Source organism: Dendropsophus ebraccatus, chromosome 6 (assembly GCF_027789765.1).
Source record: "Dendropsophus ebraccatus isolate aDenEbr1 chromosome 6, aDenEbr1.pat, whole genome shotgun sequence".
Classification (NCBI taxonomy): domain Eukaryota; kingdom Metazoa; phylum Chordata; class Amphibia; order Anura; family Hylidae; genus Dendropsophus; species Dendropsophus ebraccatus.
Window position 1 is genome coordinate 30838266 of NC_091459.1, and position 72089 is coordinate 30910354.

General features: G+C 45.7%; 1 protein-coding gene across 2 annotated transcripts; it reads right to left on the bottom strand.

The window, feature by feature from the left end:
• Nucleotides 1–23037: 23037 nt before the first annotated feature.
• Nucleotides 23038–56402, bottom strand: GPR63 (G protein-coupled receptor 63). Of its 2 annotated transcripts, none has more exons than XM_069973587.1 (2): nt 56344–56402; nt 23038–25946 (listed from the first exon to the last, which is right to left on the bottom strand). In XM_069973587.1, exon 2 carries the CDS (start codon nt 25811–25813, stop codon nt 24560–24562), a length of 1254 nt encoding a protein of 417 aa, XP_069829688.1. In that variant the 5' UTR covers nt 25814–25946; nt 56344–56402; the 3' UTR covers nt 23038–24559. The 2 variants fall into 2 exon arrangements, with proteins under 2 accessions (XP_069829688.1, XP_069829687.1); XM_069973586.1 differs by lacking the exon at nt 56344–56402 and adding an exon at nt 45699–46157.
• Between the last annotated feature and the right edge of the window lie 15687 nt (nt 56403–72089).

The window sequence follows — 72089 nt, forward strand, 5'->3', positions numbered from 1 at the left end:
GTATAATGCACACCCAGCACCCAGTGACTTCCTATAATGCACACCCAACACCCAGTGACTTCCTATAATGCACACCCAGCGACTTGGTATAATGCACACCCAGCACCCAGTGACTTCCTATAATGTACACCCAGCACCCAGTGACTTCCTATAATGCACACCCAGCACCCAGTGACTTGGTATAATGAACAACAGTCACCCAGTTACTTGGTATACTGGACAATGACTACACTGCTCCCACAGAAAACCACCCACAATCCACCCTCCTCTCCTCTCTGTCTCTATCTCTCTGTATTTCTCTCCCTGCTCTTACTACCTGCTGCAGCCTACTCTCCACTATACACAGCCGACTGGCCGCCTCCAGGAAGCCAATCACCCTATATAGAGGGGGAGGGGGGGTTGCTGACATCACAGTGGGGTTTGCAGCTGTTTGGACTAGGGATTTTGGATAATACCTTGCTCCTGCCAAAAGACAGTACTGTAAGCTGACATGCGGCTGACATGCTTAGCAAACTTGCGAACTAAACCCGCGGAATTTGCAAATTGCTATGAAGCAAATTTAATACCCGATTCGCTGCAAATCGGAATCGGTCTGGGGTCGGTATTATGCAGAGTTTCTTATATTGGGGAAACACCCCACCCCTTGTTGTTAAAGCATCCTTGGGGAAAATAATTCAAATGTTGGTAATTATGCTATACAGTACCCAACCATTGACAGCTGTGAAGAGATAATCAATGTTATTCTAGTTGTAACAGTATGGTGGATCAATGCATTTAGGCCATCATTCACTAGTCGTGAAATTGTCTGTAAGGGTTACGCAACCTTTAACACATCAGGGGAGATGAAACAAGCATGGTGTCTAGTTTACCCCTTAGAGCTTTTTAGTTTGACAGATGTGTTAAGGATTTATGAAAGCTGATGATTTTATTGCTCTAATAGGGTAGTGAGCTATACAGATACCAGGGAAGATTCAGCGCTGCTCATTAGGGACCTTGTGCTTTACTCACATGTTAAGACAACAAACATTTCACACCCTACAATGCAATTTAATATAATAAGGTATTCGACAATAGCAGAGGGAGATGCAGTAAGAGAAGTAGGCAGCTGCAAAATAGCAAAGGGAGATCATTATATGCTATGAACTCACAATAGTATAGATAGAGTGGCACAACACACAATAGTATAGATAGAGTGGCACAACACACAATAGTATAGATAGAGTGGCACAACACACAATAGTATAGATAGAGTGGCACAACACACAATAGTATAGATAGAGTGGCACAACACACAATAGTATAGATAGAGTGGCACAACACACAATAGTATAGATAGAGTGGCACAACACACAATAGTATAGATAGAGTGGCACAACACACAATAGTATAGATAGAGGGGCACAACACAAACACACAATAGTATAGATAGAGGGGCACAACACACAATAGTATAGATAGAGTGGCACAACACAAACACACAATAGTATAGATAGAGGGGCACAACACACAATAGTATAGATAGAGTGGTACAACACAAACACACAATAGTATAGATAGAGTGGCACAACACAAACACACAATAGTATAGATAGAGGGGCACAACACAAACACACAATAGTATAGATAGAGGGGCACAACACAAACACACAATAGTATAGATAGAGGGGCACAACACAAACACACAATAGTATAGATAGAGTGGCACAACACAAACACACAATAGTATAGATAGAGTGGCACAACACAAACACACAATAGTATAGATAGAGTGGCACAACACAAACACACAATAGTATAGATAGAGTGGCACAACACAAATTCTTTTTTAAAGGGGTTGGCCACTTTATAGTAAAATAGTTCAGTGTACAGTATTAGTAGGTGTACTCACTGCATATACTGACAGCAGCTTCCTGTGTACCTCATAGAGCGAAAATCAGACTCCCCTCCTCAAGGCTGTGCTGTCCTGCTCTGTGGTGAGTCTGTCCATAAGATGGCCGACATGGAGGAGCATGTGACCATGCCCTGCCCCCTGTGTCCAACACTGAACCTGTTTATTCCTATGGAGGACACGGGGGGGGGGGGGCATGGTCACATGCTCCTCCATGTCAGCCATCTTATGGACAGACTCACTATACAGCAGGGCAGCACAGCCTGGAGGAGGGGTGTCTGATATCAGCTCTATGAGGTACACGGGGAGCTGCTGTCAGTATATACTGTGAATAAACTTACTTGTACCATACACTAAACCGTTTTACTATAATGTGGCCAACCTCTTTAATGTTATTATCATGAGTAAGTGAGGGAAGCAGCTGTTCATGCAGGAGTACAGTGGCAGCAGGGTTATTGGAGGAGTTTGGGTTTTCTTAGGAGATGGTCTTTTACCTTGCTTTTGAATGGTGGGTGAGAGTGTTTTAGAGTAGTGCTCCCAGTAGAGTTAAGGCTCACAGTCTGGTGGGGCACAGGGTCCAGACATCGGGGACTCCAGGCAGAGACTACACTGATATTGGCAGCCCTATGCTTACAGTACCTTAAGGATCTGCAATGATATCATGATTATGGTCACATTAACACGACCTCTCAGGTTGTTTACTTAGGGGGCAGTACAGCAAAACATGGAGAGCACAGGGGGCTGGAACAAAATAGATGAGGAGCTTCACCTGGCAGAGGTGAGAGCACCTGCGCTAACTCATCTCCACATATGAGGATTCTACTTGCTTCTCTCCTCTTGGGTTATACAGGTGGAACAGTATGTATTTATGCAATGTGGTTGGGTTATATAAATTTAGTAGTATGTATTGCCATGTGGTATTGGGTTATACAAGTGAAGCAGTATGCATTGCTATACTGTGCTGTTGGGTTACTACAAGTGGGGGAGTATATATTTTTGGAGTGTGGTGTTGGGCTACTATAGGTGGAGCAGTATGTATTGCTATACTGTGGTGTTGGGTTTTACTGGGGGGGGCTATGTATTGTTGCAGTGCAATGTTGGGTTATACGGGTGGATCAGTATTTATTTCTGCACTGTGGTGTTGATTTACTACAGGTGGAGTAGTATTTATTTGTACACTGTGGTGCTGGTTTGGGATATTATGTGCACTACATGGCGATATGTAGTGCTGCAAAGTAGTATGTGTTTGTTGGTGAAGCCCCAGAATTAACAAAAAGTATGTAGGGGACAGGTTGCAGAAAGCCTTTTATATCACACAATATAAAGTTGTAATAAATAAAAACATCTTAAAGTGTACCTGCCATTTCAACAAACTTCTGACATGCTGTAGCCACATGTCAGAAGTTTGTATCGGTAGGGATCCCGGTGCTGAGATCCCCACCAATCACTAGAACAAAACGGCAAAATCGCTTAGCAGCGCACCCTTTGTCCCTTCATCTCCGCTCTCACTGCTAAAGTAGCACTGGGCAGAATTATAATGGCGGCATATAGTACTTCCGGTGATGTGATTGGTGGAAGTTCCATAGGCTCCATTATAATTCCATCCACTACTACTTTAGCAGTGAGAGCGGAGAAGAAGTGGCAGAGCATATTACATTGCATTTTTTAAATGTTTTTGCAAAAACACGTCTTTTCTTTTATTGTCTAAAATATTAAAAGGGCGATAACATTATTATTATTATTATTTAGATTACTGTTTAACCCCTTTTTGAAAATGGATGTACTTGTACATCCATAGTATGACAAGGGCACAGAAGCAGTAACCATGTCATCCACAGTAGGATTTGGCTCTGAGGAGGTAGTACACTCTGCTTGATCATTGGGACCACAGCATCTAACAGGTTGACAGAGGAAGAAATCTCCCTCTGTTTCTCATTGTCACTCTGTAATGGTAGCACCAGAGGCCTCAGAGAGGCCTACAGAAGACGATCAGGTTCTGCTCTGCAGTACAGACAAAAAAGAAAAGGTGCAACAGCAACCCACAGGTGCAAGGGCTTACCGTAAATACTCCTCCCAGCGTACACACGGAAAACACCTGCTCTGTAGATATTAAAAATTAAAATATAATTTTTTTTTTTTTTAGAAAAGTGAGGATCTTAACAAACTATTTGATCAGAGTGTACCATGTCGCTACGTTAAGGCGTCCTCGAGACATGGACCCTACTCTAGCATTTTCACACTAGCAATGGCCTCTCCTGGGCTGAATAAGCCTACAACTGGGCAGATAGGAACCAAATGATCTCTTTTATAGCAGCCTTGGGACATGGGTGGAGTGCAGGCCAACAGGAGGTAGCCATACCCCCCCACATTCAACAGAAAAAAAAGGGAAATTTTAGCAGCACATCTATGACTCTGTTCACACTGCTTGTGGCTTAAGTACAGACAAAAAACAAAAGGTGCAACAGCAACCCACAGGTGCAAGGGCTTACCGTAAATACTCCTCCCAGCGTACTGCTCTGCAGTACAGACCAATGCAACAGTGCTTTTCATCTGAGATCAGAAGATGGCATAGACTAGCCCCCTAGTCAGACAGTAAAAAATAAAAGTAAAAAAAAAATACAAACAAAAAAAAATTAAGTATATAATGCCTCTTTCACCACAATACAGATGATTTATATATAGGGATGGTCCGAAACTGCCGAGGCTCGGGCTCGTATGAACCCGAACGCTCGGCATCAGATTCCCGCTGTCTGCCCGCTCCGTGCAGCGGGTGGATACAGCGGGAGGACCGCCTGGAAAACTGGGATACAGCCTATGGCTATGGCTGTATCCCAGTTTTCCAGGCGGTCCTCCCGCTGTATCCACCCTCTCTATGGAGCGGGCAGACAGCGGCAATCATTGCTCGGTTCGGACCATCCCTATTTATATAGTAAAAAAACAGGTAAAAGTTTCATACATTTATGTTTACGGTTATGTTGTGTACATAACAACTGAAGCAATAAAATTATTACATGGCTTAACCTGCAGAGACTTTCCCCCCAAAAAATAACATTCCCTATTTTCCTAAAAATTACACAAAAAGTTATCATAAAAGTTGCATGTACCTCAAAATGGTATCACTAAAAACTTCACTTTATCCTGAAAAAAAAAATAACACTCCTAAAGCTCAGCCCGGTAAAAAATGCATTTAACCTATGGCGACATATAAACTTACTGATTTTTTTTTACAATAAATGGCTTTTGTTTTTTACAAGTAGGAAACCATCAAAAAAGTATATAAATTGGGAACTGCCTTAATCTTACTGACCTGCAGAATAAAGTTACCATGTCATTTAGATGGCACGAAGAAAAAAAAATAAAAATGTCCGATAGCAGTTATGGAATTTTCTCGTTTTTATTCATTTATAAGACCAGAATATTGTACCTGACTATGAATGTACATTTAGATTATCACCCAAAAAACTATAAGTATCCCTTTAGTGAACAATTCATTGCTAATGAAATCCTTTTTTTTTGGCAATTAATTATTAATAAAAGGGGCCTATTGTGACGCTTATAACGGTTTTATTTTTTTTACCTATGGGTCTGTGTGGGGTGTCATTTTTTCCGCCATGATCTCTAGTTTTTACTAATACCATATTTGTGAAGATCGGACGTTTTGATCAGTTTTTATTATTTTTTTTTTATATATATTATGTAACATTAAATCGGTAATCCGCGCACTTTTTCCCCTCTTTTCGTGTACGCCATTCACCGTTCGCAATGACGCTTGTTATATTTTAATAGATCGGACAATTACGCACGCTACGGTATATTATATGTTTATTTATTTATTTTTATATGTTTTATTTATATAATGGGAAATGGGTGTCCTGTGTATCCCAGGTCATCTGAGCGCTTACAGAGAGAAGGCAGTCATGTGATTGATGGACACATTGAGCCGTGACTCTCCGTACTGGCCGGAAATTCTGCCTTCAGGAGACTGGACCTGGATTTCTGGTAAGTTCGGCTTTGTTTTACAGCACAATAACAAAAAAAAAATGTAAATTGCAAACTTGCAGGACGAGTATGCAAAAAAGGGCTTATGTGGGCCTGAAAAAATTGATTAATCATATTTAATTAGGTAATGTTTTATTATAAGCTGCCCTGTGTGTGTACATGAGGAACAGCACTATGTCCATTCTATAGTTTGTATATGGTATTTTTCTCCTTGGTTACTCCCTCCAGGCTCCATCTCTGTGCCAGCCTTCAGCAGCAGAGTGGATGCGGACTCGTCTGTATGATGGCTTCAATACACTACATACACACAAAAGCTGGGGAATCCTCCTTCCTAACCTTTCTGTAACAATAGCCCAGATGTTGCAGTAGTCTGTACTTAACCTATGTATCCAGCATTGTTATAGACTTGTATGGGCAGTGTAACCTGATATCAGTGTAGCTGATATCTAAGGATGGATAAGTAGAGATGAGTAAACCCGAGAGCGGGGCATTTGATTACCTGCCAGGAGCTGGAGCCGGCATGCATGACCCCTGACATTAACTCTAGCAGTGTCCGGGTCTGCGGTTGGCTGCAGGGACACACCGACGGCGTCCCTGGTAACCGGCCCAGCTGGTTGCTAGGAGCACACCGGCAGCTTCCTTGGCCGCACCGCTCCGTGGCCGGGCGTCTCAGGTGCATTTAGTTCACTGTAATGCTGACTGGCTGACTTGTGGGGTGTTTGGAGTCCCTGCCCCAATCAGGACATGGGGCTTGGACTTCACCTCCCTTAAAGTTCTGCCTATTCCCATTTCTCCTTGCCTTCGATAGGGCCTTTTTTGAGTGTGACTAAGCTAGCGTTGTATCCTGATTTGTATTCCTTGGTTTCCTGATTCTGGCTTGACTTTTTGACCATTGTCCCTGACTTCTGATTTTGTACCGCATCAACTGATAGCTACCGACCCAGCTTGTTCACCTAGAGTAATATTGTTTTTTTTGTTGTCCTGTCTTTGTTTTTTGTGTTTCCACATATCCAGGTTAGGGACTGTCGCACGGTTACCAGCTGCCGCCTAGGGCAGATTGCAGTAAGTAGGCAGGGACAGCGGGGTGGGTGCCAGTGCAGGGCCTTACCTTTCCTGTGTCTTAGTCTCCTTCCTGACATTACCAGTGGCTGAGAAGTTGGATGCAGTCCTAAGGCTGCCTGGAAAACGTCAGTACATAGGTTCTATCTATGTTTTCCAGGACTCCCTAGGGCTGCATCCAACTTTTTCAGCCACTGGTAATCAAATGTCGCACACTGCTCGAGGTTCCCTCATCTCTAATGATAAGAACATCAATCAAGTGGAGGAATTTTAATTATAGTTATTGATAATACTATAGAGGATCATTAGTATGCATGAAATACTACTACTGTATATTTGAGTCCAATGTGAAAACCATTTACACATTTTACACTACGGTCATGAATAATGTTAATAAACATTCAATGCATTCTAATTCCGTGTCCATATCCGGAGAGAACGTGCACTTGTTACATAGGATAGAAACAGAATCTGTTGCTTAGTAATCGCTTTTGCCAAGATTAAACACGGCTTCAAAAAGCACAAACAGATCTCATGTAATAGCTCCCTTCAAGATAATGAAGTCCTCCGGGAATGCTGATTAGAGAAGAATCGAGCATATCTTTAACACTTTAAGAAAGTAACTGTAAACTAAATACACAGATCTACTGAACATATCACAGCACCAAAGTCATTCATAACGTTGGCCATTTCAATTTTCATTCAATCTTAGAGCTAGGTGGCTACCTGCCTCCATGCAGTGGGGTGTGCAAAGCTCAATGAAGTGAGGTGCAAAAAGGTAAAGACTTAAAGGGGTTGTCCAGCAAAAATCTTTTTCTTTCAAATTAACTGATATCAGAAAGTTATATAGATTTGTAATTTACTTCTATTAAAAAATCTCAAGTCTTCCCGTACTTATTAGCTGCTTTATGTCCTGCAGGAAATGTTTTATTTTCAGTCTGACACAGTGCTCTCTGCTGACATCTCTGTGTTGGTTTTCTATGAATCCCCATAGAAAACCTCTCCTGCTTTGGACATTTCCTGTCTCGGCCAGAGATGTCAGCAGAGAGCACTGTGTCAGACTAAAAATAAAACATTTCCTGCTGGACATAAAGCAGCTAATAAGTACGGGAAGACTTGAAATTTTTTAATAGAACTAAATTGCAAATCTATATAACTTTCTGATATCAGTTGATTTGAAGCTCATCCGCAATAATTTACATGAACAAGGTTGGGTTCACACTACGTTTTTGCAATCTTCTTTTTCATCTGTTTTTGCAAAAAATGGATGGAAAAACAGATGCATTTGTGTGCATCCTCTTTGATCCGTTTTTTCATTGACTCCCATAACTCCTATAAAAAAAGGGATCAAAACGCATCCGTTTTTCTGTACACAAAAAACTAGATGTACGTTTTAAAAAAAGGATGTGTTTTGATCTGTTTTTTTAACATATATATATATATATATATATATATATATATATATACATACATATACAGTGGTACCTCGGTTCTCGAACTTAATTGGTTCCGGAAGGCAGTTTGAAAACCGAGCAGTGTCTTCCCATAGGAAATAATGTAAATGTGATTAATTGGTTCCAGCACCCACCAATAATTACCTACAATACTCATTTATTACACTGATTAGTGTTCAGTATAATCACTACAGTACAGTACGGGACAGCACTATACTGTACAGGACATTAAACATAAGAAATGTTCATCAGAACCAGCAATTATAGTACAGTAGTCACCAACTCCTCACCCATCCTTTACTGTATAGCGTCCCCCCCATCCAAGCACTGTAATGTATGGGAGATGGTGGTGCACTGCCTGTACTACTACTGCACTGTATATGCACTCCAGCAGTCTTATATAGTGCTGTACTGTATGTGATGCCTCACCACTGCTTAACTCGCCAGGTACAACCCACCATCCACCCTCGCAAAAACGTTCGAAAACCGAGCAAAGTTCAAATTCAAAGTCAATGGAAAAACGTGTAGCATTGAAGTCAATGCAAACAACGGCCGTTGAAATAAATGACATGTCAGTTATTTCCGCCTGTTGTACATTGATTTCAAATCGATTTTTAATGTAACAACAAAGCTGTCTGTACGTTGAGTGAACATACAGTAGCCTCAAAATGTAGATTGCAGGTCTGTCAGGACAATACTGCTGACTAGCGATCAAAAAGCTGGATCCAGTCCTGGGAAACGTCTCCCAGTTTTCCAGGACTGTCTCCAGCTTTTCCAGGCACCCGGGGAGAAGCGGCACTGAGTTGGCTGATAAGCCGACTCCTGAGCTAACAAAACGCTTTGCTTTAATACTGTAAATTCGCTAATCTCTACTGCTGTCTGTTAAAGGGGTTTTCTAGAAGAGTGCCACCTTAGTCCTCAGTTTGGGTGTGTCATTACAGCTCAGTTCCATTAAAGTGAATGGAGCCAAAAGGTGTTGGGGTGATTTTTGAGGAAAAAAAAAAACAAACAAAAAAACATCATAGTTTCATCATTAACATCAGTAAGGGAGCATTCACAGGTACGGACAATGTGCTGTGGGATGGAATGCAGAGCTCCAGCATCACAATTGATTATGATGCCAGGAGGAGCTGGGTGTGTCAGTACGGTAACGCGAAGATTTAAACTGATTCTGAGCTCCTTGCTAAAGATAAGCGAATTTACAGTACAAATGAAGCGAATTGCTTCTTTAGCTCAGCAATCTGCTTATCAGCCTTCTGCCTTTAAAGTCCATGTTGCTCCGCCTCGGGTGGCTGGAAAAGTTGGATCCAGTCCTGGAAGATGTATGCCAGGACTTGATTTAGCTTTTCCAGTCACCCGGGGTGAAGTGGCATAGAGCGGCACAGACTTCAGAAGCAGCAGGATGATAAGCAGATTGCTGAGCTAATGAACCAATTCGCTCCGTTTGTACTGTAAATTCGCTCATCACTAGCCAGGAGCTCCAAAAAGTTTAAGTCTTTGCGCTTTACTGCTTTTGCACTGATAACCCTTGACCTTTGCAGGGAGCTCTGCACATTTTCCTTACCTACTTGGTTGCCAGTTGGAGAACAGAGGTGAGAGGTTATCAGTGTAGTGAAGCAGAGATCTGTGTTCTGCTTGTCAACCCTTTTTTGTGTTGCAGCATGTAGGTAAACATTGGGTCACTTACACACTGCAGTACATAAGGGGCTAAGCAGAAGGACAGATGCTCTTACCTTCTCCCCCGGGCCCCATAGCAACTGCCTACCCTGCCTCTATGGTAGGTACACCACTGACGGTACATGTGAATGCCCCCTAAGATTGCACTTCTGAAGACAACATGAAATCCCAGCTTTGACTTTCAACCAGAAGGAAGGTACCATTTTGCTCCTGCTTTACAATAGTTACAAAGACCTAGCAACGGAAGATGTAAAAGGCGCTTTAGAACTCTATCTATTAGAAGTAACAATAAGGAGGGCTTATTTGACTTGCATAACCTTGTCCCATTGTTATTTGAGTGAAAGATGTGACAAGAAATGTTATTATAATTCACAAGGCTTATAAAATAAAAGAAGATATTTGGTGCACCTAGGCAACTATATTTCATAGAATTTTAACATCTGCACTACGTCTGTAAAGGTGAGAGGAAGAAAATACATGGTGAAAGGAGGTTACTTTTCAGCCTCATATTCTCCATAGATAACAATGGCTATAACTGCAGATTGGTGTTAAAACCCCAGAATCTGGCACAGGGTTTTAAGACGTTCAGATACATTCTCATCTGGGAACGATGGTGGGCATAACAGAACCACAAATTCTATTAATTATTCCAGTAGCCAGAGTTAGGCCATGTTCTCACACAGTATATTTGCTCAGTATTTTGAAACCAAAACCAGGAGTGAATTGAAAACACGGAAAGGCCATGTTCACACACTGTTGAAATTGAGCGGATGGCTGCCATTTAATAGCAAATAATGTCCTTTTTTAAAAAACAACGGCCATTGTTTTAAAATAACAGCAATTATTTGCCATTCAATGACGGCCAGCTGCTCAATTTCAACAGTGTGTGAACATAGCCTTTCCGTGTTTTCAATCCACTCCTGGTTTTGGTTTCAAAATACTGACCAAAGTACTAAGCCTTAATGAGTAAATGCAAGAAGTTTACCTGTCATGCTGAAGCTTTGTAATTCCTTTAGTGTCAGCCTTTTTTTTGCAGCAGAATATTTGTTTATGGCTCAGATGCAAAACTCAGTAGCGTAGTTACCATAGAGGCAAGATAGGCAGTTGCTATGGGGCTCATGCAGGAGGGGGGCCCAGGGGGAGAAGGAAAGAGCATGTGTCCTTCTGCTTAACCCCTTATTTACTGCATTGTGCAAGTGACCCAATGTTTACTTACATGCTCCAACACAAAAAAGGGTTAAGAAGCAGAAGACAGAGAGATTGCTACTTCACTGCACTGATAACCTCTGACCTCTGTTCTCCAGCTGCTGCAACCAAATAGGAAAATGTGCAGAGCTCCGTGCACAGGCAGTAAAGCAGATATCTCCTTGTCTTGTCTCCTTGAACAGTGGGTCACTTACGCACTGCAGTACATAAGGGGTTAAGCAGCAGGTAGTCTGCTTCTGCACCTATGTTTTTAACCATAAGGGCTTCTAATAGGCCTTTATAGGTAAATACAGTGGACTGTCATAGCAAGCAGCCATTGGCTCTCTGCTCTGCCAGTCACTCTTGTGGCTGCAGCCAGGATTCTACTTTTTTTGGCCACATCACAGAGCATATATATATATATATTTTTATATATATATGCACAGTGCTTTGTGTTGTGCGTTTTTTGCTATGGGGCCCCGTGAATCCTAGCTAAGCCCCTGGCAGTACTCATTGTATGTTCTTACAGGTAGGATGCTCTTTTCTCTTGCCTTATCGTTGTCAATTGTTTTCATTATTTCCCATTTTACTTGTTTGCTGTGTATTTAGTTAAATCAGGAATGGTGGTACCTTCAGCCCACCAGCTGTTGCAAAACTACTGTTTCCATCATGCCTGGCCAGCCATGATGGGAATTGTAGTTTTGCAACAGCTGGAGGGCCAATAGTTCCCCTTCTCAGAGTTAAATGCTGCAGTGCTACATCCATAATTCCCTGTTCTATGAATGGTCATACACATTGCATGGCCAACCTCAGCTAAATTCGATTTCAATATTTTGTCTAAAATGTCCTCTGTTCTTGTCAGGTGTCATTAAGGTGTGGTGATCTGACACCTCACAATGAGTCACCAGGCGGTAGGAAAAGCTAATAGTATGCTGGACTGTATAACTAGAGGAATATCCAGTAGGAAGGGGAATATTATGACCACACTGTATAATAATATTAGTTTTTTTTTTAAAGTGCGCTTAATTCAAAGCGCTAAGTAAGACCACATCTGGAATACTGGGGGAGATTTATCAAACATGGTGTAAAGTGAAAGTGGCTCAGTTGCCCCTAGCAACCAGATTCCACCTTTCATTTTCCAAAGTGTCTGTGAAGAATGAAAGGAGGAATCTGATTGGTTGCTAGGGGCAACTGAGACAGTTTCTCTTTACACCTTTGGTCCCTCAACTTCCAATGGCCTCAGGTTACAATATTTTCAACATAATAGACAGTCGGGATATGTGGAACATGTGAACAACGAGATGATTGATGATCAATAATAGGGATGGTCCGAACCTGCCGAGCTTCGCGTTCGTACGAACCCGGACTCCCGGCAATGATTCCCGCTGTCTTAAACCTTCGTGCAGAGGGTGGATACAGCAGGAGGATCACCTGGAAAACCGGGATACAGCCACAGCCATAGGCTGTATCCCAGTTTTCTAGGCGGTCTTCCCGCTTTATCCACCCTCTCTACGAAGGTTTAAGACAGCGGGAATCATTGCAGAGTCCGGGTTCGTACGAACCTGAACCTCGGCAGGTTCGGACCATCCTTAATCAATAAAAGTGGCTATGTTACTGGTAAAATCCCAGTATTACTGTAGAGCTGCTTGGACCACCCATATTATAATCTCGTAGGCCGCAGGCAGTTTTTAGCCTGTAGCCTAGAAGTATCTCAGTAGTGCCCCAATGCTGGCAATGTGGCAAGTCATCGCGCATCCTCCGATGGGCGCCTCCTGCAGCCTCTGGAGCCACAGTAAGGGTGAGTCCAAGCTAAGGGGACAGTCATGAGGGCTACTATATAAGACACTATGGGGGAGGGCTGGCTACTATATAAGACACTATTGGGGGCTGGTTACTATATGGGTCACTATGGGGAGAGCTGGCTACTATGTAGGTCTCTAATAGTAGGCCTGGCTAGTATGTGGGGCACTATTTGGGGTGACTACTACATGGGGCACAATTATGGGATTACCTACTGCTTGAGGGATATAATGGGTAACTTTCATGTCGGGAAAATTACTTTAGGCAGTGCCAAGAGCACTGCATGCACTCTTCATTAAATATCATGGTTAGCCCGCGACTTTGTGCAATTTTTTTTATTTTGGCCCACTGTGTATTTGAGTTTGACACCCCTGTTCCAAAACATGAGTTTTAACTGTTGCCATTTCAAAGATTGGTGAACATGATAAAATCATTATCAGATATGTCCTTATTAGAGATGAGTAAACTTGAGGATGCTCCAGTCGTTCGTTCGCCATGTGAATACTGGTGCCTGAAGTTGGATTTGGGGCGTCTTTTGTAGACAACCGTTTCCATTAATATAATGAAAAGAGGAAAATTTGTCTGATCCAGATGTATGTAAATAGTTGTACTCTTTGAACCATGGACAACTATTATATATAATACCTCTAAAGGGGTATTCTCATCTGGGAATGTAGGTTCCATGGTCCCCTCCAGTCTACTTGTGGCTGCCAGAAGTAGAAGGGAATTCCAGCTTGTAGAATTACACAACATTATTATGCAAATTGTATAAAAAACTGTGACATATGTCATTTTTGACTTCTTGACCTACCCTGGCAGCCACAAGGGTATTAGATTCCATTGTTGCCAGATATGGGGTGTATACACAGAGATTTATCTGACAGATTTTTGAAGCCAAAGCCAGGAACAGACTATAAACAGAGAACAGAAAGGAAAGACGGAGATTTCTCCTCTTTTCAAATCCACTGTACTGTCAGAGAAAACTCTCTGTGTAAACGCACCAATAGAAACCAATTTAAAGTGGAACTGCAGACGTGTTATGGATTAGCATCAATTGGAATGGATTTTAATAGCAACCGTTGGGCAACCTGATGCATGCCAGTACCTACACAAACTGAACATTTAGCTCCCAATACAGCAGATGAATGTATACGTTGTCAATTGTTTTCCTATAGACTGACACTGCTGTGCTCCAAAGCAGCTGTACGTTAAAGCTGATCATGTCTTCAGTTACTGAAATCTCTTACCAAAATTCCAAAGTTTTGACAAAATTTTTCAAAAGTTCTGACCAGGAAACTCTTTAAAAAAAAAAAAAAAAAAATAGAAAGGGAGATTTATCAAACATGGTATAAAGTGAAACTGCCTCAGTTGCCCCTAGCAACTAATCAGATTCCACACAGACTCTTTGGACAATGAAAGGTGGAATCTGATTGGTTGCTAGGGGCAACTGAGCCAGTTTCACTTTACACCATGTTTGATAAATCTCCCCCAGAATACGCTTTTATAGCAACACAAAAAGAAATCAATCCAACACTGGTTCATAAATGTATATTTTACAGGAGTGCCAGAAAAGACCTATACATGCAATAGTCACATAAAAATTAACAGAAACTGATATTATGACAGCAGCGCAGTTTTTGCTCATTTTATGTATAAGCAATTATAAACAAAATAGAACACATTCATTCCATACACTCCAAATAAAAAGTGATAAAATAAGGTAACACGGTGAATCTTTTTTCCCTCTGTACAATAAAACATGGACTGTAAAAAAATGTAATAAGAAACCTTTAACATCAAATAATTCAATAAAAACAGAAATAAAATAAAGTGACATTTCTCGTTAGGATAATAGGGTAAAGTCCACCGATCCAGAAGAAAGAAATTTGGCATGCAACATTAACATTGTCAGTGCTAGAACTTCAACTTTAAGTTGTCAAAACATTGACGATGTGTGTCACCAATTTCACCGAGGCACTCCGAAGACCTGTAAGCCAAAAGAGTGACTTATGTCAAGAAAGACCCAAACCGATAACCCGAGACTAAAGTGCAAGAAATAATACAACACTAAGACTATGTCCATATTAGCATTCAGCCAGATCCACCTAACAGATACCAGCAGCATCAGATGAACCCCGCTGACCGATGACAGAATTTGCTGGGTATCTCCAAGGTGTTCCCCCATATTGATGGGAAAATAGCGCTGAATGCAATGGAACCTCAGCTGCAGATGTGAACACAGCCTCATAATTCTGACACTAATAGCCAGCTTCCATGAACGGCAGTATCTATGCTGGCTGTATATGTCTTTTAGTAGGGTCGAAAAAGAAAGACAGTTTGTTGGAGTCATCAGTGATCTTACAATAATTTTACAGTACGTCTTATTTCTATGGCTCAGACTTTAGGCCGCTTGTCCATCACTAGAGATGATGGAACAGCGCTGATGTTGAGGGTCTTACAAACTCGAACCATCGGTAATTGACTCCAGCAGTCTTCCCGTTCCGTAGGAAAGGTGGAGACAGCCCGAGACCCGTCTGGAAAACAGAAATACAACCTATGGCCCAGGCTGTATTCCTGTTTTCCATGCGGGACTCGGGCTCTCTCCACCTTCCCCACGGAAAGGGAAGACAGCAGGAGTCAAATACAGATGGTTCGAGTTTGTACGAACCTGAACATCAGCGCTGTTCCATCATCTCTATCCATCACATTTAGATGATCTCTTGAACATCTATTCAGGTCAAAAAGAATATCAGAGCGTGCATAAAAGGGAAAAAGAGGAATAATGTTGCTTGAAAGGGGGGGGGGGGGGGAGAAAAATAAAAAAACATGAATAAAAAAAATCAGTGTTTTCCCTTGTGCCATCCTTTTATTCTTTTGTTATTAAAAAGATAGATAGGAGAAGTTACCTAGCCATGATGTAAGGAGCATATCCAGCATAAAACCATCACTTCCTAGAACATATTACTATTATATATCATGGTGAGAAAAAAAAAAAAAAAAAACTTCTTCCATAGGCTTTATGATCTATATAGGGGTATTTTTCCCCAAGTGGCAGATCTGTCCCATTCTTCTACCTGGGGCTCGTAGAGGACCACATATACTGTACATGCTGCAGAAATTACCCCATTTAAATAAACAGAACGGATTTTCAGCCACAGAAATGTCTGAAACAAATCTGCCACATGTGAATATACCCAAAGTGAAAATACAATGAAAATCACAATTCTTTGATCAGTATTACAGACCATGAATATAATAATTTTTTTTTCCGTGCAAGGGCAGTGACGGTCAAAAACAGCCTTGCTCTTTTGTTTGGTAAATAATGAAAACTGCTATAACCAAACGATTAAAGGAGAACTCCTTAACTGACAACATGAAAAACCTTTAAAAGTGTGTCCAGAGCTGTCAGCACTGTGTAGGTCCCACATCACTATGCATATCCCAAGTCCCAGTGAAAGTTCTGGGTATCATATAGTGGTTAGAAACGTTCCCTTTAAGTGGTAAACCTGTTGCGTTCCTTGTTACTGCGCATTTTATACATTGTAGCACCAGGTGTTCTCTGCGAGATGTGCCAGTTGTATGCCAATTACCTTTTGATTGGAAAACGTACAAAATAGCACTTGTAAACAATAGATCACTATAATAGAAAATAATGTATTCATCTTGGGGTGTGTTCCAATCACATGCCAAAGGTTTATTTATTTTTCAAAACTGATCACAAGGGATTGGGGGGGGGGGGGGGGGGGAACAGATCTGTGCACTGTACTGTCCGGCTTGGATGTAAATCAGCATTCAAAAGCATGCCCCAGTATTAAAGCTGCCACCACAGGAAACTATCATTAAATCGCACCTTTCATGGTACAGCCCCTTAAAAGTGGTAGTGCGGCGCTAAAAAATTATTCACAGAATAACACACATTACAAAGTTATACAACTTTGTAATGTATGTTATGTCTGTGAATCGCCCCCTTCCCGTGTCCCACCATCCCCGCCTGTGTACCCGGAAGTGTTGGTGCATTATACATTACCTGATCCGCGTCGCGCATGTCCTCCATCTTGTGCCAAACGTCATCTTCGGCCGGCCGAATCGCTGCCGCCAACCCCCCTCTGCCGCGGCTGAGCACAGTTATGACGCAGCGGAGGGGGGGCCGGCGGCAGCGATTCGGCCGTCCGAAGATGACATTTGGCACAAGATGGAGGACATGCGCGACACGGATCAGGTAATGTATAATGCACCACACACTTCCGGGTACACGGGTGGGGGTGGTGGGACATGGGAAGGGGGCGATTCACAGACATAACATACACTACAAAGTTGTATAACTTTGTAATGTGTGTTATTCTGTGAATAATTTTTTAGCGCCGCACTACCCCTTTAAAACGTCCATGTTCAGGTGATGAACTGGCAAAGAACGTTTGCCAACGTTGCCATGAAAATGTTCCAGGTGTCGGCAAGTTCAATGCACGAGCACTATTAAGTAAGAATAGGGATCGAGCATGTTCGTTGACCTAACTCCCATTGGCAGCTGTGTCTGTGCCACATGATTCATCCAGCCTTGTAAAGAAATCCAGCACAGATCTCACCGATCGGCACTCATCTGCTGCCTAACATTGGGTCATGTAAAAGGGCATCAAAGCTCTCATCTGTAACCATACATCTTAGTATTATATCAAAGCCTCAATATTCTAGGTGCAATATTCAGGGAAAAGCATGAAAAAAAGTTTTACTTACTGTCTTTATGCCTCTCTAAGAAGGGGGAAATGGGCAGCTGTAAGAAAGATCATAGCCCAATACTGTAATCTCTCTAACTATACCACAGATGTCAAAACTGCAAAACTACTATTGCTATCACGTCTGGACAGCTAAAGTTAAAGCTTTGGCTGTCCTCCGGGCATGATGGGTATAGTAGTTTTGCAACAGCTGGAGGGCCTGAGTTTGATACCCCTGACCTATACAATCTCCAGCAGTTACTACAAGAAATTTCCTTCATGTTATCATTAGAGCGCAACTCGAGCATGCTCGGATCAGTCAGAACCAGAGCGCGTGGCATTTGGCTACCGGTGTATGAACAAGTTGAATGCAGCCCTAGACTCCTGGACAACATGGATACATGGTTTCCAGGCAGCCTGAAAGCTGCATCCAACTTCTGCAGCCACCGCCAAACAAATGCAGCGCACTCTGGTTCGAACTGATCCAAGCATGGTGGACAAATAGGCCGTGCTTAAAGTGACTGTACCACCAGGCCCAGGCTGAAGCACTGAAGGCGGGGCGACCCACCCTTAGTGGGAGGAAACTCCCACCCCTCTATGATAAGGTTCCATTGATTCTAATGGAGTCACGTCATGGAGGGGCTGAGGTTTCTTCCCACTAAGGGTGGGTCGGCCCGCCTCCAGTGCTTCTGCCTGGGCCTGGTGGTACAGTCACTTTAAAAAAACATCAGCTGCAAGTCTCCCCGTGTAATAAGGGATACACAGCTGTAAAGGCTCTGTAAGAGATCTGCAATCACTGGGATCAATGCTCTTTAACAGATAGGAACACATTCCCCTTTCCCTCTGTCAAGAATGAAAAATCATGGAGATTTCAGTCTTTTTAGTTTTGGTGGCTAAGTTGCTAGAATATATTGAGATATGGAGAAATAAATAAAACCCAAAATTTTAAAAGTTAAAAATTTTTCAAAAGTCTAAAAACTGAACTGGTGGCAAAAGTGTTAAAGGGGTTTTATGATTTATTATGGTGGTGGTGGGGGGTCCAACCTCTAATCTCTAAAGCAGCGCCACATCCACTTTGATTGAATTTGTGGGTCGATGTGTAACCTGCAGCTCCGCTTATACTCCATAGAGCTGCCAGAGAGCCGAGTGCTGTACTTTGTTAATACATTGCATTACTTCACTTTAACCGTTCTGGCATTGCTGCCTATATGTACTGACAACTTTAACGCATTTGTTTATGTACTTTGTAATGCATGTACATATATCTTACACTCTGTTCACATGGAGTAAAACTGGCGGAATCCCGACAGCCTCTGTGACGTTCTGGTAGTCCTATGGGAGGCTTGCACGCCTCCTCTCTCCGCGCTGAAGAATTAACATGTCCATTCTTCAGCGTAGAGAGAGGAGGAGCGCGAGCCAGTTTTATTCCATGTGAATGGAGCCTTAAGGTGTATATACACTTTTCCAGGCTAAACATTACCAGTAAAAAGACACATAACATCTGATGAACAAGTACTGTATTCTTTAGCTACTGATCATGCTTACAGTCACAGTTGGCACTAGAAGGTCGGGTTGCCAATGATTTATCCCACTCCCAGTAAGTTCCATGTACAAATTGCTTATGCAAGGAACTTGACGGACATGGACCATAATGACAGGTACCCTTTAAGACATGGATGGGGAATCATCGGCCCTCCAGCTGCCTGGACAGTCTGTTTGAATGATGGGTATTCAGATCAGCCAATCCCATTATTAACGCCCCTTTAAAAGGTCTTTCACAACTCAATAAAGTGAACATTCTGCTTTAAAAGGTGACTGCAAAGTTCCTATAAATATTCTAGAATATAGATACCATAATAATAGTCGATAATGTATAAGGCCGTATTACATACAGTATGCACTGTACTTCAGTCATCAAATGGCTTATCGGAACATATTTCATGCACTTTTGTAAAACATTTTCAGGATTTCCTGAATTTAAGTAGAAGCTACTGCGCTTTATGTCATCTATGAACGTAACTTTGAGATATCCTGAGGTAACTGGCTTTAGGTTTTTGCAAGTAATTTCCAATGCACACTGGTCTGACAAAGTGAACAGTGCAGTCAAGTAATCTATATTGTATGTCAGTACACAACCATCCACAGTTCATACAGAGAATATACTAAAGAAATTCCAGTGACATAGAAAGAAACTTGGCTGTCAAGTACAGGCGGCCAATGTATGTCAGGAAAGAGTTGTGCTTTAACAAGAAATAACAGGTCTCTAATAAAAGGTTCTCCTTAGGCAAGGTTCACACTGCGTTTTCAGCATCCGTTTAACGGATCCGTTTTTTTGCAAAAAACGGATGCATTTGTGTGCATCCGTTTTTGATCCTTTTTTCCATTGACTTCCATTATAAAAAAAAAACGGATCAAAACGGATCCGTTTTTTTTGACGCACAATAAAGTACTGTTGACACTACTTTTTTGACCGTTTAAAAAAAAAACGGATCCGTTAAACGGATTGTAAAAACGCAGTGTGAACCCACCCTTACAGGGCGAGAGCTCAGTACCGACCTAGTTCTGTAAATGTAACGTTACGTCGTTCAGGGTGGTATACAAGGCTGTCTCATGCTTGTCCAACACAAGTAGTTATTCATCATCCAGAAGGAAGAAAAATGGCATTACATCACTAGAAATCAAACAGCAAATACTAATACATTACACTTTCTTGTGGTCTGTATAATGTATACTATGAAAACCACGAGAAATACTTTGTCCAAAATATGATCTATTTGTTGAGATAAGATTATAATCATGATAATGTTGTATCAGGAAAAGCGAATGAGATGGCAAATATGTTCTCCCAACTTCTGAAGTAAAAAAGGTTAATGTAGATCTACAGAAATCATTTTATCTATACATTTAGTTTTCCAGCAGGAGGAATACACTCTCTATATACACTCACCGGCCACTTTATTAGGTACACCTGTCCAACTGCACGTTACCACTTAATTTCTAATCAGCCAATCACATGGCGGCAACTCAGTGCATTTAGGCATGTAGACATGGTCAAGACAATCTCCTGCAGTTCAAACCGAGCATCAGTATGGGGAAGAAAGGTGATTTGAGTGCCTTTGAACGTGGCATGGTTGTTGGTGCCAGAAGGGCTGGTCTGAGTATTTCAGAAACTGCTTATCTACTGGGATTTTCACGCACAACCATCTCTAGGGTTTACAGAGAATGGTCCGAAAAAGAGAAAACATCCAGTGAGCGGCAGTTCTGTGTGCGGAAATGCCTTGTTGATGCCAGAGGTCAGAGGAGAATGGGCAGACTGGTTCGAGCTGATAAAAGGCAACAGTGACTCAAATAGCCAACCGTTACAACCAAGGTAGGCCGAAGAGCATCTCTGAACGCACAGTACGTCCAACTTTGAGGCAGATGGGCTACAGCAGCAGAAGACCACACCGGGTGCCACTCCTTTCAGCTAAGAACAGGAAACTGAGGCTACAATTTGCACAAGCTCATCGAAATTGGACAGTAGAAGATTGGAAAAACGTTGCCTGGTCTGATGAGTCTCGATTTCTGCTGCGACATTCGGATGGTAGGGTCAGAATTTGGCGTCAACAACATGAAAGCATGGATCCATTCTGCCTTGTATCAACGGTTCAGGCTGGTGGTGGTGTCATGGTGTGGGGAATATTTTCTTGCCACTCTTTGGGCCCCTTGGTACCAATTGAGCATCGTTGCCACGCCACAGTCTACCTGAGTATTGTTGCTGACCATGTCCATCCCTTTATGACCACAATGTACCCAACATCTGACGGCTACTTTCAGCAGGATAATGCGCCATGTCATAAAGCTAGAATCATCTCAGACTGGTTTCTTGAACATGACAATGAGTTCACTGTACTCAAATGGCCTCCACAGTCACCAGATCTCAATCCAATAGAGCATCTTTGGGATGTGGTGGAACGGGAGATTCACATCATGGATGTGCAGCCGACAAATCTGCGGCAACTGTGTGATGCCATCATGTCAATATGGACCAAAATCTCTGAGGAATGCTTCCAGCACCTTGTTGAATCTATGCCACCAAGAATTGAGGCAGTTCTGAAGGCAAAAGGGGGTCCAACCCCTTTCTAGCATGGTGTACCTAATAAAGTGGCCGGTGAGTGTATATCACTTATCTTAAATGTAACCCTTTCTGATAAAGTCTTTGTATCAGTCACTCCTAGCACACAACTAGCTGCAGTACCAGAGAATGTATTTTGCTAAAGGCCCTATTACACAGAGCAAATATCGGCCATATTTGGTAGATTTTCCGCTATTACGGTCGATAATCGCTTAGTGTGATTAAAGGCAATGATCAGCCGACATACACGATGTTGGCTGATGGTTATTTTTCAACATGCTGTAAGACTAACGACTAGGATAGAAAGGATCTGCTGCCATTGTTCCGTGTAATAGGAGCAGCAGCAGCAGCTCCCCGCACATACCCACTGTTGACGCATGTGATAGTGCCGACAGCAAGTGGAAACAAGGAGAAAGCACTGACCTGACAGGTCCCAATGATCACCCCGTGTAATAGGGGCTTAAGTGGAATGACCAACCATCTATCAATGCATTGTATTTATATTGTTTTTATTATTGGCGATTGCATACGCACATTTTGAAACCATGGACGCCTTTGGATAACAGATGCTACTCTGTGTCATTTGGGGGGGGGGGGGGTTCTAATGCAGACTATATTAAAATAAAGTCCCCAAATACTGATTTTAGAGGTTGTTAGGAGTGAAAAGCAGTGTGTGCATACATATGAAAGTCCACAGAAAGACTAAAAGGGGTACTTCACATATTTAAAAAAAAAAAAAAAAAAACAACTTTGGTGGTGCCATCCATTTTTCAAACTGCTGCCCGTTTAAAGTAGTGATACTCGACTACCTTGTTCTCCTGGAGCTGCTATTTGATGGCTCTTCCATGACTTCTTCCTGGTTCCAGTGACATAATGTTCCTGCAGGAAATGCCTGCTTAGCCAATCACTGACTTAGTCTGGACACTGCTGGAGACAGTGATTGGCTGAATGGGACCAGTTCCTGCAGGGATGATGCATCAAAGGAACCAGAAAGAAGTGCTAATAAATGTATCTTCGCGGTAAGGATCAGGTTTGACTGATTTCAACTAAGCTCCACACCTGCTGACAAATGCAAAGGATGGATCCCTTACACAGTCCTCCTAATGTAAGAGGAAATCAAGAGATCAATTAAAATAAAGAGGAGGTCTCCACAGCAACTTAAAGGAGTGTTCCGGATAACAGAATCTTTGAAATGACAGACTGAAAATAAGAAAAATCATACTTTCCTACTTAGTTTGCTCCACCTGTAACGTCTTCCGTTTGACTTCCATAATAACATTTTTTTAAAAAGGGATTTTTTTTTAGCGTACACAAAAACGTGGCTGACCACGTCTTTCTCTACGTTAAAAGTAACAATTTAAAAAATGGATCTGTAAACGGGCTGCAAGCATGCAATGTGAACTCCTAAGGGGGGTGACAATATCACTTTAAAATATAATATGACTCCTTTTTAATATACAGATGTAGCAGAGCTAACAGTCAGGCAATCCCTTTAATGTGTACCTCCAAAGTTTATGTCCTATGTGAGCTTCAGCATGGAGAGACACTTTCCATGCCAGGTTGCAAGACTCCCGAACGGAACTCAAAAGGGCATTGTACGGCTGCTTCAGAAACTCGACAGCCCAGAGTGGACTGCGTCTCTCCGTGCTGGGGCTGACGATCTAGCGGGACACGCTTTAGAGGTGCACTTCAAACCAGCAGAATCAATGCAAGCTATGAGATGCAATGTTGGTGATAGTACGGTGCTTTAACTATGACAGCTTGTCAGTAGTGACAAAATTATAACGTCAGAAGATCCTTATTAGACACTGGGATCATCTGGGAGCCATATGTACTAGTTCACACATCTGGTTTCACATGCAACTCAGCCTTGCACGCTTGAGAACATTCCCATAGCCTTTATGTATATGGTATGTGCTCCACCTATGAAGAACTGTATCTTCATTATTATACCATACATTATGTAAAAGGGAAAAAAATCTATCCTATTGAAAACACTACTGACCAAATTCCACATATAGCTGGCCATGTGTTTTTCAATTTTTCAGTATTTATGCCCTGATTATACTTACTAGTCTGACTGAAGACCTACTTTAGTGTGTTCAGGCACTGTACATACATATTAATATATTCTGTTACAAAAAATATTTACTGTCTTAATATTTCCACTGCTAAACATCAAAAGGACAAAAGGGGGGGGGGGGGGTCTGATAAAGTGCACAAAGGTTTTCCTTAATCTACGAGGGTAAGATTCGGTCTATCCCTCACATTGATAAAGAAAATAGGTGAAAGGTATTTAAATACAACTGCCGATATTGGGAAAACATTTTTCCGACAACTACAGAGATCCTGCAAAGTTTCAGCTACAGAACATTTTTGGCTCAATTCTAACAGCAAAAGCAGCAACATTTGTTGAGAAAAAAATGACACATCCACTGATTGTAGCAGCATACAAGGTGCCCGCAATAACACCAACTGCAGGCCTGGTAAGCATTAACCTGACAAGAGTACTTCTCAAATATGGATTTACCATAAATCCTAGAGGTAACATGTTTTTTTTTTTCATGTACATTGCTTCCTGGCAGAGAACAGAATGCATCACTTTTTGCACAAGGGAAATAACTGAGAACATGTAACCAAATATTTTATGGCAGTCACGCTAAGAAACAAAATGTCACACTACAGATCTGTGCTCCCCGCACACGTATATGGCGCTGGGCCGGATTCTTCTTCTGGTGTGTCCGGGTAACTGGGGTAAAAATTTGAAGTACTTGGGCATTAGATCTAAACAAGCATCCCGGAATTTCTTAATCCTCCAGTAGTAGATTATTGGGTTTAGTGCAGACTTGAGGTAGCATAGCCAAAGAAGCCACGTGCTTATCTCAAAAAAGTTACTCTTGTTGTAAAAGTCACTGTTAAAGGTGGCGACAAGGCTATAAGTAGCGAATGGTGCCCAGCAAACTATAAACACAATGAATAAAATCAATATGGTAGTGAAGGCACGAGTTTTAAAGCTGATGTCTATATTCATTTGGAAAGGCCTTTGAAGGCTCATGAGACCTAGCTTGCTCGCCTGGCTAAGGCATATGCTGTCCGGATGGCTGTGTATACGGACCGCGTTGTGCCGCACAGTGTTCAATATGCCCATAAAAGCATACAGCATCACCATGAAAGGAATAAAAAAGAAAATCAGTACCACGACAATCACATAGGCTTTATAACCAGCATTCGTAGTGTAGCCAAACACGCACTGCGGAGCTCTAGATGGTACTTGTAGGTGCGGGTTCCCGACGGCGAGAGGAAAAGCTACGCAAAAAGAGGTTGCCCATGAAATCACAATGAGAATCTTTGCCCGGTAGGGATTCAGTTTGTCTTGTTTCTGTACAATAATTAGAAACCTGTCAATGCTTATTATAAGCAGGATAGCAACACCTTCTATGACAAAAAGCCAAAAAAACATGGCAGATACTCTACAGAACACTTCGCCAAAAATCCACTCCGTTATAATGATTGTTATCAAAGCAAAGGGCATGTTGAGAACGGAAAGCAGCAAGTCGGCAAATGCCAGGCTCGCTAATAGAATGTTAATGGCAGATCTCATGGCAGCTTTTTGGTAGACCATGAGACAGACGACAAAGTTCCCGAGAAACGATAGTAAAAGAATAATTATCATCACGGCAGAAAGTATTATTTGAAGGGGCAAATTCAAGGTCTCATAAACCTCTTTTGTTGCTTGCGTGGTTGAAGCAGTTGTGTTTACCGGTAGGGTACCGGCTGTGGTCATGGCAACTGGACTGTATTTTGGTGGGAGATCCAAGTTGCCACGATAGGAAGGCGTTGTTAAGTTTGTGTAGCCATTTACATATATGATGTGTGTACTATAGGATGTCACAGGATGAGCAGGTGTAAGCATCGCTGAGAAAACCATAATTCTTCAGTCCAGGCGAAATCAGCGTATGTAAACAATTCTGGAGAGTTGTCGCCTTCCATGAGTCTTATTCCGAAGGTAAAAGTGGAGTAATAGTAGATCCATGGTCAATTCCCAGGGTGTCTTCTGCAAACTGAAAATCAAACAGAAAAGCACACATTTTTAATACAAACTTGTTTCAACAAACTTAACATAGTATCACAGAACAACAAAGTCGAAACACATTATTCATACTAATAAACTGCTCCAGATTATCCAGAAACATTCAGACTTTGGTATTGGGTTAAAACTTCCCACAGAAGTCCATGGAAAGGGGAGGGGAAGGAGACACAGGGACAGGCTGCAGATGCTCCTTGTGAGCATTTATTTTACTGTATTCACAAAGTTCACTGCTCAGTACTGCTTTATAATGTTATCCATGCTGCTGCTGATTCTAGGGTTCTGCTACACTAATAGGGTTGCAGGATCTCCACGTCTATCCAGTGTATTTGAACTATCACAGTGTATTTGAACTATTCTTTACCCACTAGCTTAAGCTGGATTCATACTATGGTTGAGCTCCATGTTGCCGGTATGCACCAGGATATACCAACATAACTGGCCCACAAACTTACTAGTAACTACATTTGGTTGAGTCATTGAAATTGCCGAACTCAAAAGCATAGCCTATAATGCTATATGTTCAAAACACTTAAAGGAACATAGTCACTAGTGGACTAACTTCAGTCCAATACATATCTTATCCTAGAATTCATATTCTGCTGCCATATTGTTACAACAGAAAGCAAATCTGTACACTCAATCACCTCCCTACAGGCTTACCAGTGTAGCTTCTGTACCTCTGACATCTGACAGGTAAACCTAAAATAACAGAAAGCGATAACACCTACTAGACGAGTATCACGGCTATGAACGGCCAGGACACTGGCCGGAGCTTTGTATTTGCATAGTTTTGTTGTCAATATCGCTACAAGAAGAAAAAAAAATCCTGACCCTAGCAGAGTATTCCTATAACAAATAGTCTCTTTTTGTACTCATTCACCAGTTACAAGCTTTTGTGAGTGAATGTAGGGATAGTAGTCACACAATGATCCAAGCTTACAATATAAAAAAAATATTAAAAGGCCAATACATTATTTTGGTTCACCTAAATTATATTTTAGTAATATACTTTGCTCTTCAATCCCCTACAGCTAGGAGCCTGTGTGGCTTACATGTAATCCCTCGAGTACATTACGGTTTTTAGTGAAATCCAATGAACTTCAATGACCCAGGATCTCTTGAACCTTAGGTTTCATTCAATATGTCTGCCTGCCTATTTTTGATCACAGAAGTGGGGATAGGAAAACCCTTTAAAAAATATGAAGATTAGAAAATTTTAACCCTGGAATGAGTAAGCCGCACGTGTTTAGGTGGCGAAACGTCCAGATTTTATCCTTGTATTTCAATGCTGTGGACATAGAAATCCTCTTGAAAGACTTTGATTAAACAAGCAGCGGAAGCCATCTTTACTTTCCTAACAATAAAGGACACGTGTAAAATATACGGCCAATTTATGTATGTAAAAAGGCTGAAATGACCGTGACTCGGTCTGTATAAGTAAATTGCACCCAACCTTATATTATTATTATAATAATACATCTGGATTTTCTATAAGGGGTTAAGCTTCAGAGAGCTCTTTTCAAATGATGGAGACACCTCAGCTGGGGCCTCATTTACGGCCCAACCATCTCCATGGCAACCATATAATCCATCTGGCAGGAGTATCTTAAATTCCTGTCATTTCTATCTGTAATAGATGCCCAACAGTAAGAAAAAAAATCTAAAGATTAAGAGAAAAAGCATTTGTACATTTTTTTGAAGTCAAAATCCGTAGAAAACATTCTCCCGACGAATGCAATCCCCACAGATAATTGAACACTGAGGGCAAGAGAGATAAACAGAGTACAAAGCCAACAGTGAGCACTGCAATATGGCCAATTAATCAAGATCACTGCGGGCAGCGGCGGCGGCATTGCTTACCCAGCAGAACAAACCAGGCACAAGCTAGATGTGTGCACGCATTAACACAGCAGCTATATATGCTTACAGGAAGAAAAAAAAGAAAAAAAGAAAAAGAAAAAAAAAAAAACTGGTCTGGGGGAGGAGAATGGCTCATCTCCTTTAGACCGACTTGTCTCCGAGGAACATAGGTGCAATCTGTATACACCTGAGGTTTTTCTCTAACGTAATAGTCCCAAGGTATCTATGCAGTACTTTTCCCTCTTTACAGTTCACTATTGGTATGTTTGGATAATGACAGTAAGAGTGATTTTTATAGCATATGCCACAAACAAACAGACACAACTCGCGGTATCAAATTCGCAGCCCTCTAGCCTTCGTAAAACTACTGCCCACCCATCTGTCTGTAAAGGGCCTTTTACACAGGCCGACTATTGGTCAGAAGTGTTGCTAGAGATGCTACTTCGGCTGATAAATCATCCTGTTTAAGGCCTCATTCACATGTCCAGTGTTTTTCACTGAGCATGCTTTATCCGCTCTGTGATGCGTTGGGTTGTGAGTCGGGGAGAGATGACAGGTGACGGGAAAGAGAAGACGGGTGACTGGAGAGAGCGAGAGTCAGAAGCCGGTAAGGAGCGGGGGAGATGGGAGTGGGTGGAGGCATCCGTGTCGCCATCTGCACTATGACCTGTCCTATTTTTTGTGGCAAGGATGACGGTATGGATGGTGTGAATTCACACATTGGATTTGATGGGCCCCAAAATGGTCCATGGTCGCACATCTGCGGCCACAGACAATTTTACAGGACATGTAAATAAGGCCTTAAAGTGACAGCGATCAGCTGTGGAGCGGGAAAGCGCCTGATCACATTTTTTGCACTGCTTTATATACTTTTTGCTATCGGCTGTGCATTTTCCTGTGTAAACAAGAGATGTGCGGCCCATAGCAAAGCAGCACGAATGTGCACATATTCCACTCTCGCGTCCTACTTTCTGGCTGCCGGCAGTATCTTTAGGCCTTCACCTCTTCCAAAATGATTGACAGCCGAAGGAGAGCAGGATCACACAGCAGCGCACTAGGTGTGTATGCACTGCCTGTGTGTTCTGGAAACTGACAGCACGGATATATGCAGTTTTCATGGCCATGATACAGGGATCATTCATGTGGCCTGGCCACTTGATTATTGTATTGTGCAAAGGCACTTACAAACTAACACAGATCTCATTGGCCAGTGCCCGTTTGGGGCTGTGTAAAAGGACCCTAACTCTGTCTCCTGCTGCAGAGCAAAAAGCCGGTCTGACAGGCTCCACTAATCTCTTAGCCATATGACATTCTTCCCACTTTTAATACTATTTAGAAAGTTGCTTAAAGTGACTCTGTACCGACAATCTGTCGCACCCCAAACCACTTGTACCTTCGGATAGCTGCTTTTAATCCAAGATCTATCCTGGGGTCCGTTCGGCAGGTGATGCAGTTATTGTCCTAAAATACTTTTAAACTGGCAGCCCTGTGCCCAACGGGCGTAGCCTATATTGTGTATGCATAAGGCTGGCACCATCTCTATTTCCCTCCTCCCCGCCCTCCTCATCATTAGGAATGCTGCAGGCAGATTGTCTCCTATTCCCCACCTGTGTTAGCCCGGCACATGGGCTGGATTGTTAAGGCACCTGTGTAATGTTCAGACAGGAGAAAATGTTTTAGTGGCATTCCTAATGATGGAAAGGGTGGGGAGGAGGGACAGAGGGGTGGTGCAAAGTTAGGGCACAGATACTCTCATTGGGCACAGGGCTTCAAGTTTAAAAGTTGTTTTTTAGGACAATAACTGCATCACCTGCCGAACGGACCCCAGGAAAGATCTTGGATTAATAGCAGCTATCCGAAGGTACAAGTGGTTTGGGGGGGTCAGATTGTGGGTACAGAGTTGCTTTAATTTTGTATTCTGTAACCAAATCAGCAATGGCAAAAAAAACTATTGCAAAGGTGTCTGTAGCCTTTTAAGTTTTTTTTTGCTTGTGTGCTTGTGTTGCCCTCATTCTAGGCATGGCACAATGGAACAGAAACAGTTTACAGGGCTCCGATGGGAGGTACTGTATGCTGAGCCAGGTGTTGAGTTAGAATGACTCTAGTCTATCCTGACCATGAGCACTTGAATATACAATTATCCATATACATAATTGGCCTAATGTATGCCATATAGCGTCTCATTGTTGCACTTAGTCATATAGACAAAGACAAAAGACAGAAGGTGATAAAGACAGAATGGCCTTTCTCGAAAGAGAATAAGCTGAAATTGCTTACTTAGCAGTGAAGGCATTGGTTATGTCAACACTACCTCCCCACTACTTTTACATGGCACAAAAGGTATGGTAACAAAGCAAAGATAGAAACTAGCCAAGTCTTTATCTGACTACTTTATATCACGTACACCAGCAGGTCCAGCTCTGCTATACATGTTGGTATATAGCTAATAGTCACATTTTATGTACCAGTTAATAAAATAATCATCGTACAGACCTCAACCCTGCTTTGTGGTAATTCTTCCCAACAACTATCTATAGGTTCTCATGGATAAGACATGCCAGTGGTGCTATGGTTTTACTACCATTAGTACCATAAGCCAGTCTTAAATAAAGCCTCGCCCCTATTCCCTGGCTGGATTTACTTATAGGCGATACAGGGATAATACATCTTGATAATAAATCTTCCCCAATGTCTGCAATAGGTGCCTTATCTGTATGTATCAGGATATTGGTAGAATTTTAGCACTATTTATCGCTGGGGCCCACACATTTATTTTATGATCTACCAATATTATAGTAGTATAGGCCAGTAACGCTAATTAATAGAGATGAGCGAACCGGGTTCGGGTTCGAGTCCATTGGAACCCGAACGTTCGGCATTTGATTAGCGGGGGCTGCTAAACTTGGATAAAGCTCTAAGGTTGTCTGGAAAACATGGATACAGCCAATGACTATATCCATGTTTTCAAAAGGACGCTGGTTGACCTCAGGGAGATCAACCAAAACACCGCAGAGACACCATCACGTGTCTCAACGTCAGTGTATTCTAGAACATTGCCCCCTGGGAAATCGAATATGCAAAAGAACACTGCAGAGACACCATCACATGTCTCGACGTCAGTGAACTAGCCAGACCTTCCCTCCGGGAAGGAACAACCAAGCCAAAGCGTTCTCCAGTCAAGGAAACCACCTCAGCAAGGTATCCATCCACAGACAGCCGTTTCGGGGTTTTTGCCCCTCATCAGTGTGGAGTAGGTTTCTGGCTAGTGGGAGCAATGACTAGTAAGTGCATGCAAAAGGACGCTGGTTGACCTCAGGGAGATCAACCAAAACACCGCAGAGACACCATCACGTGTCTCAACGTCAGTGTATTCTAGAACATTGCCCCCTGGGAAATCGAATATGCAAAAGAACACTGCAGAGACACCATCACATGTCTCGACGTCAGTGAACTAGCCAGACCTTCCCTCCGGGAAGGAACAACCAAGCCAAAGCGTTCTCCAGTCAAGGAAACCACCTCAGCAAGGTATCCATCCACAGACAGCCGTTTCGGGGTTTTTGCCCCTCATCAGTGTGGAGTAGGTTTCTGGCTAGTGGGAGCAATGACTAGTAAGTGCATGCAAAAGGACGCTGGTTGACCTCAGGGAGATCAACCAAAACACCGCAGAGACACCATCACGTGTCTCAACGTCAGTGTATTCTAGAACATTGCCCCCTGGGAAATCGAATATGCAAAAGAACACTGCAGAGACACCATCACATGTCTCGACGTCAGTGAACTAGCCAGACCTTCCCTCCGGGAAGGAACAACCAAGCCAAAGCGTTCTCCAGTCAAGGAAACCACCTCAGCAAGGTATCCATCCACAGACAGCCGTTTCGGGGTTTTTGCCCCTCATCAGTGTGGAGTAGGTTTCTGGCTAGTGGGAGCAATGACTAGTAAGTGCATGCAAAAGGACGCTGGTTGACCTCAGGGAGATCAACCAAAACACCGCAGAGACACCATCACGTGTCTCAACGAGACATGTGATGGTGTCTCTGCAGTGTTCTTTTGCATATTCGATTTCCCAGGGGGCAATGTTCTAGAATACACTGACGTTGAGACACGTGATGGTGTCTCTGCGGTGTTTTGGTTGATCTCCCTGAGGTCAACCAGCGTCCTTTTGCATGCACTTACTAGTCATTGCTCCCACTAGCCAGAAACCTACTCCACACTGATGAGGGGCAAAAACCCCGAAACGGCTGTCTGTGGATGGATACCTTGCTGAGGTGGTTTCCTTGACTGGAGAACGCTTTGGCTTGGTTGTTCCTTCCCGGAGGGAAGGTCTGGCTAGTTCACTGACGTCGAGACATGTGATGGTGTCTCTGCAGTGTTCTTTTGCACATTTTGTATATCCATGTTTTCCACATAGCCTTAGGGCTTTATCCAAGTTCAGCAGCCATCGCTAATCAAATGCCGAAAGTTCGGGTTCGGATGGACACAAACCCGAACCCGGTTCGCTCATCTCTACTAATTAACACTCCCATAAACAATACAGATCAAATTTTTTTGTTGTGTTTTGTTTTTTTTACAATTTGCTCTATTTTTGCTTCTGCATTAAATCAGTTTTATGTTCTATTTCCTTTTTTCTTTCTTTTTTATTTTTTTTATTTTAAGAAAGTTGTCCTAAAGTTGTCCATACACATGCAAAAAGATGTAAACTACACAAAACCTAAACTTTTTTTTACGCATTGACTTTAATGGGAGATAAAACCAATTGCCAATATAGACCACTGGGTCATGCGACTATAAAATATGGCATGCAAATTAAACATTTAAAAAAAAGTGCATTTAATAAAACAGAAACTATTCTAAAATAATGGACATAATTCATTGTCTTTTTTTCCCGATAAAAAAAACAGGGTCTCAAATATGGAAGTGTGAACGAGCCTTAGGTTGGCTTTACACTTCATTTTGAGCTTTATTTAATGTATACACCAGGAAAATCTTTTAATATGTAATAAACAGAGGTTTAGTGGATGTAATAGGTGACCTGTTCAATGGATACGGTGTGATCTTTTTAATTACATTAAATGGATTCCATTAAAGTAAACGAATAACATCAGTTTTTATATGTTTCATGCATCAGGCATAGGCTACAATAGAATCCACTAAAACACACACCATAGAAAACTATAGAAAGCTTAAAGGGGTACTCCAGCAACAACAAAAAAAATTCAAATCAACTAGTGTCAAAAACTACTAGAGATTTGTAATTTACTTCTATTAAAAAAAAATTACAGTCTTCCAGTACATATCAGCTGCTTTATGTCCTGCAGGAAGTAGTGTATTCTTTCTAATCTGACATTGTTCTCTGCTGCCACCTCTGTCCATGTCAGGAACTGTCCAGAGCTGTAGCAAATCCCCATAGAAAACCTCTCCTGCCCTCCAGACTGTAAAGAATACACCACTTCCTGCAGGACATAAAGCATCTGATAAGTACTGAAGACTGAATTTTTTTAAATAGAAGTAAATTACAAATATCTAGCACATTCTCCGATCTGCATTTCTAATACTTATCACCTTCATTTAATTATTACCTTCCTTATACGGATTGGAGATGCACTAAAGAGAAGTAGTGGGAGAAATCGCATTATAAATGGTACCCCACTGAGTCGCCAAAACCCTCCCTCCTCTTGGCAGAGAACATAGTGAATACTATAGTTGCCTTAAATAAAATGCATTGGTAAGTGCATAGGTGGCCAAATATATACATCAAACATGGTGTAAAGCAGGGGTGTGAAACTCAAATACAAAGTGGGCAAAACTCAAATACAAAGTCGCGGGAAAACCATAATATTTCATGAAGATTGCATGCAGCGTTTCTGGCACTGTCAGAGCAGCGTGCGGCGTTCCTGGCACTGCCTATCCTAAAGTAATTTTCCCAACATGAAAGTATCCCATTATAACCCTCAAGCAGTAGGTAATCCCATAACTGTGCCCCATGTAGTAGTCACCCCAAATAGTGCCCCACATACTAGCCAGGCCTACTATTAGAGACCTACATAGTAGCCAGCCCTCCCATATAGTGTCTTACATGGTAGCCAGCCCTCCTAAGTGCCCAATATAGTAGCCAGTCCTCCCAATAGTATCTTATATAGTAGCCAGCCCTCCCCAATAGTATCTTATATAGTAGCCAGCCCTCCCCACTTGTCTTATATAGAAGCAAGTCCCTAAAATAGTCTCTTATATAGTAGCCAGCCCACCCAAATAGTTGTTTTTTTTATAGTAGTCAGCCCTCTCCAGTAGTCTTATATAGTAGCCAGGACAGGACTAGTGTAAAGTGAAACTGGCTCAGTTGCCCCTAGCAACCAATCAGATTCCACCTTTCATTTTCCAAAGAATCTGTGAGGAATGAAAGGTGGAATCTGATTGGTTGCTAGGGGCAACTGAGCCAGTTTCACTTTACACCATGTTTGATAAATCTCCCCCATTGTGTCTAGATAAACACACCGGCTAATTCTTGAGCTGAATAGACTGTACACAAGGTGATAAAGCCGTCGGCCCGCTCGCGTTTCCTTGCCGTCAGACGCATTCCCGGCTCGGCAGGCATAATCACAAGTCACCACTTTTACCACTATTTCCTTATATTTTATAAACCTAGATGACACCGATAATGTCAACACAAATCACACCGCTCAATATCTTCGCTTCCCAAGCGGCAGAAGCTGCAAATTCTCTTACCGACAATTTAGATAATGGTACAATTTTATAGGACAAAGAAACTGTAAAAATAGGAGCAGAGATCCGTGTATGTATGCAGGTAATATAGTATTTTACATACACAAAGCATCAGACAATACGGGCCCAATAATCCCAGACCTGACTTCACATCTTGGGGCTTCAGTTATGGAAGAACCAAGGAGGCGTAAAAATCTGTTTATTGTCCCCCATTGCTAGGCAAACTAGCTCCATAAACTAACGTTAACGTAAGGACACCACATGCAGCATGTGAATTTTTTTTTTGTAGAAGCCATTTTTCAAGGGCCATGGGTATAACTTGAATAACATAAAAATATTGGGGGTTACAGCTAAGCTTGCTAGGTATAGGTCGCATGCAATGACAACTCTGCTCTGGGCCCAGCTGGCAAAGGGACAATCTAGCCTGAGAGCCCCTAAGACCCCAGTGACTTTTTTCACCCCGCCGGCCAGCTTACCAGAGAAACCATCGGAGCAAAGGCAGATTCTGTGTCGTGGTCACAATTTGGCTGTGGCGTGTAATGGGTTAATATACCAGGAACAGAGGTTTCTTGGCTCCTGGTAGTTACAGAGGGAGCCCTGCACAGGGGACCCACATTAAAGGGGTTATCCAGTGCTACAAAACATGGCCACTTTTGCACCACTCTTGCCTCCAGTTTGGATGGGGTTTTGAAATTCTGTTCCATTGATCGCCTGAACTGGAGACCAGAGTGGTGCAAAAGTGGCCATGTTTTTGTAGTGCTGGATAACCCCTTTAACACCTGTACCAGCATAACAGAAGCCTGTACAGACAATGCTATGCTTGTGCATTAATATACATGAGCAGGGCCTACGTCAGCACTTGGCAAACCCGGCAAGTGCCAAGGACCCCTGCTCCTGGGAAGGACCCACTCTGCTGCTGCACTTTGCCTTTTTAACTGTTAGCATGTCCCTTCTTGGCTAAACACTCTCAACGATGCTTTGGGGAATATTGCTGGAATAAATGTAGTGTGACCTCCGGATAGAGTTGTCACTGGACCTAGTGATAGGTGTCGTCCTATTCACCGTGACAGTGGGCCTCAGTACAAAGAGTTTCACTATATTCACAAAAACCTCAGACAGATTCGCCTTCGCACTTCCTGCACTAGTTACGAGAATTCCTTACATACCTTTACACAACTGGGAACTTAAAACAAAAGTGCAGCTATTGCCTATAGCAACAAGTCAAAGCGCCAACATATCCCATTCCAAAAGCCCTCCGTATAGGCCACCCATTGGTCTTTCTTAGAAGAGACCACACTCCTGTCCTGCTAGTTATTGCTCTCTAAAACCATAATCAACTTACACCAGATTTATGCTGCATTTGCAATAGTACAATTTCCCCAGTGTGTGTATTTGCAGAAGCCATTACCCACCAACAAATACAGATAAATTAGCAAAAATAGATACTGACATACTGTGGTATACAGATAGCAGTCCTATTGAGTTTAATGGACCAGATGTAGCAAACTAGAGTCACATTCAGCCTATTTTCCAAGGATGAGATCTGGCTACTGGTGGAGACTACCTACAGCCTACACCTACCCCAAACTCACTTTACAGTATAAGACTCCAAGGGGACATTAACAGTTGGGGGCGCTAGACTTGTGAAAACAAAAGCAGGGAGTAGCTGTATCCATGTTTTCCCAGACTCCCTAGGGCTGCTTCCAACTTCTTCAGCCTCCGGTATACAAATGCCGAACCATCAGACTCTGGCATGCTCCAGTTGTGCTCATCTATAAACATGGTATGTGCTGCCCTGTGTACCCTACACACACACATTTAACCACTAGCTGCACCAGGATGTTACTGTACGTCCTGGCGTAGCTAGGGGAGTTCAGAGGGGGGTCCAGCTGCGACCCTGCTCTGAACCGCAGTAATCTCAGGCGCTACCTGCAGCCCGGGACCGCGGCTATTAGCGTTTAGATGTAGCTGTCAAAGTTGACAGCTGTATCTAAATGCTTGCTGTCCCCCATCATTGGTGGTTTAGTGGGGGGGGGGGGGGGGGGGTTGGGAATAACGCCCCCCACTAATCAAATAAATCAAACATTTTTTGGTATCGCTGCGTGCGTAACCGCCTGAACTATTAAATTATCACATTCCTGATCTCACTCAGTAAACGGCGTAAGCGCAAAAAAATTCCAAAGTGCAGAATTGCACATTTTTGATCGAATCAAATCTAGAAAAATTATAATGAAAAGCGATCAAAAGTTGCATTTATGCAAACAAGGTACCGATAGAAAGAACACATCATGGCTCAAAAAATGACACCTCACACAGCCCCATAGACCAAAGGATAAAAGAGTTATAAAGCATGGGAATAGAGCGATTTTAAGGAACACATATATATATATACACATATATATATATATATATATATATATATATTTATATATATATTTTTTTTTTCTAAAGGTTTTAATTTTTTAAAAGCCATCAAATAAAATAAAAGTTATACAAGTTACATATCGTCGTAATCGGACTGACTTGAGGAACATATATAAGAAGTCAGTTTTACCCTAGGGCCATTTGCAAAGAACAATTAGTGGCTCATTTGGGTCTCTAGGTGGAAAAATGCAAGTGCTATGGCCTTATATATACAAGGAGGAAAAAATGAAAGTGCAAAAATTAAAACTGTCTGTGTCCCCTAAGGGTTAATATGCACATTCACACAACACTAACATTTCCTTCCTTATCCCAGCCCTTATTGGTTCAGATAGACTGTATCTAACAATGTGTGTCAGGCTGTTTCGGTGGCCTTTGGTTATGCTTATGATGGCAGCATGGCTGCTACGTCTATACTGATTTGCACTTGTTTGCCCACCAATTGTGTGTTCTGTATGTGTCAGCCCTGGCCGCTTTATCTACATTACTAGTGACCCTTTGTGCAAAAAATCATTGTAAGGTACCTACAATTAGGGCAATGTTTTAATCGCCTTCATGCTACATATAACCTTTTATTTGGGTCGGATAGATGAATAAGGGCTTGCTGTGACTCGCAGATCCATCATGTAATTTTAAGCATACAATCTTTGATAACAATTTGAACATTAATAATTCTACACTTGCTGTTCTATCATTCTGGTATATACTGGTATATTACAGCATCTGCTATCATGCCTGCCTGACTCTGGGTATACTGTGTATCTAGGAATGTGTTAATTGGTTCTACAATATGTTCTGAAAACTCGTCATCTAAAGTGATAATTGGCCGTATCGGTCACAGGATTCTCAGCGGTGACAGCCTAATATAAGTTCCTTTGACTTCTGTGAAAGGTCAGCTCCATCTCTTCACACTGACAAGTATACCCATAAAGGCGGCTTAGTGCAGCACTGTTGAGAACACACATTTTCTATAGGTTCTCACAGGGTTTAAAAGGGGTGTTCAGTTGATTAGGAAGGAAAAAAAAAAAATAAAAAAAATAAAAAATCACCAGATGTCAGAAAGTTATAGAGGTTTTTAACTTACTTCTTCCAGTACTTATCAGCTGCTGTATGTCCTGCATGAAGTGGCGTATTCTTTCCAGTCTGACACAGTGCTCTCTGCTGCCACCTCTGTCCGGGACAGGAACTGTCCAGAGCAGCCACAAATCCCCATAGAAAACTTCTCCTGCTCTGGACAGTTCCTGTTCCAGACATAGGTGGCAGCAGAGGGCAGTGAGTCAAACTGGAAAGAATAACCCAACTCATTCAGGACATACAGAAGCTGATAAGTACTGGAAGAATTGGAATTTTTAAAAATCAGTAAAGTATGTCAAGTATGTCAAAGTATGTCAAGTATGTCAAAGTAAGCTCCCAGGGTACATACCTTACCGGGTCCCCGCTCCATCTTCGGGGTCTTCCCCGGGAGCCCCCAAAGCAAGCCAGAGCAGGGACCCGGTAAAGTACCCGGACAGAGGGTTTAAGGGCGCCAACCTTTCTTTCCGCAGAAATAGACTTGTCAATTCTTTTGTGGAAATGCAAAATCGGCCCGGCCATAGAATGGTGTCTATGGCATGGGCGTGAGAGTCCAGCGCTCCGTCATTCTCTATGAGCGTTGGACTCATCTCTCAGCGCGCGCGCCGGGCTGCAGCGGCTGAGATCTTCATTACCCGACCACCTCCAGAAGCGGGACCCGGCGGGGTTAGGTGAGTATAGGGGGCTCTAACGGGGGGTCGGGAGCCTGTCACCCCGGCACGGGGGGTGACAGGTTCCCTTTAACGATGATTTCTCATTAAGGGTACGTTCACACATACCAGATCCGAAGCTGATTTTCTGCTGCGGATATGCAGCAGATTTCATTTAAATAACTGAACACAGCATCAAATCTGCTGCGGATCTGCTGTGGATCCTGTATGATTATCGTTTAAATTTGAATACATAACGATAATTCACATGATAATCATCCTGAGTAATAGGGCCCCAAGGAATTGCTGCTCATCATCTCTTATGCACACAGAACTCCATGTCACAAAGCAAAAACATAATGTCAATCTGGTTCCACAGACGTGACGTGAGGTTAGTGGCGTGTACTCCTGTGGCCTGCTCACTGACCGGATGTAAGTGTAACATTGCACCTGTAAGACGTGCTGGAACAGGAGATGTGCAGCCAGTAAAGCAGGAGTAATCGTCTGCCGCTACTGTCAGCCTGCATCATAAGCTTCACAGAGGATTTCCACCCAACACAGAAAATTGGCGGCTGGATTGGTAACTGGTTTATTTACCGTTTCTGTTCTCTTTTGATGACTATAGTAACAGTGGTTTATCCATATAGATCTGCACTTTCAGAAGATGTCTCAGGATAAGCTGTAAATACTGAAAGACCACCGTATTTCTGACCAATATGTATCTTGTATATGGCATTTTCACCAGTTTAACCACTGCAAGCTCCATCTCTGATTTCGTCCCGAAGCATACTGGCAGAAACTAGCTGCTATCATGTCTCATATCCTACACACAGAAAAAGAGATCCTGCACCCCTATGTATTTAGTACACTCTCAGAAATAGATGCATGGAGGACATTATTGAGCAGTGATGAGAACTGTAAGCTGTGAACTGGGTCAGAACCAGTATCCACTTTAAAGGGGTTATCCAGCGCTACAAAAACATGGCCACTTTCTTCCAGAGACAGCCCCACTCTTGTCTCCAGCTTGGGCAGGGTTTTGCTGCTCAGTTCCATTAAAGTGAATGGAGCTTAATTGCAAACTGCACCTGAACTGGAGACAAGAGTCGTGTTGTCTCTGAAAGAAAGTGGCCATGTTTTTGTAGCGCTGGATAACCCCTTTAATCCCTCTGTCTACCTCTCTTCGACCACTTCCCGTTTGTTGAAAGCATTCTGCCAGTTTAAATGACACTTTCTGTCAATCTGTCAGCTTTTGTCATCAATACGAAAGTGAAAATTTTACCAAAATTTTCTGAGAAGGTACTTCAAAGATGAAACGCAATTCAGCACAACATGTTACCGATATTGCATTGGATAAAACATAATGCCAATTCTACTTCATTGATTTACGAATATATATCCAAGATTATGTTTTAGGGGAAAATCCACTTGAAGGAATGTTTCAAATTTTTAGCTGAATCCAAGTAGGGGGCGGGACCAACACTTGATGGTTCTATTCACACGCGCAACTACAGACAGTGTTCGCACGTGTATCCGTCCGCATCTGCATGAACCCTTTAATTTCAATCAGCTAAGTGCTGGAACTGCTCTCAGTACCTAGAACACAGGTATCACACTTCAGCTGTTTCAAAACTACAATTCCAATCTGGCTGCCCAAGCATGTCAGGTACTGTAGTTTTGTAACAGCTGGAGGGCCATGAAACCCCTGGCCTAGAACCAAGGGACCTCTGCAAAAAATAAATAAAAATTCCCCCTGTACTTTTTGCTACGTTTGGCACATGAAAGCAGAAATCCAACATTTTCCTGGAAAATCCGAACATCCATCAAAACTTAATAACCAGGGGCTTTTTTTTTTTTTTTTTTAAATGAAAGCTGTTTTTTTTTTTGGCCCAAAAGTGGTGCACACACAAGCAATTTCATACAGCTGGAAACAGAGGTTTGGGGCAGGGAAAAGGTTTATAAGGCACCAAATAAATGAGTGTGCACCACGTTCAGAAATCAAACTCCAGGGAACAGCACAACACGACAGTCATCCCTTAAGAGCCCCTTGATGATCCGATTGTGTGCGCACCGTACCTCATGTAAAAGGCCAATGAGGGCTGAAACTTTTGTACTGAAGTCTGATTAGAGATGAGTCGATGAGATGATTTCGAACGATAATCGTACGTGTAAACGATCGAACGAGAAATCGTTCATTTTGATCTTTGAACATGTTCTTAAATCGTCGTTCGCAAAAAATTTGCAGATCGTTCCGTGTAAACAGTCGTTCACCTATTTTACCTATGTGCGAGATAGGCTTAAGCGATTGCAAAACGAATTTTCCGTAGGATATATCGTTCCGTCTAAACGCTGATCGTTATAAAAGAAAAATAGTTACTTCGAAGTCATTAATCGTACAATCGGGCGAATTATCGCTCCGTGTAAACCCAGCATAAGCTGTATCCATATTTTCAAGGACTCCCTAGGGCTTCATCCAACTTCTTCAGCCACCAGTATTAAAATGCAGAGCGTTCGTGTAAACCCAAGTGTGCTTGAGGTTGGCTCATCTCTGCACGATCGCAGACAAGTGACATCTGACATACACAGTGTTGAGCGTATACTAAGGATATGTATAAATATGAACACAATGATGTATAATGTCTCCGCGGAGAATGGTTCCACCATAGTAATATCTCTACTAGTATCTGGTATACGTACACAAGGTTCTGTTGGCCCAATGTCCAAAGGCCCTTTAACATGAAAGATCAAGCAAATCAGCATTACTAATAGTCCGGTACTTCACCCAATTGATCGTTTAACGATTTAGAAGCAACAATTAGATTTTTATAACAATCAGTGTTTAGATGAAGTGAAAAATTGTTGAAAAAATAGTTTTTTGCAATCGTTTAAAGATCACTTAAGCCCATCTCAAACATGGGGTAAATCTGTGAGACTGTTTACACAAAGCGATCTGCGAATTTTCAGCGAACGCCCAACGACGATTTGAGAACATGTTGAAAGATCACGATGAACGATTTCTTGCTCGTCACTTGATCGTTTGCTGTGTTTACTTGAGCCAATTATCGCACAAATGCGATCGTTCTTACAAAAATTCAAACGATAATCGCTCAGTGTAAATGCACCATAAGAATTCTCATGCCCAACAGTCTGTGTAAGGCCTTATTCAAACGTTCTGTAAATGTATCCTTAATGGCAGATCTGCAATTACAGACGAATTTAGGGCACAGTGATTTCTATTGGGCTATTCACACTGTTCTACGAATCCGTAATCCGTGCCACAGAAAATAAATAGGACATGTCCTAGTACCGGCCATAATAGTGACACATAGACGTCTGAGATCGCCCATAAATTTTGTGGATGCTTAATTTTTTACAGAAGAAACGTCTATAACGTCCGCAAAGAATACGGATCACCTTTATCTAACACACTACGGACAATTTTTTTGCAGATGACGATTGTGGACATCATAAACTGTCCTGAAATACTACGTGCGCATGAGGCCTAAGGCCGCTCTCACACATTGTGGAGAATAAATGCGGCTGCAGCCATGCTCTCATGCGTACACCAAAAGTTGCACAATGTTGACCTACCAACTTTGCGCAGCTACTATGAGCGCATGGTGGACAGGGCATTGGTCACATGCATTTTTCAGAAATATGGGAATGGGACTTTAAAGGAGTTGTCCGACGGTCAGCCTGTTGTAATATACTGCTGCCCGTCCATATAAAATAATAAATATTTTGGAGGAGATTTATCAAACATGGTGTAAAATGAAACTGGCTCAGTTGCCCCTAGCAACCAATCAGATTCCACCTTTCATTTTTCAAAGAATCTGGAATGAAATGGAGAATCTGATTGGTTGCTAGGGGCAACTGGGCCAATTCTACTTTACACTAGTTTGAAAAATCTCCCCTGTTATCCTTACCTGTCCATGCTCTCACCGGTGTCCCCCTCTGACTACAGAGTCTCCTTTTTTAAGACTAAGGGTACTATTACACTGGCTGATAATAACTGTAAATGAGCGCTGATCAGCTAGATCTGCGCTCGTTTACTGGGCCTATTCCACGGCCTGATAATCGTTTAACAAGGGCAGCCCTTGTTTAAACTGTATACATTACCTATCCAGGCTGCAGGGCTCCTCTTGCGGTCTTCTTCTCGCCGAGTCCCGCACGCTCCAGCTTCAGAGTGGCCTGTCTTAACTGACAGCAGGCCACTCAGCCAATCACTGGCCGCGGCGGTCCTGGCCTGTGATTGGCTGAAAGGCCTGCCTCTCTGAAGCTGGAGTGTGCGGCCCTGCAGCCTGGATAGGTAATGTATTCTTCTCTGCATATCGTCAGCCGCGCATCGCTATAACACGTAGCGGTGTGCGGTCGGTGGCTGACAATTATAGGTCCAAACCTATATCAATGATCAGCCGATGACAACGATCAATGGCTGATCGTTGTGTTTATTACACAGAACGATAATCGTCCGAATATCGTTCCATGTAATAGTACCCTAAGGCTGCATTCCCACGTTCAGTGATCCAGACGGATCACGGACGTGGAATGCATGTACCGGAGTCCCCCTGCGCCCGGACAGCATCTGTAATTAGATGCTGGGAGCGGGGGAGACTGTATTTATAAGCGCCGCGCTATAATGAATCAGGTGCTGTTACTATAGTGCGGCGCTTATGAATACAGTCTCCCCCGCTCCCAGCATCTAATTACAGATGCTGTCCGAGGGCAGGGGGGACTCCGGTACATGCATTCCACGTCCGTGATTAGTTAGGATCACGGAACGTGGGAATGCAGCCTAACTCCTCTCGGGAGTGACAGCTCACTCAGCCAATCACTGACTGAGATAGGACAGCCCTGCGGCCAGTGACTGGCTGTTATTCCTGAGACAAGTTGGTCTCGGAAGCGGAGGCTCTGCAGTGAGCGGGGGTCACAGAGGGAGTGCGGACAGGTAAGGATAACACATGTATTGTTTTATAGGCACCAGCAGCAGTATATATTTAAAAAAAAAAAAAAAAGCCGACTGCCAGACACCTTTAAAGTATAGAGCATCAGTCCACGGACGAGATCATTGAAGGCTGTTCAAATTTCTTATGATTTGCTTTGCGTGGTTTGACCACGTTTGGTCGCACCTTATGAAGGCTAAGCTCTAAGAGTTCTCTAGCGGCAGCATTTTCCCAGCTACAAAGGCCTTAAGCCTGCGTTCACACCTACAGGATCCGCAGCAGATTTGATGGTGCAGGTTTGATGCAGTGTTCAGTTATTTAAATGAAATCTGCTGCGGATCCGGTAAGTGTGAACGTATCCTAAAGGGGAACAATCAGCAGGTTAGACTAATCCAACCTGCTGATAGCCGCAAAAGCACACAGGGCTATGACAAAGGAAGGTACGTCACTTACCTTCCTCCTCTGCGATGTTCCCGTTCAGTTAGTAGTTGAATCCACGGCCACGAGCACTGCCCTGACCCATCGCGCCAATCCGGCCTGCTTACTTCATTTATTATCATAAGAAGGAGCAGACTGACTCTGCATGATGGGGGCGGGCAGTGCTCCCGGCCACGGATTCAACTACTAACTCCACAGGAACGATGTCGAGGAGGAAGATAAGAGACAAACCTTCCTCGTCGGTGCCCCATGTACATTAGGGGGCTCTCACCAGGTCAGATTAGTCTAACCTACTGATAGTTCCCCTTTAACCCTTAGGCGACCCTGGACGTACCCGTACGTCCAGGGCCGCCTCCACGCGTTCAGAGCAAAACACCGCCCAAGCTGGAGAGAAGAGTGGGGCTGTGTCTGGAAGCATGTTTTTGTGGCACTGGATAACCCCTTTAAAGCTGGTCACATAGGCCTTCGATTAGAGTAGAGTTCTGTGGGATTGTACACATAATTGGTCATGCCAGCAAAACGCCTAGACTAGCCCAAATGACTAGGACGGCAGCGGTTGTGCAACAGGCAAAAGATTGCTGATCATGTCATACATCCAACGAAATACAACATGTAACTCAGTAACTTTTCGGAGTCTGCCAGTGGGTGGTTGCTGGTAACATTGCCCAGTATGGCCGGAGATCACCAGCTCAATCATCCTCCTCCTTAAAGTATCTGGACCTTAAGAACCAAATGTCCTGGAAATAGTCACATAATGGTGGTATCAATCCCATGACACCAGTGCAGCCTCCGCTTCCTCCTATGAATGGCACAGCACTGGTTACTACTATGTGGGCTCTAGTAATGCCATCCATAGGGAGAGGCAGGGGGGTCTCCCATCCCCGGGCACCCTGCAGCCTCCTCTCCCACGCCCGGGCACCCTGCAGCCTCCTCTCCCACACCCGGGCACCCTGCAGCCTCCTCTCCCATCCCCGGGCACCCTGCAGCCTCTTCTCCCACACCCGGGCACCCTGCAGCCTCCTCTCCCATCCCCGGGCACCCTGCAGCCTCCTCTCCCACCCCCGGGCACCCTGCAGCCTCCTCTCCCACCCCCGGGCACCCTGCAGCCTCCTCTCCCACCCCCGGGCACCCTGCAGCCTCCTCTCCCACCCCCGGGCACCCTGCAGCCTCCTCTCCCACCCCCGGGCACCCTGCAGCCTCCTCTCCCACACCCGGGCACCCTGCAGCCTCCTCTCCCAAGCCCGGGCACCCTGCAGCCTCCTCTCCCACACCCGGGCACCCTGCAGCCTCCTCTCCCATCCCCGGCCACCCTGCAGCCTCCTCTCCCACCCCCGGGCACCCTGCAGCCTCCTCTCCCACACCCGGGCACCCTGCAGCCTCCTCTCCCACACCCGGGCACCCTGCAGCCTCCTCTCCCACGCCCGGGCTCCCTGCAGCCTCCTCTCCCACCCCCGGGCGCCCTGCAGCCTCCTCTCCCATCCCCGGGCACCCTGCAGCCTCCTCTCCCACCCCCGGGCACCTACAGAATGAATGGTCGGGAGCGGGGGAGGCTGCAGGTTATGGGGAAGGATGGAGGAGGCAGCCGCGGAGTGCAGCAGCTATTGTGTGCGGGGACATGGAACTGACCTGCGGTCTCCTCTCCCTCAGGCTGCGGTCTCCTCTCTCTCAGGCTGCGGTCTCCTCTCCCTCAGGCTGCGGTCTCCTCTCTCTCAGGCTGCGGTCTCCTCTCTCTCAGGCTGCGGTCTCCTCTCTCTCAGGCTGCGGTCTCCTCTCTCTCAGGCTGCGGTCTCCTCTCTCTCAGGCTGCGGTCTCCTCTCTCTCAGGCTGCGGTCTCCTCTCTCTCAGGCTGCGGTCTCCTCTCTCTCAGGCTGCGGTCTCCTCTCCCTCAGGCTGCGGTCTCCTCTCTCTCAGGCTGCGGTCCCGGGCGTCCTCCGCTGCTCGGCTTCATTCACTCCGGCTGATAGACCCAGACGGCCACCGCTGCTGCATCCCCGCCCTCGCTTTACGTTACCGCGCTGCTTCATCCTGCCTCACACGCCCGGTGCTGGCCGCGCACCGGAGCCGTCCATTGTTGGGAGCAGCCGTACAGAGGCACGGAGGATGAGCGCTCCCTGTCAGCAGCTGCACTGAGGGCCGGCCCGCCGCTCACCACGCCCGCCGCCGCGCCATTGGCTCCTGAGAAGGCACAGCTGGATGGCAGCAGGGAAACTTCTGTCCATGAGGTGGCTGTGCGGTCACTGCACCTCCCTGACTATAGGAGGTCACTGCACCCGGCAGAGTATAGGAGGTCACTGCACCCGGCAGATTATAGGAGGTCACTGCACCCCCACAGAGTATAGGAGGTCACTGCACCCGGCAGACCATAGGAGGTCACTGCACCCCGGCAGAGTATAGGAGGTCACTGCACCCCGCAGAGTATAGGAGGTCACTGCACCCGGCAGAGTATAGGAGGTCACTGCACCCCCACAGCGTATAGGAGGTCACTGCACCCGGCAGAGTATAGGAGGTCACTGCACCCCGCAGAGTATAGGAGGTCACTGCACCCCGGCAGAGTATAGGAGGTCACTGCACCCCCACAGAGTATAGGAGGTCACTGCACCCCGCAGAGTATAGGAGGTCACTGCACCCCGCAGAGTATAGGAGGTCACTGCACCCCCACAGAGTATAGGAGGTCACTGCACCCAGCAGAGTATAGGAGGTCACTGCACCCGGCAGATTATAGGAGGTCACTGCACCCCCACAGAGTATAGGAGGTCACTGCACCCGGCAGACCATAGGAGGTCACTGCACCCCGGCAGAGTATAGGAGGTCACTGCACCCCGCAGAGTATAGGAGGTCACTGCACCCGGCAGAGTATAGGAGGTCACTGCACCCCCACAGCGTATAGGAGGTCACTGCACCCGGCAGATTATAGGAGGTCACTGCACCCGGCAGAGTATAGGAGGTCACTGCACCCGGCAGAGTATAGGAGGTCACTGCACCCCGGCAGAGTATAGGAGGTCACTGCACCCCGGCAGAGTATAGGAGGTCACTGCACCCGGCAGAGTATAGGAGGTCACTGCACCCCACAGAGTATAGGAGGTCACTGCACCCCGGCAGAGTATAGGAGGTCACTGCACCCCGCAGAGTATAGGAGGTCACTTCACCCGGCAGAGTATAGGAGGTCACTGCACCCCCACAGCGTATAGGAGGTCACTGCCCCCGGTAGAGTATAGGAGGTCACTGCACCCGGCAGAGTATAGGAGGTCACTGCACCCCCACAGCGTATAGGAGGTCACTGCCCCCGGTAGAGTATAGGAGGTCACTGCACCCGGCAGAGTATAGGAGGTCACTGCACCTGGCAGAGTATAGGAGGTCACTGCACCCGGCAGAGTATAGGAGGTCACTGCACCCCCACAGAGTATAGGAGGTCACTGCACCCCCACAGAGTATAGGAGGTCACTGCACCCCCACAGAGTATAGGAGGTCACTGCACCCCCACAGCGTATAGGAGGTCACTGCACCCGGCAGAGTATAGGAGGTCACTGCACCCCCACAGAGTATAGGAGGTCACTGCACCCCCACAGAGTATAGGAGGTCACTGCACCCGGTAGAGTATAGGAGGTCACTGCACCCCGGCAGAGTATAGGAAGTCACTGGACCCTGGAAAAGTATAGGAGGTCACTGCACCCGGCAGAGTATAGGAGGTCACTGCACCTCCCTGACTATAGGAGGTCACTGCACCCCCACAGAGTATAGGAGGTCACTGCACCCCAACAGACCATAGGAGGTCACTGCACCCTCACAGAGTATAGGAGGTCACTGCACCTCCCTGACTATAGGAGGTCACTGCACCCCGGCAGAGTATAGGAGGTCACTGCACCCCGGCAGAGTATAGGAGGTCACTGCACCCCCGCTGACTATAGGAGGTCACTGCACCCGGCAGAGTATAGGAGGTCACTGCACCAATGCTGACTATAGTAGGTCACTGCACCAATGCTGACTATAGGAGGTCACTGCACCCCAGCAGAGTATAGGAGGTCACTGCACCCCCACATAGTATAGGAGGTCACTTCACCCCCACAGAGTATAGGAGGTCACTGCACCCCCACAGGGTATAGGAGGCCACTGCACCCCCACAGAGTATAGGAGGTCACTGCACCCGGCAGAGTATAGGAGGTCACTACACCCTGGCAGAGTATAGGAGGTCACTGCACCCCGGCAGAGTATAGGAGGTCACTGCACCTCCCTGACTATAGGAGGTCACTGCACCCCGACAGAGTATAGGAGGTCACTGCACCCGTCAGAGTATAGGAGGTCACTGCACCCCGCAGAGTATTGGAGGTCACTGCACCTCCCTGACTATAGGAGGTCACTGCACCCCCGCTGACTAAAAAGGTCACTGCATCCCGGCAGAGTATAGAAGGTCACTGCACCCCAGCAGAGTATAGGAGGTCACTGCACCCCCGCTAACTATAGGAGGTCACTGCACCCCGGCAGAGTATAAAGAGGTCACTGCACCCCTGCTGACTAAAAAGGTCACTGCACCAATGCTGACTATAGGAGGTCACTGCACCCTGGCAGAGTATAGGAGGTCACTGCACCCGGCAGAGTATAGGAGGTCACTGCACCCCCACAAAGTATAGGAGGTCACTGCAACCGGCAGAGTATAGGAGGTCACTGCACAACCACAGCATATAGGAGGTCACTGCACCCCGGCAGAGTATAAGAGGTCACTGCACACGGGAGAGTATAGGAGTTCACTGCACCCCCACAAAGTATAGGAGGTCACTGCACCCCGGCAGAGTATAGGAGGTCACTGCACAACCACAACGTATAGGAGGTCATTGCACAACCACAGCGTATAGGAGGTCACTGCACCCCGGCAGAGTATAGAAGGTCACTGCACTCGGCAGAATATAGGAGGTCACTGCACCCCCACAGAGTATAGGAGGTCACTGCACCCCGGCAGAGTATAGTAGGTCACTGCACCCCCGCTGACTATAGGTCACTGCACCTCCCTGACTATAGGAGGTCACTGCACCCCCACAGAGTATAGGAGGTCACTGCACCCCCACAGAGTATAGGAGGTCACTGCACCCCCACAGAGTATAGGAGGTCACTGCACCCCCACAGAGTATAGGAGGTCACTGCACCCCCACAGAGTATACAAGGTCACTGCACCCCCACAAAGTATAGGAGGTCACTGCACCCCACAGAGTATAGGAGGTCACTGCACCCGGCAGAGTATAGGAGGTCACTGCACCCTGGCAGAGTATAGGAGGTCACTGCACAACCACAGCGTATAGGAGGTCACTGCACCCGGCAGAATATAGGAGCTCACTGCACCCGGCAGAGTATAGGAAGTCACTGCACCCGGCGGACTATAGGAGGTCACTGCACCCCCACAGAGTATAGGAGATCACTGCACCCTGGCAGAGTATAGGAGGTCACTGCACCTCCCTGACTATAGGAGGTCACTGCACCCCCGCTGACTAAAGAGGTCACTGCACCCCGGCAGAGTATAGGAGGTCACTGCACCCCCGCTGACTATAGGTCACTGCACCTCCCTGACTATAGGAGGTCACTGCACCCCCACAGAGTATAGGAGGTCACTGCACCCCCGCAGACCATAGGAGGTCACTGCACCCCAGCAGAGTATAGGAGGTCACTGCACCCCCACAGAGTATAGGAGGTCACTGCACCCTGGCAGAGTATAGGAGGTCACTGTACCTCCCTGACTATAGGAGGTCACTGCACCCCCGCTGACTAAAGAGGTCACTGCACCCCCGCAGACCATAGGAGGTCACCGCACCCCGGCAGAGTATAGGAGGTCACTGCACCTCCCTGACTATAGGAGGTCACTGCACCGCCGCTGACTAAAGAGGTCAGTGCACCCCCGCTGACTATAGAAGGTCACTGCACCCCTGCTGACTATAGGTCACTGCACCCCTGCTGACTATAGGAGGTCACTGCACCCCCGCTAACTATAGGAGGTCACTGCACCCCTGCTGACTATATGAGGTCACTGCACCCCGGCAGAGTATAGGAGGTCACTGCACCCCGGCAGAGTATAGGAGGTCACTGCACCCCGCTGGCTACAAAGGTCACTGAACCCCCGCTGACCAAAGAGGTCACTGCACCCCCGCTGACTATAGGAGGTCACTGCACCTCCGCTGACTAAAGAGGTCACTGCACCAATGCTGACTATAGGAGGTCACTGCACCCCCTCTGACTAAAGATGTCACTACACCCCCGCTGACTAAAGAGGTCACTGAACCAATGCTGAGTATAGGAGGTCACTGCACCCGGCAGAATATAGGAGCTCACTGCACCCGGCAGAATATAGGAGGTCACTGCACCCCGGCAGAGTATAGGAGGTCACTGCACCCCCACAGAGTATAGGAGATCACTGCACCCTGGCAGCGTATAGGAGGTCACTGCACCTCTCTGACTATAGGAGGTCACTGCACCCCCGCTGACTAAAGAGGTCACTGCACCCCGGCAGAGTATAGGAAGTCACTGCACCCCCGCTGACTATAGGTCACTGCACCTCCGCAGACCATAGGAGGTCACTGCACCCCGGCAGAGTATAGGAGGTTACTGCACCCCCGCTGACTATAGGTCACTGCACCTCCCTGACTATAGGAGGTCACTGCACCCCCACAGAGTATAGGAGGTCACTGCACCCCCGCAGACCATAGGAGGTCACTGCACCCCGGCAGAGTATAGGAGGTCACTGCACCTCCCTGACTATAGGAGGTCACTGCACCGCCGCTGACTAAAGAGGCCAGTGCACCCCCGCTGACTATAGAAGGTCACTGCACCCCTGCTGACTATAGGAGGTCACTGCACCCCCGCTGACTATAGGAGGTCACTGCACCCCCGCTGACTATAGGAGGTCACTGCACCCCCGCTGACTATAGGACGTCACTGCACCCGGCAGAGTATAGGAGGTCACTGCACCCCTGCTGACTATAGGAGGTCACTGCACCCCGGCAGAGTATAGGAGGTCACTGCACCCCGGCAGAGTATAGGAGGTCACTGCACCCCGCTGGCTACAAAGGTCACTGAACCCCCGCTGACCAAAGAGGTCACTGCACCCCCGCTGACTATAGTAGGTCACTGCACCAATGCTGACTATAGGAGGTCACTGCACCAATGCTGACTATAGGAGGTCACTGCACCCCCGCTGACTAAAGAGGTCACTTCACCAATGCTGACTATAGGAGGTCACTGCACCCCCGCTGACTAAAGAGGTCACTGCACCCCCGCTGACTATAGGAGGTCACTGCACCCCCGCTGACTATAGGAGGTCACTGCACCCCCGCTGACTATAGGAGGTCACTGCACCCCGACAGAGTATAGGAGGTCACTGCACCCCGCTGACTACAAAGGTCACTGCATCCCCGCTGACCAAAGAGGTCACTGCACCCCCCGGATCGGACCGGCAGCGGGGGGGGGGTGATCGGAGCGGCAGTGGGGGGCGATCGGAGCAGCAGCGGGGGGGTGGCAATGATCGGGCCCGCGGGGGTTGCGATCGGAGCGGCGGCGGTGGCGGTCGGGGCGGCGCAGGGGGCTGCGGTTGAGGGTCGGGCTGCGGGCGGGGAGCCAGGCTGCAGGCGGGCCGGGCTGCGAGCGCGCGATCGCAAAACGATTTTTCCGTACGATATATCGTACCGTCTAAACGCTGATCGTTACTTCAAAATCATTAATCGTGCGATCGGGCCAATAATCGCCTCGTGTAAACTTAGCATAAGGCATATCACAAACCATTGTCCTCCAGATAACATCTGGAGATCATTTGCGAAATGGTGTTTTTATTGGCGTTTTTCAATATTTTAACACAGTGTTAAGCCAACCTAACACAGGCAGATAAACTGCATCAAATACCACATGTTTTTTACCCAAAAATAAAAACAGTTCCTATGTATGTGAATAAAGGGAAACAAAAAAAAAAACATCTCATATTCAACAAAACGTGCAAAAAAAAGAGATGACTTAACTTTTTAGTTCTGTATAGAAGCCCCTTTTGAATTGCTGAAAGGTTTATCAAACTGGTGTAAAGTAGAATTGTCTTAGTTGCCCCTAGCAACCAATCAGATTCCACCTTTCATTCCTTACAGATTTTTTGAAAAATGAAAGGTGCAATCTGATTGGTTGCTAGGGGCAACTAAGACAAGTCTACTTACACCAGTTTGATAAATCTTCCCCTATATTTTAACTGGAATAGTTATCCGTTTTTCCATGGAAGGTATAGAGACCATTTCTGGAAAAAATCTCTTCCCCGTAAGAGCGCACTGAGATCTTGATGCAAATTAGATGCTCCGAATGGTATTGCACCTTAAGGCCCCGTTCCCACTGAGCAAAGCTAGCGGAATTCCGCGACGGAATTGTTCGCCGCGGAATGCCGTTAGCCTCCCGCTCATAATGGGAGTCTATGGGAGGCGCGCGCTGCTGCTCTGTACGCGCTGAAGAATGAACATGTTCATTCTTCAGCGCGGACAGGGCAGGAGCGCGCGCCTCCCATAGAGTCCCATTATGAGCGGGAGGCTAACGGCATTCCGCGGCGGACAATTCCGTCACGGAATTCCGCTAGCTTTTCTCAGTGGGAACGGGGCCTAAAGGGATGTTGGGGGTTTTTAAGGTCACATGAGTGTGTAGGGTGGGTTGGCTGACCATTCCATGTCTGTCTGTGTTGTCTCAGGATAGTTTCTTCTCAGTTTTGTCTTGTCTATTGTTTTGTTGGTTAAGTTAAAGTTTCGGGTTCGGGGGATCACTATCTCCTTTGTTTGGGGGCCAAGGGACTTAGTCATCTGCGCCAATATGGTGCCTCCACTCTACCATCTGAAGGAGCATAATGACGAGTCCTTTGTGTACTCCCTTTCGGACTGTGGGGCCCCTTGGCCTTCTGTTATTGTTTCTCCAGTTGTTTCTTTTGGACACAAAAGAGGACATGGACACAAACAACAAAACACAAAAGGACAAACCCGTGTATTCTTATTCTCACGATTCTTCAATTGTATCCGATACAAATACAGTGGTACCTCAGTTTAAGTGTAACTTGGATTGAGAGAGTTTTGCAAGAAGGTCACAGTTTTTCAAAATTGTAACTGGGTTTAAAGGGGAACTCCACATAAGGAAAACTTGTTTTCTATTAAAAGTACATTAAGGGTCTGTTCACACGTACAGACTCACTGCGTATTATTCGCTGCTAGTTTCTCGCACATAAATCCACAGTGATACTGATTGCTATCAAGTCAATGTATGTGCATTCTCGCTGCGTGTTTGGTGCGATTTTTACATGCGAGTTTTGATTTTCACAGGCAAGCTCAACACCACAAAAAACGCAGCTACTTTCGTGCGAGTTTGATGCGAGTTCTGTGCGAGTTTTACGCAGCGAGTCTGTACGTGTGAACAGACCCTAAAAGTTATTTGTGTGTCTATATAATGTATAACCATATCTGTACGGTTCTGCCACACTGGTAGCTGATAGAAATCCAGGAAGTGAAGAAAAGTGGCCTCTGTGCCAATCCACATTGTCTCCTGCTCCCACTGCTCTCCCACCTTAGGAGACAAATCTTCCAGGCCTCTGTCTCACATTGTGTGTGTTTACTAGGCACAGGCTGATGATGCAGACAGGGGGCAGGGCGTGATGTCACAGGAGGCTTGGCTGGAACCCCCAATCCCCTGAGTGATTCACTATCTCTGAACGGCCAGAAGCAGCTGCTGCAGTGATTTCACACATGTTGGAGTGTCATTGCAGTACTGCAGCATATTCGCAAAAATGATGCAGTAACACAATTAAATGATGCTAAAAGGCAGAGAGGATCAGAGCTGGTACTGCCAATCCCACCTGCAGAAGAAACAAGGCATAAACAGTATATCCCATGTAAGATAATATCGGATAAACTCCTTATTGTGGGGCTTAACTTCACAGATAAAAGATGCTTGATCATAATATGTGTGTGGAAATGAAAAGAAAAAAATAATAAATTCAAAATTTTCTTTACTTTATTCCAATATCAGAGTTACAGGTAGAGAATACAGTGTGCTGTGTGGTGTTACAGGTAGAGAATACAGTGCACTGTGTGGTGTTACAGGTAGAGAATACAGTGTGCTGTGTGGTGTTACAGGTAGAGAATACAGCGTGCTGTGTGGTGTTACAGGTAGAGAATACAGTGCTGTGTGGTGTTACAGGTAGAGAATACAGTGCACTGTGTGGTGTTACAGGTAGAGAATACAGTGTGCTGTGTGGTGTTAAAGTTAGAGACTACAGCGTGCTGTGTGGTGTTACAGGTAGAGAATACAGCGTGCTGTGTGGTGTTACAGGTAGAGAATACAGTGTGCTGTGTGGTGTTACAGGTAGAGAATACAGTGCTGTGTGGTGTTACAGGTAGAGAATACAGCGTGCTGTGTGATGTTACAGGTAGAGAATACAGAGTGCTGTGTGATGTTACAGGTAGAGAATACAGCGCTGTGTGGTGTTACAGGTAGAGAATACAGCGTGCTGTGTGGTGTTACAGGTAGAGAATACAGTGCTGTGTGGTGTTACAGGTAGAGAATACAGTGCTGTGTGGTGTTACAGGTAGAGAATACAGCGTGCTGTGTGGTGTTACAGGTAGGGAATACAGTGTGCTGTGTGGTGTTACAGGTAGAGAATACAGCGCTGTGTGGTGTTACAGGTAGAGAATACAGCGTGCTGTGTGGTGTTACAGGTAGAGAATACAGTGCTGTGTGGTGTTACAGGTAGAGAATACAGCGTGCTGTGTGGTGTTACAGGTAGAGAATACAGTGTGCTGTGTGGTGTTACAGGTAGAGAATACAGGGTGCTGTGTGGTGTTACAGGTAGAGAATACAGTGTGCTGTGTGATGTTACAGGTAGAGAATACAGAGTGCTGTGTGATGTTACAGGTAGAGAATACAGCGCTGTGTGGTGTTACAGGTAGAGAATACAGCGTGCTGTGTGGTGTTACAGGTAGAGAATACAGTGCTGTGTGGTGTTACAGGTAGAGAATACAGTGCTGTGTGGTGTTACAGGTAGAGAATACAGCGTGCTGTGTGATGTTACAGGTAGAGAATACAGAGTGCTGTGTGATGTTACAGGTAGAGAATACAGCGCTGTGTGGTGTTACAGGTAGAGAATACAGCGTGCTGTGTGGTGTTACAGGTAGAGAATACAGTGCTGTGTGGTGTTACAGGTAGAGAATACAGCGTGCTGTGTGGTGTTACAGGTAGAGAATACAGCGTGCTGTGTGGTGTTACAGGTAGAGAATACAGTGCTGTGTGGTGTTACAGGTAGAGAATACAGCGTGCTGTGTGGTGTTACAGGTAGAGAATACAGCGTGCTGTGTGGTGTTACAGGTAGAGAATACAGCTTGCTGTGTGGTGTTACAGGTAGAGAATACAGTGTTGGGTGGTGTTACAGGTAGAGAATACAGCGTGCTGTGTGGTGTTACAGGTAGAGAATACAGTGCTGTGTGGTGTTACAGGTAGAGAATACAGTGCACTGTGTGGTGTTACAGGTAGAGAATACAGCGTGCTGTGTGGTGTTACAGGTAGAGAATACAGCGTGCTGTGTGGTGTTACAGGTAGAGAATACAGTGTCCTGTGTGGTGTTACAGGTAGAGAATACAGCGTGCTGTGTGGTGTTACAGGTAGAGAATACAGCGTACTGTGTGGTGTTACAGGTAGAGAATACAGCGTGCTGTGTGGTGTTACAGGTAGAAAATACAGCGTGCTGTGTGGTGTTATATCTAGTAACTGTGTGCTGTGTGGGACCACAATGAAATGATAAAGTACAAATAATTCAGTAACACAATGAAACTGCAATGTGTGAACACAGCCTAAATGTTCTGCAACAGATTTGGGTGGGGAATGGGCAGGGTGGGGGACTGTGATGAACAGCTTAGAGAAAGCATTGCGTTCTGGAACCAGTACTGTATTCTGGAAACTGCTCAACCAGGAAGTACAGAAACACAATACAGAACAAAACCCCCCAAAACAAATGGATTTGTGGTAGTTTCAAAACTGGGATAAATAGGTAAGTAATGCTATATGCTTCTGCAGAAGTTTTAATTTTTTGAACCTCTTCCTGGTGTTCCCCTTTAAGAGCTCCCTGTACTGGGTGGGAGGGTGAGTGGGGGTGCGGCATGGTTTGCATAGCATGGTCTACAGCAGTGCTTCCCAACCTTTTCCACCTCGTGGGACCCCTTGGAAAAAAAAATTTCCTCGGGGCACCCCTACTAAATAATGTTCTACAAAATAAGAAAACCGTCATACAGTGACTCACAGGTGACGTCTTCTTTGATCTGAGGCGTCACTTTCCCGTTTCCTCTCCATCCAGTCCAGTCCTCCATGATGAGTCCTTCCAGATACGTTTCATCTCTTCAGAACCTGCGAGACAAACAATTTAGGCTCTGCACATTTCTAGCAACTTCCTTTCCTTTCTCCCTCCTGTCGGCTCCCAATGTAACTGCGCTGTTTGGTGTTATGTGCAGTAAAGCGAGTAGGAATGTGGGATGCCCCCTGTATGTAGGATCCCCTGCTGTGCCCCCTGTATGTAGGATTCCCTGCTGTGCCCCCATGAGCTAATAATGCCCCCAGAGCTTCCCCCATGAGCTAATAATGCCCTCAGAGGTGCCCCCATGAACTAATAATGCCCCCAGAGGTTCCCCCATGAACTAATAATGCCCCCAGAGGTTCCCCTATGAACTAATAATGCCCCCAGAGGTGCCCCCATGAACTAATAATGCCCCCAGAGGTGCCCCCATGAACTAATAATGCCCCCAGAGGTGCCCCCATATACTAATAATGCCCCCAGAGGTGCCCCCATGAGCTAATAATGCCCCCAGAGGTGCCCCCATGAACTAATAATGCCCCCAGAGGTGCCCCCATGAGCTAATAATGCCCCTAGAGGTGTCCCCATATACTAATAATACCCCCAGAGGTGCCTCCATGAACTAATTATGCCCCCAGAGGTGCCCCCATGAGCTAATAATGCCCCCAAAGGTGCCCCCATATACTAATAATGCCCCCAGAGGTGCCCCATGAGCTAATAATGCCCCCAGAGGTGCCCCCATATACTAATAGTGCCCCCAGAGGTGCCCCCATATACTAATAATGCCACCAGAGGTGCCCCCCATGAACTAATAATGCCCCCAGAGGTGCCCCCATGAACTAATAATGCCCCCAGAGGTGCCCCCATAAACTAATAATGCCCCCAGAGGTGCCCCCATATACTAATAATGCCCTTAGAGGTGCCCCCATGAACTAATAATGCCCCCAGAGGTGCCCCCATGAGCTAATAATGCCCCTAGAGGTGCCCCCATATACTAATAATACCCCCAGAGGTGCCCCCATGAACTAATAATGCCCTCAGAGGTGCCCCCATATATTATGGCCACTTCATCAGCTGCTCAGCCGCGATTGGCTGAGCACAGTTATGCTCAGCCAATCGCGGCTGAGCTTCGGATGACGCTGCACTCGGGAAGATCCGCCGGCCTCCCGAAGAAGACGTCACTGCTGAGGATCGGAGACCGTGGACGACACGAGATGCGGTGAGTATAATGCACTACACTTCCGGGTCTAGCGTGGGTGGGGGGAAACACGGGGGCCATTCACAGACATAACATACATTACAAAGTTGTATAACTTTGTAATGTGTGTTATTCTGTGAATAATTTTTTATCGCCGGACAACCCCTTTAAGTTAACCCCCTGGGAACTAGACACTGCTTTTTCTGCCTGAAAAGCGCCACTAAAAACCGTCATATGCATAGGCTTTGGTGTTTTTCATAGCAATGTGCTCCTGTCTAGTGAGAATGGTGTTCTAGGAGAGCTGACCAAATTTGTACTTTTTTTTTTTTTTCTGTGTTCCAGATGGGGGGAGTGGCTCCCTCTACTTGGTTGTGCACTCCACCTATCCCACCCAGGTGGTGTAATTACTTGTGCCGGTATAAGACGGATCTTGCCTAGTGTGAATGGTGTTCTAGCAGAGCTGACTAAATTTGTCCTTTTTTTTTTTTTTTTTTTTTTTGGTGTTTTTTAGTAGACCTGAATGCCACAGTTTGCCGAAAAAAAAAACATTAAACCCTCATCCTGATCCTGCTGCGTTTTGCAAAAACTGCCACAGAGCCACAAAACGCCAGAGAGGAGAGAAAAACGGAAACAAAAAAATGCCATGTGTGTAAGGTAAATCATAAACTTCCACTGACTCCCAGCTAAGATCTGGAAAATAAAAACAAACACCATGGTATTTTCCTTAGTGTTTTTAAGAAAAAAAGAGGCAGTGTGAAGGCAGCCTAACTGATGAGCAGACTGATGCAAACTGATTGATTAAAAGTACTAACTCACCTCTCCCTGTGCCCGCAGTAAGCGGTGGGACCGGCTGTGGGACCCTTGCTGGACTCTGGGATCTTCAGAGCTGACACATCGTGACCCAGCTGATGGATTAGCCATTCAGCCATTCAGTAACTGGAGTGGCATCCCGCCCCAGTCACTGACTGGTTGAGCAGCCGTTCAATCAGCCGGCTTGTGACGTGTTAGCATCGGAGATCCCGGAGCCTGGCAGGGGTCCCACCGCTCACAGTGGGCACGAGGAGATTTTATAATCTGCTTGACTTCTCCTTTAAAAAACAGACTGTGGTGCATCCGGTTTGCATATCAGTTTATTTTTCTTCTTGGTTTCTTACTTCTTCTGCACATGCTCAGGGAAAAAACTGATGAAAACTGATAACTTGCAAACAGATGTGAACAGAAATACCTACTGTTTAGATCCTTTGTCATTGATTATAATGTAAAAAATCGTGTTAGATTTTTTTTTTTTTTTTTTTTGAACAGAGAAAAAAAATGTGCATGCAGGACTGGATCCAGCTTTTCCCAGCACCAGGGGAGAAGCGGCACGAAGCGGAATGCAGATAGGAACAAAGTGATTGACTTAGTTTCTACTGTAAATTTGCACATCGCTGATAAAAAAAATTATTTAAACAATAAGGCTACGTTCACACATAGCAAAACTAGCGGAATCGGTCGCGGAATGCCGTTAGCCTCCCTTTCATAATGGGAGTCTACGGGAGGCATGCACTGCTGCTCTTCCCACTCCCTGAAGAATGAACATGTTCATTCTTCAGCACGGAGAGACGCTGTGAGAACAGCAGCGCGCGCCTCCCATAGACTGCCATTATGAGAGGGAGGCTAATGGCATTCCTCTAGTTTTGCTACGTGTGAACGGGACCTAAGTCATTTTCTAACAACACATTCCCTTTAATCCCCAGAATCCATTTCCCATTGACTTACATTATTAGGCTATGTTCAGGGCCGTATTTGCCACTAGGCACCCGTGGTCCGGTGCCTAGGGCGGCGCCCTTCGGGGGGCGGCACCCGCAGGAAACAAAAATTTTTTTTTATAAAAAAAAAAAAAATCTCCCCTGCCGCCGTAGGCACCGGACCACGGGTGCCTAGTCCGCCGCCCGGGGGGGGAGGGATGTTGCTGTGCAGCTTCCAGTGAGCTTCCGGTGGGCACACACTGCCTCTATCACAGGCCGGAAGCTCACAGCTGCAGCCCTGCGGTCCTTCTCTCCCGGTCGGCAGCGACGCACGTGACGTCATCGCGCCGAACAGGAGAGAAGTTCGTACACCGCGGGGCTGCAGCTGTGAGCTTCCGGCCTGTGATAGAGGCAGTGTGTGCCCACCGGAAGCTCACTGGACCCGGCCCCGGCCTACCTCACCTGCCTCTGCTCCCCGGCCGCTCCCTCTTCCCCAGCCTCTCTCCCAGCATCCCCACAGCCTCTCCCCCAGAACCCCCCCAGCCTTCCCCCAGCACCCCCCCAGCCTCTCACCAGCACCCCCCCCCCAGCCTCTCACCCAGCCTCTCACCCAGCACCCCCCCAGCCTCTCACCAGCACCCCCCCCCCCCCCAGCCTGCCTCTCCCTCTGCACCCCCCCCAGCATCTCACCAGCACCCCCCCCCCAGCCTCTCCACCAGCACCCCCCCAGCCTGCCTCTCCCTCTGCACCCCCAGACTCTCCACCAGCACCCCCCAGCCTCTGACTAGCACCCCCAGTCTCTCCCCCAGCACCCCCCAGCCTCTTCCTCTGCACCCCCAGCCTCTCCTCTAGCACCCCCCCAACCTGCCTCTCCCTCTGCACCCCCCAGCCTCTCCCTCTGCACCCCCCAGCCTCTCACCAGCACCCCCCCAGTCTCTCCACCAGCACCTCCCCAGTCTCTCCACCAGCACCCCCCCAGTCTCTCCCCCAGCACCCCCCCAGTCTCTCCCCCAGCACCCCCAGCCTCTCCCTCTGCACCCCCCAGCCTCTTCTCTAGCACCCCCCCAGCCTGCCTCTCCCTCTGCACCCCCCAGCCTCTCCCTCTGCACCCCCCAGCCTCTCACCAGCACCCCCCCAGTCTCTCCCCCAGCACCCCCCAGCCTCTCCCTCTGCACCCCCAGCCTCTCCTCTAGCACCCCCCCAACCTGCCTCTCCCTTTGCACCCCCCAGCCTCTCCACCAGCACCCCCCAGCCTCTCCCCCAGCACCCCCCCAGCCTCTCCCTCTGCACCCCCAGTCTCTCCCCCAGCACCCCCCCAGTCTCTCCTCCTACACCCCCCAGCCTCTCCTCCTGCACCCTCAGCACCCCCCAGCGTCTCCCCTAGCAACCCCCAGCACCCCCACAGCCTCTCCCCCAGCACCCCCCCGCCCTTCCTCCAGCACCCCCCAGCCTGTCCTTCTGCACCCCCTAGCTTCTCCTCCTGCACCCCCCAGCCTCTCCCTCTGCACCCCCATCTGCTCTCCCTGCCCCCCCAGCTTCTCCCCCTGCCCCCATCTGCTCCTCCGCCTGTCCCACTGCTGCTCCCCCTGCTACCCCAGCTTCTCCCTTGCCCCCCAGCTGCTCTCCCTTCCCCCCAGCTTCTTGCCCTGCCTATCACCCCATCTTCTCCTGCCCCCTTCTCCTCCGCCTGTCCCCCCTTCTGCTCCCCCTGCCACCCCAGCTACTCCCCCTGCCCCCCATCTTCTCCCCCTGCCACCCCAGCTGCCCCATCTTCTCCCAGCCACCCTAGCTTCTCCCTCTGCCTCCCTAGACTCTCCCCCTGCCACCCCTAGCTGCTCCCCCTCACCGTCACCCCAGCTGCCCGCCTGCAGACGAGTTTTGGTCGGAGAAGTCTTCATGATGCTGCGCCAGATGGAGAAGAAAGCAAAAAAGTGAGCGACGCCAATCGGAGAAGACGTCACCTGTGAGTCATTAGTAACTGCACTGTAATCACTTCTATCATGTGCAGAGCCTGTGTACCATTGGGTCAGTGTATTGTTTGCGGTAGTGTACTGACACAGCCCTGCAGTCACTACAGTACACTAGCACAAACTTTTAAGCTAGGACCCAACTACAACAGCTGCAGGCACTACAACTCCCAGCATATGCTGAGGGCTGCAGACTGTCAGTACATGCTGGGAGTTGTAGTGCCTGCAGCTGTTGTAGTTGGATCCTAGGTGCATTATACACTGGATGCTTTGTGGGAGATCAGAATACATAGATCTGTGGGGGCTCAGTGCAGGGACGTGACCCCAGAACATCACTAATAGGGGATAGAACAAAAAGTGATGTTCTGGGGTCACTTCCCTGCACTGAGCCCCCACAGATCTATGTATTCTTATATGCCACAAAGCATCCAGTGTATAGGACCCAACTACAACTGCTGCAGACACTACAACTCCCAGCATGTACTGACAGTCTGCAGCCCTCAGGATATGCTGGGAGTTGTAGTACAGTGTAGACAGATGTATTGCTGGACCTTCAGGGCTGATGGTTGTCACCCACAGATTGCAGCCACCAGAAGACTCTGCACACAGTGATTTATTACAGGGTTGTCCTCTCAGAGACTAAAACTCCCAGCATACCCTGAGAGCTGTATAAATAGAGGGGGTTCTGAGAGTTTTAGTTCGACTGAAAAAGGGATATGTCACAGATACAGATGAATCCAGGAAAGGACGGGGTCAGCGTGTCGTGTCTCACTGGTTCTATATTGATGGGCCCCAAGGATTATTTCCTCTGGTGGGCCCCAGGTACCCCAGTCCCACACTGGACAGAAGCGGTCCACAAACTAAGACGTCCCCAGCCTCCTTCCTTCCTCCATCACGTCTGTTTGATGAGAATAGCGGGCATCAAGCAGAGCGGCAAAGGGTATATATCATGCATGTAACCAGCCAGTGCCGGGGGGGGGGGGGGGCGCCTCGGCGTGCAAAGTGCCTAGGGCAGCATGAACTCTAAATACAGGCCTGGCTATGTTCCCACTTTGTAACACACTGGCCGTTCCTTGACCCGACCGGGCCTTAAAAAAGGTCTGCAACAAACTATTTTTTGTGCTGGACACAGTAGCACAGCCTACTACCCCGCCCGAGGGTAATTACCGCTGTTGACGACATTTACATTTGCAAAACTCAAGTACAAAATGATGTCAGCTGTATAATACAACTGGCATCGGAACATAATGGCACTGGCACTGTGCCCACACCATAACTGCACCTAATAGTATGGCAGAGCAGAACATGGTTTTTTATGTACTATAATACTTTCTTCTTTGGTACGCCAATTACAGCAATGGAGGCAAGCGGCACTCAATGTTTCCTGTAAATGTTGACTATAGTAAAAAGTAGCTACAATTCTCAGGTACACAAAAGATTGTGGCACTGCATTTTGATATACATATAGTATGAATTTACATTAGCCCATCTTTGCCAGTCATTAGTTATTTAAAAAAATATGAATAAAACCACAAGTGTTTGCTTTTCTTCTGGAGTGCTCACATAGAAAATAATTGGTATTCTCTGATCCTAGACTTTGCAGTGGGATGTCAGATATAAAATGTGTGGTGTGTGCTCGACCGGTCACCTGTTCCGGGTTGTTCCGGGTGACGTTACTTCTGTGGTGGTTGGTCGGTGGAGTATAGCTCAGCCAGTTTGTAGGTTGTTGTGTTGCCAGTGCTGCTCCAGCACACAGGTATGGGGCACACCTGCTTTTAGTTTTTTTTGTGACTGGCTATACTCTTTCCCCAATGGTCGGTGACCAGCTGATGGGTCCCTTGAGCGCTTATCATGGTGGTCCGGAGTGAAGTTATGACCCACCTAGACTGTCGGTACCGCCACCCACAGAAAAGGGGAGATGACCCATGGACGGTGTAACAGCTGTGTAGGTGCTTGCGCAATAACCACTGAATCCCCGTAGAATCAATAAACTTTTCTTTACTGAAGGAATACTTTAGCATACAAGCAGACAATAGACTTTTGACTTGACTAGAATAGATCTGTGCTGAGAATTGTAGAGATAGAATAGCAGTGCTGACTTGGTTGCATGCAAGGTAGAGTGAGTTCAGAGAAGTGGAGAGAAGCAGGTCATGAGAGTTGAGAGTAGAGGAGAGGAGTTTGTCCTGAGAGTCCCAACCCAAAGTAGTACTGTATGCAAAAGCCAAAAAGAGAGAAATGGCTGCACGAAAGCTTATTCAGCTACATTTAAAACCAACACCAGAAGTTAGTATATAATTTGGCCAAACCATATTGCCTCATGTACCACGTGCAGGTCTTCTGATACACATGAGTCTCTAACCAAAAAACATCACTGTGCCGGTCAGCGACCACAATCCCCGCAAAACGTGCGCAAGCAGAGAAGGGGGGGCCATGTCTTTTTGGATTGTGCATATTTTGTGTATTCTGTCCCTTTTTTCATTGTGGCTAGCACTCGTGCTGTGTAAGACCCATGTGATCCAAGTTAGCAGGAGGCACCTGTGTACATAAGGGGCGGATCTCCTGGCATTCTCCCATTCTACCTGCAGAGGAATGGAGAGAGAGGTAAGAGCTTGTTCACACTTGTGTTGCTTGGCGTCCACTTTTTCCGCCTGCGGTGCTTGTGGGGTTCGGGGGGGCCCTTTGGGGCCTGGTCCTGTGATGGTGGGGTTGCGGGGCCATTCCGTGGCCCCCCTTCACTGCTTGCGCACGTTTTGTGGGGATTGTGGTCGCTAACCGGCACAGTGATGTTTTTTGGTTAGGGACTCATGTGTATCAGAGGACCTGCACGTGGTACATGAGGCAATATGGTTTGGCCAAATTATATACTAACTTCTGATGTTGGTTTTAAATGTAGCTGAATAAGCTTTTGTGTCAGCCATGGGTGCGATGTGCAGCCATTTCTCTCTTTTTGGCTTGTGCATATTTTGTGTATTCTGTCCCTTTTTTCATTGTGGCTAGCACTCGTGCTGTGTAAGACTCATGTGATCCAAGTTAGCAGGAGGCACCTGTGTACATAAGGGGCAGATCTCCTGGCATTCTCCCATTCTACCTGCAGAGGAATGGAGAGAGAGGTAAGAGCTTGTTCACACTTGTGTTGCTTGGCGTCCACTTTTTCCGCCGGCGGTGCCTGCGGGGTTCAGGGGGGCCCTTTGGGGTCTGGTCCTGTGACGGTGGGGTTGTGGGGCCATTCCGTGGCCCCCCTTCACTGCTTGCGCACGTTTTGTGGGGATTGTGGTCGCTGACCGTCACAGTGATGTTTTTTGGTTAGGGACTCGTGTATCAGAGGACCTGCACATGGTACATGAGGCAATATGGTTTGGTCAAATTATATACTAACTTCTGATGTTGATTTTAAATGTAGCTGAATAAGCTTTCGTGTCAGCCATGGGTGCGATGTGCAGCCATTTCTCTCTTTTTGGCTAGTGCATATTTTGTGTATTCTGTCCCTTTTTTTCATTGTGGCTAGCACTCGTGCTGTGTAAGACCCATGTGATCCAAGTTAGCAGGAGGCACCTGTGTACATAAGGGGAGGATCTCCTGGCATTCTCCCATTCTACCTGCAGAGGAATGGAGAGAGAGGTAAGAGCTTGTTCACACTTGTGTTGCTTGGCGTCCACTTTTTCCGCCGGCGGTGCCTGCGGGGTTCAGGGGGGCCCTTTGGGGTCTGGTCCTGTGACGGCGGGGTTGCGGGGCCATTCCGTGGCCCCCCTTCTCTGCTTGCGCACGTTTTGTGGGGATTGTGGTCGCTGACCGGCACAGTGATGTTTTTTGGTTAGGGACTCGTGTATCAGAGAACCTGCACGTGGTACATGAGGCAATATGGTTTGGCCAAATTATATACTAACTTCTGATGTTGGTTTTAAATGTAGCTGAATAAGCTTTCGTGTCAGCCATGGGTGCGATGTGCAGCCATTTCTGTCTTTTTGGCTTGTCCAAAGTAGTACTGTGCTATGCCGGAACTTTAGAAAAAGTAGAAGAATACTTGAGAATACTTGAGAGAAGAAGAATTCTAATGCCCGTGTTTCGATCTTTGTTGCTATACCACCTTTTGCCCTGCAGTGTTGGGTGACCCACCCTAACAAGGTGACACAAGCCCCAGTCCTTGTTACTTGAGTTAAGCAAAGTGTCCAAGGGTGTCCCGGTGTCACCTGCGTTGCAAGATAAAGTACGTAGGCTTGTAGCAACTTTGCTCTATCCAGATCAGTTCTTCTAGCTGGTAGGATACTGTCCTGCACTTTTAGAGATGTTCACGGCGTGGGTTGGGGTGATCCCTGACTTGTCCTCTATTTAGTGGTTAAGCACTGCATGGTAAGAATAAGTGTTGCTTTAAAGAAAAGAGTCTCTGTGTTTTCCGTGAGCATCCGTCTACCACCACACTCCAGACTAGACTACTTTGAACTGAGTAAGTGTCCTTGTCAGAGGACCTGGCAGAGCCAGGGCCCAGCTTGACTACAGCAGGGAGCGTCCTGTATTGTGTCCTCTCTCTACAGAAACCTGGCTAAGACTGACTTAAACTTCCTCTCCCCATGTGACAACTTCCTACAGGGTGTGTAACAGCTCCTGTGAGTGGTGGAGAAGAGAGTGCAAGAAGAAAGAAGGATAGAATAGGTAGAAGAGAGGAGTAGCTCTCATTGGTATGCAGAACCATGTGGTACAGAAATAACAGTAACCCATTAGTAACTATGGCTGTGCAATACTCAGACATATACAATACTTACATCTAGTGGTGAACAATAAAATAACTTCTGAACAATCCAGTACCACTTCAGCTGACAAAATAACTTTTTGGACAGGTGTACGAGACACAAAAAGAAAAGAAAAAGAAACCACATATGCAGTTTACATCCATTGACAATGGCGCAGACCAGGGGTAGGGAACCTTGGCTGCCCAGCAGTTGTAAAGCATGATGGAATGGGAGAGCCAAGGTCCCCTACCCCTGTTGTAGACATAGCTTCTGCACCTGTGCTATTCCTTTATTCTACGTTTAGGATGCTGTGCACAAAGTGCATTATACTAGTGTGGTAAATGTAGGGCACATTAAACCAAACTCTAAATAACCAATGAGGGTATTCTAGTATTTCTGTAAACAGTAAAGTACATTTGAATCCACGGAATAATATTGATGTATTTCGCCAAACTTAACTAAAGGTTTGTGTGTTTACTTTTTCTCAGTGAAATTTAAAAAAAAAAAAAGATCAATCTTACTGTGAAAGGAGGTTTCATAATATTTGTAAACAATATTTGCAGTTGTTGTGCACAGAATTGCCAGGTGATGAAACAATTCCAGTGGGATAAATGTTATTATGCTAATAACATCCCACATCGCTCCAGCTGGCATGTGATCCCATTCTATTTGGTTATGATTACTTAAGAAAGGGGAGAAGAGGACACTCAGAATAGTAAATTTACAACTGTTAAGTATTGTGTGTATTTGTGACAATTTACAATACATCCTATTCTTTGCTTGAGACGTTCGCTTTTATTCTTTTTTTTTATCTGATACAATAAAATAAGTATCTGTATCAACATAATATATAATATAGTATAGTATTGTAAAGACAAGTTACAGATGAGATCATAATGTTGACATGTTACTGCCAAGTTTCCACATCGTCTTTTTTTTTGGATGTTTGACAGCAGTCTTTTAGGCCAAATAATGGCCGTCATTTCATAATGATGGTTGTCCTTAAAGATGTCCGTCAACTAGTCAAAAAAAGATGATGTGGGAACATAGCCCAAAGCTAATCTGTCAGCTGCAAAATCAGGCAACAGTGTTATGAGCTATGCAAGAAAGTATACAGATAATATTTAGAAACAAGACTCTGCAGGAAATGACCACTGGGTAAGGGACAGACCCATCTGGCATTTGCCGGAATATCAAATAGCCAGTCCAGCCCTGCGTCCTGCACACATTGCTGAGCTGTTAGCGTCCCTCTTATCACTACTAGGGGTGACTGACAGTGATACACAATAGCTCCTCAGATCATCACACCAGAAGTTGGCAGCAGTGTGTCATTCCACAGCAAAGGCAGGATTGTAATGCACACCACAAGCCTCCATACTCCACCCAACAGTCTTTTGATGCCAAATACTGACAATAAGTCCATGAAAAAAAAAACACTGCAAAAAGTATTAAGCTGAAGTGAATTTGGTTGTAAAACTAATTTTGGGGTGTTCAGTTTTTGCATCTTAGAACCCATAACTTACCAAAGGTAATATTATATAGGTTAAGGCGCACACAGGTACAGCATTTTTCGGCATAAGGTCACACATAGCGGCCACCAGACAGCCAACATGTGGCTATTATTTGACCAAAAACCACACTGATACGTACATTTTGATGGCTTTTTGAGTTGATTTTTTGTTTTTATGTTAACTGCACAATCATGTATGTATTTTCAGTAAGGCTAGGTTCATACACAGTAAAATAAAAGCTAAATACGACTGCAATTTCGAGAAAAAATAAAATGTTTGAACAGATTGAAAAGAAAAAACTTTGCAAAAGCAGGTTGTAAATAATGTTATTTGGACGGTCATAGTCAATTACGGCCATTATTCTATACAAGGAAAAGTTATATAGATATTTTTTTTTGTGCAAGTAAATATTACTGGGCATAAAAATAATATTGTAATCCAGTTGTCCAAAGGTCAATAGACACCAATAAAGTCAGTAACATATTGTGCAATAAGTAAATAGTCACCTCTGGGTTTCTGTCATTTTGATTTAAATAGATAGATAGATAGATAGGAGATAGATAGATAGATAGATAGATAGATAGATAGATAGATAGATAGATAGATAGATAGATAGATCCGCAAGTGTAGTCCAGGTGTGGGTAGCGGTCGGTCCCAAAAAAACAGACAGGCAAAATAAGCATAACCAGCAGGTCAAAAAGAGACCACCAGGGTTATCAACGACAGAAATGGCATGGTGCCAGGGATGGTGCAAGCACAGGAACACACCTTACCTAGGAACATCTATAGAGTTAACTGTCAGGATTGGAGCATTCCTCTGTTCCTGACATCTGCAGCAAGCGCCCAGCTATTTGTGACTGCCTATGGATGTAACTATGTCTTTTTGTGGGAACCAACTGCAAAAATAGACATATAGTAACGTTCATATGCCATAAAAGCTAATAGCCGGCAATTCTTTATCCGCAATGGAATAGTCCTCTCAGCTGGATAAAAGAGTTAGGGAAGAAGCCGCACATGGCCGTCTTTCCCTTGGAACTCTTCTGAAGAAGAAATGGGCCTGTGCCTAAAGAGGAGAACTACAGGAAGACATCAGAATGATGCAGGATGGGTGCTGCTGCAAAGTAGTTGTTCAACTGGAGGAAGGAAGCCTCGGCCTTAAGGGCCCGGTCACACTACGGAATCCGCACGGATGAGCTCCTGCGGATTCCGTGCACACTGCCGCTTGAACATCTGGCCTTCCCTTAGGATCCATTCTATGGTAAGATGGAGGGGGGGGGGGGGGGGGGGGGGGGTTGTTAAGCGCAGAGAATCTTCTGCAGCTTATCCACACGGATTCTGTAATGTGACTGGGCCCTAAGGGTCCAGACTTTTGCATCTGCTTCCTTCTTGGATAGGGCAGAGATAGGCACAGTGGATGCGAAGTTCAGGATTAATTGTTGATAGAAATTGACACATTACGGAAGCTTGGCGTCTGTTCTGTAAGTATTTTACCACTGTCATAAAAAGTCAGACACTAAATAAAAGGTGTGTAGTCTGCAGTGTTATAATGTCATGGTACCACATACTGAAAAGCATACAAGAATAAGCGTTACCTTCCCCTAGATGCTGCAAATTACTGTCTTTTTCTTTGCTCCTATAGACAAATGACATACGAAACAATGCCAAAATTCCTTATTCAAGAGGTCAGATGTGGATACCAAAGGTTATGCCATGTCAAAAGGAGTAGAGTAAGGTATCTGGGGTGGAAAAAAATGGACATTACTAGGAAAACTGGGACAAATGGGAGCCCTAAGGAAGCTACTAAGTGTCTTAGGAGAAAAATAGACTGTGACTGGCGTACAATTGTGCATGGCTGATTTCACATGACAGTGTAGAGTACAACTACTGCGGCACAGTACAACAGAACATGCCCGTCACTGTCACTTACATCAATCTAAAATTGTTCTTCATGTTATGGTATTCTGTAAAATCCGCATTTCTGCCATTACTAAAGTTTTGAGTACAAAGCTACGTAATATGGGGGATTTATCGAGACTGGCATACCTGCAAGCAAGTCTCAGCTAAATCCCTGCCCCCATGCTGAATTTACTGAGAGGCACCCTGTAAATCCGGTAAATATGAGGCTGCCGTGTGACAGTGTCAAAAATCGACACCAGCTACAGAGCAAACAGGCGTAAATCATGCCAAGTCAGGCGCTGGAGGTTTTCACTGGGATGTTAAATCCATGTTGCAGAAAAAAAAGGTGGTGTCAATTGTTTAAAGGGGTTATCCGGGTAACAAAAACAATATTTTAACCAATCCCCCTTACCAATACCACCCTATGTCTAATATACATGTTTTTTCTCATTCTTATCTGATCTGAACATGTAAAGTCCTCTACTCTGGGTCCACTCTGACCTTGCTCAGCTCCCTCTTCCCCCCTCCCTCTGTAGTCAAGGGACATGTGATCTTCTCTCTGGGGGCTGGGTTAGCTGTCCATTAACTTATTAACCCAACCCCCAGGAGACATTATCGCATAATCTCCATGCATCTGTGCTGCTTCCAGGGCCGGTTTTAGACTAGATGTGGCCCTGGGCAAAGTTAAAGGTGGGGCCCCAAATGCTGAAATATTTTAGCAACAATTTAAGGTCCCCATACATTTAACTCTTTTGTTGGTGGTACCTGTTGCTCGTGGTGGGTTCGGCCATCAGTGTAAGGTGTATGGGGCTCTCTGGACAGTCCTCTGACAGATGATATCATTGGACATAGGGGGTGGAGCTTGATGGAAAATCAATGCCAAACCTCTTTGTTCTAAGAGAGATAAGCCGCCATCAGATCTGTATGGCTATGGCTTTCCCCTCTCATAGAAAACACAGGAAAACTCAGATGTGCCAAATTTCTGTGTATGGGGAGGACGGGACCGGATGGGAGAGATAATTGTCAGCTGAAGGATTGTTCAGCCAGCAGTTATTGGAAGTGTACGGCCACTTTTAAGGCCGTATTACACGGCCTGATATTCTGCAGAAGTGAGCGCCAATCTGTTAGAATGGAGCTCGCTTACAGAGCCTACTACAGCAAAAGCTATGGAGGAGATTTATCAAACTGATGTAAAGAAGAATTGGCTCAGTTGCCCCTAGCAACCAATCAGATTCCACCTACTTAGAATCTGAGTAATGAAAGGTGGAATCTGATTGGTTGCTAGGGGCAACTGAGTTTCACTTTACACCATGTTTGATAAATCTCCCCCTATGTGTATATATACAGTATATCATTAGTGATGTATGTGCAATCCTTGCTGTATATAGTAAACAATAAAGATATATATACTACCTCATCACGTTCCCCGGTGTCCTCAGGCCATGTCTGTGACATATACTACCTGATCATGTTCCCTGGTGTCCTCAGGCCTTGTCTGTGATATATACTACCTGATCATGTTCCCCAGTGTCCTCACAGAGCGATAGCGTCCTGATTCGGACAATTTTCGCTCCATGTATTAGGGCCCTTACTCAGTTCAGAAGTTTACATGCCGGGACTGCCGCTACATGTCGGGACTGCCGCTACATGCCGGGACCGCCGCTACATTTTGGGACTGCTCCTACATTTTTGGGACTGCCTCTACATGCCGGGACCGCCGCTACATGCCGGGACCGCCACTACATTTTGGGACTGCTCCTACATGTCGGGACCGCCGCTACATGTCGGGACCGCCGCTACATGTCGGGACTGCAGCTACATGTCGGGACCGCCGCTACATGTCGGGACCGCCGCTACATGTCGGGACCGCCGCTACATGTCGGGACTGCCCCTACATGTCAGCACTGCCCCTACATGTCAGGACCGCCGCTACATTCTGGGACTGCCACTACATGCCAGGACTGCCGCTAAATGCCAAGACTGCCGCTAAATGCCAGGACTGCCGCTAAATGCCAAGACTGCCGCTAAATGCCAGGACTGCCGCTAAATGCCAGGACTGCCGCTAAATGCCAAGACTGCCGCTAAATGCCAGGACTGCCGCTAAATGTCAGGACTGCCGCTAGTGGTGTAAACACAAGAACTATTTATGTGAATTGCTTTAAAAAAATAAATAAAAAAAAATCACTATAATCAGGACCAAATATTACCTCCATACCGTTATTGAAGAAAACACACTATATATAGGTCAATATTACCACCATAAAAGTGACCACTACATAATGACTCTATATACAGACCAATATTACTGCCATACAGTGACCACCACATAATGATTCTATATACACGCCAATATTAGCACCACACCATGACCGCCACATAATAATTCTATATACACTATATACAGACCACTATTACCGCCATAGAGTGACCACCGCATAATGACTCTATATACACTATATACAGACCAATATTACCGCCATAGAGTGACCACCGCATAATGACTCTATATACACTATATACAGACCAATATTACCGCCATAGAGTGACCACCGCATAATGACTCTATATACACTATATACATACCAATCTTACCGCTATAGACTGACCACTGTATAATAAATGACTCTATATACACTGTATACAGACCAATATTATGTGGCTGTCACCCTATGGCT

What these genes read in the sequence shown, in the direction of transcription:
- GPR63 (XM_069973587.1), bottom strand. Translation starts at nt 25,813, where the DNA reads ATGGTTTTCTCAGCGATGCTTACACCTGCTCATCCTGTGACATCCTAT.